Source organism: Lycorma delicatula, chromosome 6, assembly GCF_047948215.1.
Source record: "Lycorma delicatula isolate Av1 chromosome 6, ASM4794821v1, whole genome shotgun sequence".
Taxonomy (NCBI): Eukaryota; Metazoa; Arthropoda; class Insecta; order Hemiptera; family Fulgoridae; genus Lycorma; species Lycorma delicatula.
The window spans coordinates 115,418,932-115,491,020 of NC_134460.1; the positions used below are offsets into that span (position 1 = coordinate 115,418,932).

At 28.8% G+C, this 72,089-nt stretch overlaps 1 protein-coding gene across 1 annotated transcript; it reads left to right on the top strand.

The window, feature by feature from the left end:
- Positions 1–5,254: 5,254 nt before the first annotated feature.
- Positions 5,255–29,687, top strand: LOC142326917 (lipoprotein lipase-like). Its single transcript, XM_075369648.1, has 7 exons — positions 5,255–5,283; positions 7,705–7,847; positions 11,632–11,892; positions 15,670–15,876; positions 23,158–23,329; positions 26,290–26,357; positions 29,638–29,687. Exons 1-7 carry the CDS (start codon positions 5,255–5,257, stop codon positions 29,685–29,687), a joined length of 930 nt encoding a protein of 309 aa, XP_075225763.1.
- Positions 29,688–72,089: the final 42,402 nt, after the last annotated feature.

The window sequence follows — 72,089 nt, forward strand, 5'->3', positions numbered from 1 at the left end:
AACAGTTAATACTGGTGTAGCTTTAACAATTTTATTCTGAGTGTTGTGTTTTCTTAAACAGGAGTAGGATTACAAAGTTTAAAATTTAATTAGATATAAAATGGAAGTTTTCAAGGAATATAATTTCAATACTGCAGTTCATGTTTTACTTTACTTTTGTAAGTAATGAAACTTTAATTCTATTTCAGAAAATAAGATTAATTTTTTTCTCATTAATCAGATTGCCGTTGTTTTTACATTAAAGTCTGAAGTTCATATAAAATAAATACGATCTATTGGTTGAATAAAATAAAAATTTGATTTTTTTATTTACAAACTGATCATTCACACATTCTTTGTATACTATGTTAGCTACATACTACTAACTACTGAAGTGGTAGAACTTCTACCACTTCAACAGAAGTGGTAGAATTATCAGGGTTAGAACTTGCTTACTTTAAGGTAGATAGTACAAGACCAAGCAAGGCCAGAATTAGTTTTAATGCAATTAGCTCCTTGATAGTGGCCACCAAGAGATCACTTTGTTGTAATTCCTAATGAACAAAATATGTTACTTCCCCAACTAAAGCAAGCTACAGAAAGAAGGTATCTGAAAACCTTATCATACCAAATGATCAGGTTTTCAGATATATATGTATGATTATTATGAAGTCATATGATTGATCAATCAATCCATTCTTAGTTCCCATCATAATGTGCCCTGTTCAGACATGATCGAAACACCTTTAGTAATTTGCTTCATACCAAATAAGGAATAACTGAACTACAAATATGAGCTTTCTGACTCTTTCTACGAATATCATTTCCTGTTTTTTTTTCTAACAATAAAAAATATATGAGAATTTATAATAAAATCTAAATAATGTTACATGCTTTTAATAATTACAAAGTTATCTAAACCATTTATTTCCTGGAGAACTATTTTCAATCTAAAAATAATTTTTTTGCAGGAATAATATTTCTTTTAATTTTTTTTTAATATAAAGAATTAAAAAAATTTTTGTTAATGTTTATGTTGTAGTAGTTGGTAAATGTAGTAAAAGATAAAAAAAAAGAGTACAGCCCCTTGCATGCATTCAGAGTATTAAAAAAGATTCCAATCTTTCTGTCTATGTTACTGATATAATATACCTTAGCTAAATGAAACTATACACAATAATTTCAGTCACCAATATCGCAAGAACATTTGAAGGACCTCTAAAAAAGACTTATGTTTAAATCAATATGAAAATCAAATCCATTAAATTGATCTCCCTAGACCCTTCAAATATCTCCCTATGACGAAACTTTGGTTCACTATTAGGTATATGTCTACTAATTCAGATATATATGTATATGTCTACTAATGTCAATTATTATAAGTGATCTGAATTTGATTAACATAATTTTCAACTGGTGGACCTAAAGCAGAATGAGTTAGTAAGGAAAAAAACAGAAAGTACACAGAGCTAAAGACATATAAGCACATACACACACATGCACGTGCATGCATACTCACACACAATTATATATAATAAATAGATAAAATAATAATAAATTAAATATGTGTATGTGTATGTGTATGTGTGTGTGTGTGTGTGTGTGTGTGTGTGTGTGTTCATTGTGTTCATATGTATGGATGCATGTTTTCTCACTAAGTAGGTTTAACTTTAACTGACCCTAATGTATAATTTATTTTCTAAATTTTGGGTAACATATCTGGAAATCTATAAATTCTTCCTTCTCTGATAGTCATAATTGTAAATATAGTCCCTTAGCAGGTGAGCACTTTTTGATTATTCATATTTTTTTAAAGATTTTATCTTTAAATCCTCCATTTTAGATTACTTTATATAATCTTATACGTTAACATGTAATCATCTAAAATGGAAATTCATTAACAATTAATTATCAATGACTCACTTTCTGCACAAAATAATTTTTACATTATTACTGGGTATTTTCTGTATAATTAACTAAACTTCACAGCTATATCAACAGTAATCAATTAGTTAAGAGACCTCCATTGGCTTTCATTATTTTCTGTAATTTATGAGTATTACTGTAAATGTTTATTACTTTACAACACGGTAAAATTTCACTAAATTACCCGGATATTAAACCAACTAACAATTATATAATTTTTTTTTTTTTTTTTTAACATATGAGTACTGTAATTACAAATACTGTATTTGTACACTGATCATTACAAAATGTCTGGTTTAAATATCTATTTACCATAAAATATTGTTTTGTGAAATTTCACAAATCATATGAATTGCAATTAACTTTTTTTACCCCTGATATAAAATTAATAAATAGTACAAATACGTAACTAGCAGCAGTAAAGATTTTATATTTCAGAACTTTAGAAATACATATTCTGAATTTTCAATAATTTTTGGAAATTTGATTTTTAAGGGTTACACTTTGATTTTTGCTGGTTCTCTGTAAATTAAGATAATTTATTATCTTACTTAATTATTTCCTATTCTGCTAGAATACTGGTGGTAATCAGAATTTCCTTCAAGACATTGATATTAATTTTAATGTACAACAGGTTATCTCTAAAGTAAAGACCGTTTCATTGTAAAACAATTTATTCTGAAAACTTTATAAATATCTTTTACTTCTCTAGCGATATAATTTTTATTTATCGTAGCGATACACCAGCTTCAATATACCCTTGTCGTACCGTTCTGCCGCCAGTCCATTTAGCCACTGATTAACAACATTTTTAAGTTCATCGTCACTCACGAATTGCTTAGCACTCAAAACTTCTTTGAGTCCAGAGACTTCTTTAAGTCCCAAAACTTGAGCTAAGTCCAGACTATATGGTGGGTGAATGTAAATTTGCCATCTAAACGTTCTCAGTAAATCACGTATCGGACCCGCAAGATGTGAACGTGCATTATCGTGCAGTGGGACGACACCGTTGGTCAGCCGCCCCGACGCCGATTTTGAATGGCGCGCAGTAACTTATTAAGAGTTTCGCAGTAGGCTTCGGCATTTATAGTTGTTCCACCTGGCATGAAATCGATCAGCAGTATGCGAAACCGATCCCCAAAGACTGGCCATCAGATTGCATCCAAATGGCTGTGGCTTGACCTTTGTTGGTCTGATTGGTGATTGAGGATGACGCCATTCACTTGACTGACGTATTTTTCTCTGGCGTGTAATACGAAATCCATGTTTCAACGCCTTAATTGAACTAAGGAACGCGTCGTCTTTTTTTGGGTATCGCATCAAAAATTCAAAATCAGATCCCATTCGGATTTTTTTGTGACGTTCCGTTAAAACGTGCAAAAACAAACCTTTCTGAAGCCTAAGTAGTCATGAAAAATGCGACCAATAACAGCTCTTGAAACATCAGGAAAAAGGAGGGCCAGGTAAGAAATCGACGCGCTTCAACAAGCCTCGGTGAACATCGAGGGCCTTCCTGAACGTTTTACATCATGCACATTAATTCTGTTATTTTTAAACCTTTCACACCATTTTCGGACGTTTCTTTCATTCATTACATTATCATCGTACACAGCAACCAACTATCTACGAATTTCAGCCGGCTTAACGTTTTAATTTTATAAAACGTATGACTCCACGTATTTCACAGTCGGCGGCAACATCGATTTTGCTATTCATCTTATGACGTAATAACTCACACGTAATCAAAGATACTACAACGCGACAACTTACAGACAACATTGCAGTGTGCACATTACTAGCGTGGCCTTGAACGACACAGGTTCGGCAACCTTAAGGAGAGAAATTTCCCAACGGTTTTTACTTTAGATATCCCTCATCGATAACAGTTTTCAGAATGTAAACTGAGAGAACAGGAAGAATATGAAGTTCATTATTAAAATATGTAAAAACTTATGTAAAACAAATTGTTAAGGATGTAGTATGTAAGGGGTATACCGAAATGAAACGACTAGCACTAAATAGGGAATCTTGGAGAGCTGCATCAAACCAGTCAAACGACTGAAGATAAAAAAAAATAAAGTTGATTAAGCAAGAGCATCCTTGAGTTTTGCTTCTTAATTTCATGGTTATTTTTATGATTCTTTTGTTAAAAATGAACATTTATTTTGTAACTTGTTAGTGACTCCTCAGAATAGAATATCAAAACTGATAGACAGTCTGAAAACAAAATAAAGCTAAACAGATTTTATTGTCGACTATTCAAAAGACCGAGACAAAACTCTCAATGCAAAAATACAATATTCTTTTAATATGAATATGAGTCTTAATATGAATTCAACAGGTTCAACCAAAGAATGATTAGAAACAACTGTTTCAGGTGAATTTTTGTGTTAAAAATCGGAATTAATACATATCAATATGAAGATAATAAATAAGTATAATAAAATAAAATATTTCTTAATTTTTTTCCAGATATCTGCCATCAAAAAATAAATGGAGTAAAAATAGACAACTCAGATATTCCTCAAAATTTTACAGAATTTTTAGAAAGTAATGGACTATTTCAACCACTTAAAATAAATTTATCTCGAAGTCAGACTGATCGTAAAGTAGAAATGGATTTCATACTTTATACTAAGTTAATAACAGGAAATCATTTTATTTTTTTAACTTTGGATACTTTTAGTTATCTCTTACATCATAATTTCAAGTACCTTAGTTTTATTAAATTAGATTGTAATCTATAATTAACAGATTGATTAATAAAAATAATTTTTCAGTTTTCCTACACCTTTCTTTACACTTCTATGGTTAACATTGAATTTTAGCTGAAAATTTTAATTTTTCCACAAAAATATTTTCATTTAAACATGAGGGCCCTGTGTAACATTTTTATATTGTAAAGCTGATTTTAACAAATTTTGCTACAAATTGAACTCTGAAATGTAAATAGTTTTAAAAATGACTATAGTACACATTTATTTAACGTGGAAGTTATAAAAACATCTGCCGAGTCTGAGATAGCTCTTGCTCTAAATGAAACTTCTTCAGAGATTACCATTGAGAGTTCTGAGACTTTTTAATGCCTTTAGATGAGGTAAAGGTATTTGGATTAGTTTTTGAAGGATCATTGTTGGTCATGAAGTGTTTGTAAAGTGCATATAATTTAAATTATGTATATGTACGTAATTAAAATTATGTATATATATACATATACATAATAATGTTGTGTGTGTGTGTGTGTGTGTGTGTGTGTATGTATACACATACAGAGTTCAAGTTTGTTTAGTTAATTCTCTTTAGTGGGTAGAGTTACATTACATTGGTGTACGAGTGACATGTTTCAATGATGATGGATGTCAAAAGTAGATTCAAACGGTAAGAAATGTACTTTATAGCACTGAAAAGTTATGCCCTGTTTTTGTTTTGGAGAACTTATTGCAGTAATTTTACTTAAACCCCAGGAAAATTAAAATTTTTTGACTACTGTGCAAATTTTTGTTTGATATTGTTTTTTTTTTTTTAATAGTGGTTCAGTGGTTTTTTACTTTCCCAGCAAATATGACTAGAACAATTATAGTAAGGAAATGATGATCCTATCAAAAATGGGATAGCAGGTTTTTTCAAATCTTGTATGTTTTAGGGCCCAACTAGTTCATCTAGACCAAAAAAAAACACACATATAAATGAATTTCATATGTATGTGTGTCGCACTGATTTTGGCCTTATATCTTAGGACTAATCACACCAATTTTCTTCAAATTTTGTCAAATATTTCTATATATGAGGCATGACATATTAATTTTTTTTTTAATTCATTAGGGAATGGGTCACACAAAAACCGATATTTTTTTTCTTCTGAGGCATTTTAGGGAAAACTTCATTAAAGTAAATTTATTATTCAAAAAATTAACCCCACCTCTTAAAATTTAAATATATAATTTTTTTGTTATTCTTTTGTTCTACCTCCCTTCAGTTTAAATATTTTTCAGGAATTTTTTTGAAAGTTTATATACTTAGTGCATAGAGCTATCAAGAAATGTTTATATATATATTTTTTTAATTATAGACGAGACCTAAAATGTAGAATAATTTTATAAATCTTTTTTTTCTTATTTAAGCCTTTATTGAAGGGAAAACTATACTTGGAGAAAACTTTACTTAGGCTAATTTACTAAGCTTAACCTATATGTAAATATTTCTAGAAAAAATATTTCTTTAACTTTATTCTCCGCTTCTAAAAAAAATATATTCTATTTTTTTTTTTTTTTTTTGGTTATAACTCTTCATTTTTATTATTAATATACAGGAAATTCTAGCAATATTTAGTCAGCTTTTTTGAATTTGTGGAAAATTTTTTCAATGTCTGTAAATGTGAGTATTATGAATTCATATCTTATTTTTTGTAGAAAAATTTTTGTAGGGATTAATGTTCCATTGAACCCAACTGGCTTCAGCTAAACATTTTATTTATCTATGTTTATTATATTTTTATCATTAATTATCTGGTAATCTTTTTTGTGAATGCTGAAATATTATTTAATGTAATTATTAGTTGATAAGAATTAAATTACCTTGCAAATAAATTTTCAAGAACCTATTTGAACTCTTATTGATTTTTTAACAACGGGTAAGTACAAAGCCAAGGAACAAGTCGGAAAACTGTACATACTCCCAGAATCACAGAACATGAATACAGATCTTGATAAAATAGAAACTGACTTTCATCTCAGAAAAATATTTTAAATCTACTATATTTATTACCTTAATAATTGTAAAGCAGCAAACCTGCATAATAGGTGATAGTTCAAAACCAGTTATTCCATGGATTGAATAATTATGAACAGTTTGTGAAATTACAGTTCATAAAATAAATAATTTTGTATACCGAACAAACTTATTTTATTACAAAAAAAGAAGTTATATGCAGATATAAGAAAGTAATAATCTGAGGATTAAAAAACTGGCCAGTTGGATTTCTTGTAAAATATTTCCCACAGCATATCCTGAATAAATTTTCTTTCCGCATCATACATTTTTAACCAATCTTCCTAAAAATGTTACCTCTTATTAAAAATAAAACTTTAACAATCTATTCACTACACTAGTAATATGCTGACAAGATTAATATCCTATCCTACATTATACCAATAAAACTAGCAAATTTATAACTTTATTTTTTTTAATATTACAACTAATATTTTATGCAAATATTATAACAAGGAGGATGAATTGGATGAAATAACTGTGAAAAAATCCCACACCCTTCCAAGTAATTGAATCTGACTATAATTAAAATAGGCATTATCTACCTTAATATTTTTCTGGTAATTTCTGTAAAAAGTAATAGCTTGATTTTATCTCTAATTAAAGGTAGTCCAAAAGGTTAAAACTGTTTTCTACTGCTATAACTTTCAAACATAAATTTAAGATTTAAGTACCATCTATAAGTAGTTTTATGTTACCAGCTAGATCACTCAAATATAAAGAAAGTAATATTGTGCTAAATCAAAGCGGACCTTTCTCAGCCACCTTTTAAAATGTATTTGTATGTTTATTTATAAAAATAAATCTTTATAACAATCCACAGAGGTAAGCTACAAACCACATGAGCTTTATTTTTCTCTATCGTGTAGACAAAGAACTTTTCTATTTCAATAATAGTATCTGCTAAAGATTTTCTTATTACGGTTCACAAGTGTTTTCATTAAAATCACAGTAAGCATATATCATAGTAATTATTGAACTGAATAAGATGGGATAACGTATAAAACTCTGAAAATCTGAAAACTGTTTCAGGAAAAATAGAGAAGGTGTAACCATCTCTGGTGAAGATCTTGATACTTTTAAAGATTTTATTGATCCTAATTCAGCTTATAAATTTATTACACATGGATGGTTATCTAGCAGTACTTCTTCAACTGTTGAAAACATTATGAGAGGTATGAATATATGAAGTGGCAGAATAAAATTTTACAACTTATTTAATACGATGGGTATACACAAATATCTTATAAACAAATTTCTGGCTGTACCTCTCTCTTTATGTTGCATTAAGCAATTTACAGATAATAAATTTATAGTTACTTTGATCTTTCAGAATAATTCACATTATTTTCATAAATTTATGTTATGTATGATATCTCATGCGATAATTCATACACTTAATCGATTTAATGTTGTTGTGTTTGCTAATTATTATTCTATTTGTCATGTTCATTGATCAGCATGAAAAATATGACTTAATTTTTTTTTAAATTTAAGCAAATAATTTTCTACACAAATTTTAAAAATGGTTGTTTCAAATTAAATATTTGTATACAAAGAGAGTCATGGGAGGTGTTTGCTAAACTTGAAAGACTGATTTAGGACATAACATAAACAAAACTTTTCATGTGGACAAATGTCTTGTCTCATTTCAATTTCCAACTGTCTGCCATTTTGTTTTTTTTTTTTAATTAAAATTAATTTATCTATTAATAATGAACTGAAACATTTTTAGAGAAATTCCATTACGTTTATATCTTAAAAGAATACTCTGTTAGTTTCTACAACTAACACTGTAGGCTTAGTTAAACAAAACAAAAAAAAACTATATATATATATACGTATATAAACTTATTAATACACCAATTATATATAACTTGTCATTTAGATGTGTGTGCGTGTCTGTATATTCTGTCTGTACCTATAAAGCAACTTGTCCTAACTGACTGACTGATTCATCAATGCCCAGCAAAAACTACTGAAGATAAATATATGAAAATTTGTATACATGATCTTCTTATGGTATAAGTGCATAATAAGAAAGTATTTTTTGAAATTACTGGTTTAAAGGGTTAAAATGGAATAACAATGAGATTTAAAATCTTTTTAATTTATTTGTATGTGTATTCTTCAAGTGAATATCTAAAAATTAATTTCTAGATTTCTTTAAATTCCAAGTTTAAAGGGTTAAAATGAATTTTGATATTTTTTTGGAAACCAAGATATTTTTTTTAATTCCCCAGTAACAAATGAAGAAAGCAACTTGATTTTTAGTGTGTGTAATTCTCATGTAAATATTTAAAAACCAATTTCTAGATTTTTCAAAATCAAGGAAGCTCTTGAAAAAAACTCTTTCTTCAGCCCTTGAATGGGCTGAAGAAAAGTAAAAAAAACTTTAAACAATGATTGAAAAATTTTTCCCATATATAACTACACTAAACACGATATTCAATAGGCTGGGGCTTGCAAATACTCTTCAGATAAATATCTAAAAACCATTTATGAGTTTTTTTAATTTTGTTTTTATTAATGGGTGCAGCATGGTGGCTCAACCAATACAGCTGCTATTATTGTATGTGCAAAGCAATTGGCTTCACCTGCTTTTAGTTACTTGACTAAAAAACATAAAATAAAGTAGTTAAATGATTACACAAAAAAAAATTATTACAAAGGTCACCTCCTAGTGGTGTTTGTCAGATAAGAACCGGACAAAATACATTTTTATCTGTATGAAATATGGGTAACCAGTTATAACTAATATTTTTACTATGGAGACCGGCTGTTTTGAAACCCACACTCTTTGATCACACAAACTCTTGGGTCCTGTATTGAACAAAGTGTTATAATACACATGTACATTTATGTACATTTCTTGGAACGAATTGAGATATCAATTTGATTTTTGAAGAGAATTTTCTTCACATTAATATCTAAAAATGAATTTTTCCCCAGGGTCGCAGAGCTCACTTCGCTTACCATTTTCGTCTGTCCAGAACCCCCGCAGTGTTCATTACACCTTGGTTATGAGAATAATACTAATAAATAACAATTAAAGTATTCAGGCTTTCAGAAATCTGAAAAAGAGACTAAATTACAAAAAACAGAATAGTAATAACTATTGTAACTAAAGTACGCAGACCTTTAATGAGAAAAGATTCAAAATTTAGAAATCAATTTTTTCTTCTTCAATGACTTTCTTTAACTGACTACTTCAACCCACCTCCCCCACAAGTGGGCCTTGATCTATGGTTTAAAACATTTCCTAAGATAGCACAAATGCATTCTGCAAATTTGAAAGCAATCAGTCAGTTGGTTCTTGCGAACTTTGAGAATAAATAAACAAACAAAGTTTAGTTTATATATATATATATATATATGAGGTCATACATGTTTTAATATTAAACAACTCAAAAGGAAACATGTTAATTATTCACTCCATTTTGTCCAGTATTAATTAAATTATTGGGATTTCTTCATTAACCAAGTGAGACTTTATTCATTTAATCATTAAAAAACTACCAAAATACAGAACCTACAAAGTATGTTAAAATTTCATTAAGTTTTTCCTACACAGTTGCTATAACATGAGTAAAAATATCTTAACCTTTCTAAGTTTAAAGCAATGCTAAAACCACAAAAAAAAAACAATTCAACTTTTTAGTCAACAATGAAGAATATTAAGATTAATTAAATTAATTAAGATAAAGGATATTCATGATAAGTTGTAATTATCTATATGTAATTAAAGAATTATTGAATACCTTAAAATAGCTGTAAAATTTAGTCCAGAAAACCACAAAAAGTGGTTTATTCTGAACCACATTCAGAATAAACTACAAGCATGGAAAGTAAACAACAAATAATTCAGTAGCTGTTTTTAGTCAGCTATTTAACAGCAAGATATTTATTTTTTTTTAAATTCCTAGGTTGTGCTTAATTGAATGAATATTTTTTCACTGTCAAGTTCTTAGAATCATTTCATTACAAAAGATCTTAAAATGATTATCATGTGGATAAATTTATTTTGTGTTTATATTAACAATCATTAATTTATAATAATCATCTTCCTTTTAAAAATGTCTATTTTCTGAAGGATCGATAGTTCAAATGATATTATTTAATAATTTCAATCACCTGAAGAAATATAAATGGTTGGAAATGAATAGACAAGAAAATGGAAAGATGTCATTTACCATAACCAGCAAAAAAATACTTATAATAAATAGTACAATAGTACAATTCTAAGGAATTGCAAGCACAACAGAAAATAAAACAAATTATACTTCCAATCTGCCAACTCCATGGAGTGACAATGGCTTAGTCTTTCATTCAGAAGGTTCTGTTGAATCTGATTGATACTTGATATTTTTCTTTCACTTACTGTACAGCTTCCAAGAAAGAAGTAAATACTGCAGTACTCATTTCTTACTTGATCATAAAAGAAAAGGGTCATCATCTTGCTGTAATTACAGCAAACAATTACAACTTTATCAATTATATCCTACTGTAATTGGTCAACCTCCTGGTTAGTATATGAAACAAAATTTAAATCAACATTACAAATTAAAATTTTCTCACTTTTATTTTCTCCTGACAAGGAATTATAAATATGATAGAAATAAATGTTAAATTTCAGATGTTATTTACAATTTTTTTAATCATTACATGTGGTAAACTCGTCATTACAAGTTACTTGTTTTGATTTTATACTTGAATACTAAACAGTGGATATTGGTGTATTTGAACTTTGGTGGTTAGGGTTTAATTAACTACACATCTCAAAAATGTAGGCCTGAGTCTTTGCAAGACTATACTTCACTTATATATCATACATATCATTTTCATCTGATTGGACTTTGGGGGGTTTGCTTATTGTTCACCAGATGAACAGATTGCAACCCACAAATTAGGAATATATTTATAAATATATCTAGTAAGTGGTTTTTAACTTATTTTCAGCATACCTTAATTCTACACAAGATGTGAATATTGTAACTGTAAATTGGGAGATAATAGCAGGAAGGACTGATTATCGTGTTTCTGCATCTGATACATTAAATGTTGGAAAAGAATTGGCAAAACGTATCATATTTCTAAAAGAAAACAACCTACTAAAAATTGAAAATGTTCATCTTATTGGTCATAGTTTGGGAGCTCATGTTTCAGGATCTACAGGATATTATGTGAAAGAGAATGGAGAAGCAGTTAGTCGTATAACAGGTAATAATATAAAAAAAACTACAGTTCTTAAAAATTTAATTTTGTAATTTCCAGCTCTCATCTATATTCTATTTCTGGTAGATTTAACAAGTAAAACAAGGAATTCATTTACGTGTAGCTCAGTTGGATATCAGGGTCAAAAGGTTTAAAATATTAGCTATATAAAAAGGAACAAAGGTTGACATTTTGGTTTTATTTATTTAATTCAAACAAAAAGATACTTTGTTATTATCTAAACATATTTTTTGTTACAAGAATGAGTGTTATGTTACTTTTATTTATCACATCTTTGAGAGCTAACTATCAAACATTCATCATGGGAGAGGTATTTTTTCGTGAATGACATACTTTTTCTTTGTTATATTCTTTAACAGTGGGCAATGTAGTATCTCATAACTTATAATATCCTATAATATATTGAACTAACCTGTTCATTAAGACAAATGAGGAAACAGAGAATTATTAGGAAATGGAAAAAATCTGGTCTGCCCATCCAAATCTCCAGAATATACTGAGGAAGGGAGAGTTCTGATACTATCCCAATTTCTATACTACCTGCATGTTCAATGAAAATAAATACAAAACCATTAAATTGACCCTGCAAGAATAAATATTTTTACTCTACCAAACGAGTTTTTCCACTTAAAAATATTGTGGATTGAAATAAAATGAAGTTGGGTGTTTTAATACTTGAATATGACCAATAATAAAGAAGCTTGGAGAACTACCATAAAAAGTCTTTAACAAAACATGCCTGGTTTTTATAATGTAAATTGCAGGCCTTATCTCCAACTTTACTGTTTAAAAAAGAATCAAAAGTAGAAAATTAATTAAAAACAATCCAATCAGTTTACATTTCAATTATTTAGGTTCTTATGTAACATTTCTTATCTCCTTACATTTCAGTTACTCCTAGTTAATTTACAGATGAAAGAGAACGTTTCAGTTACTCCTAGTTAATTTACAGATGAAAGAGAACATTTGCCCCTGTATAGCGATTGGAGTATGTAAAATTACTGTCTATCCAATAAAATGGACAAGTTTTATAGTATCATTGTCAATCAATCATTATGAAAATTAGTTTTCCAGTACGGAAGTTGGAATATTAATTTTACAAGTTATGGCTCAATGCCCAGATTAATTGTGCACTTTCTCAATAGAGTTGCATAAATGAAAATATCTTAAGAATACTCAGTTGAGATTGAGCAAGACTAAGTGCATCTGGGTTATGTTTTGTACTTCACAGTAAGAAATATATATCTTTCTATACAATTGTTATATTTGATATGTAACCTAGTTCATCTCTACAAGATTCTGAAACTAAGCTATTTCTGGTTTAACACCTCTTCACTTCTTACATTACCTAATTCTAATTTTTAACATCCTCTAGTAACACTATTTAAGGAGCCTTCATTCTCTTCCTTTTGATTTACCTACTGACCATGTTTTTTACGGAAAACTTCAATACTCTACACAACACGAATTGTTTCTTACATATAAATCAACATATGACACTATTAGACATTACGGCCTAAAAGTTTGCTTCTTTGGTCTAATCAACTTTTGATATCAAGAAGTTCGTTCGAACTTCATCGGAAAAAAACTATGTTAAACATGACCTAACCTAAAAGTGAAATGAAAATTAGGAAAAGATAAGCATGAAAACTTTACATTTGAGTTCAAATGGATTTGTAATAAAGAATACATTCAAAAATACCTGGCATTTTGTTAGACAACGTTTTTTTCCTTCCATTTGATGAACCGCGGTACTCTAATATTTAACTTTTTCCTCAAAAAGGTGCGTTTATGAATCGCGCCGCTAGCACTGGATAGATAACCCACCGGGCTGGTTTAGTGGTGAATGCGTCTTTCGAAATCAGCTGATTTGGAAGTCGAGAGTTTCAGCGTACAAGTCCTAGTAAAGTCAGTTATTTTTACACGGATTTGAATACTAGATCATGGATACCAGTGTTCTTTGGTGGTTGGATTTAAATTAGCCACACATCTCAGTAATGGTCGAACTGAGACTGTACACGGCTACCATTTACACGCATACATATCATCCTCATTCATCCTTTGAAGTTTTATTTTAACGGTAATTACTGGAGGCTAAACAGGAAAAAGAAAAAAGTACTAGGTTGTACGCTTCATTTTTTTTTTTTTTGGATATGACTGCGGTTTGTTAGTTATTATTTTAATTTTTTATGAATTACTGATTGTTATCTTATGCTTTAATTATTAAAATTTATTGCCTTCTACAAAAAATATATAATTTTTTTAATTTCTCGGCCAATTTTTTTTTTTCTATGATCACTTCATACAATATTTACCTTTTTTAAATAAAACTAGTATAATAATGACCTTCACGAATCGAAGATGCGTGATGTAATATTGCACTTATTACTTTGTAAGTGTAACCCCCGAGTTTTATCGTGTCCGTGGACACTCATTTTATATTATTATTATTAAATGATTTTTTCTTTATTCCTCCATCAATTAGTTCAAACAGTTCTAATTTTAGAATAAAAATTTTACCAATCGATCTATTTCTGATTTATGTAACAAATCTTTGTTGCCACATTTGGAATACTATTGTTCGTGTTTTTGTGTTATTATTAGCAGCTAAAATTTCTTGTAAACTAATACTTTTATTTATTTTTTTAATAAAGTAATGGGAATTAAAAAAATGGTTTCATCTTCAGTACTTTCATTTACATAAGAGCATTTACTATTAAAACAAGCTGTAGTATATTTTCTTTTAAATTTCATTATTTGAAGTACATTATCAAGTTTTGTATGCTACCTAGTACTATCAATTACAACCTAGCGGCGCGATTCATAAATGCACCTTTTTCGGAATAAGTTACATATTCAAGTACTGCTGTTCATCAAATGGAAGAAAAAAAGTTGCGTAACAAAATTAGAGGTATTTTTTTAAAGTATTCTTTATTACAAATATAATTTAGTTGAAATATAATATTTTCATACTTATTTTTAATTTTTTTCTCATTTTCATTTCACTTTTAGATTAGGCCATGTTTAAAATTGTAAACGTAGTTCATCATTTCTGGTTTCTGCCAAGGGCCCAATATCAATAGAAAATCACATTTCTATTTTCTTTCTTTGATTATTACCTTAATCTCAAATTTATCTTTCAATTTCTCTGATCCATCTTCAGAACACAATTGAAAAAGCAACAGGCACATATTATCCCTCATGAACTACAGCTTGCTTGTCTTTATCTTCTACCCTTGAATCTAAATTTCTTATTTAGATTAATTGCTTCTACTCAGAACATTAAAACTGTACAACTTGTTATGAAACAAAAAAAGAGAATAAGCAATCAGTTTAAGAAAAAACACTATGTCTTTTCGCAAAAAAAGAAAAAATAAGAAGCAGTGTAGCTGCTATTTTTCATTTGTCTACTTGTCTACTTAATGCTTTCAATAGGTATTCTCCATCATCAAAGGTAAAATTCAAATAAACATACAAGATTATAACTCAGCAATAAGTTCTCAAACAATAAGTAAAAATAAGTTCTCAACAATATGATTATAGCTCAACAATAAGTAATTTAGTTGAATATAATTAAAAATTTACAGATGAGATGATAAAATGTGAATATTTATTATAGTAGAGTGCTGTTTGTAATAAGAGTAAGGTAAACTTATTTTTTCATTAAATTTCAAATATTGTCTATGCTAATGGTTAGAGCTAAACCAGATAATGAAAATCGTTATAATGTATATTTTATATTAGATAATTAAATATTTTTAGGTTTGGATCCAGCAGGTCCTGGATTTGAACTTTTCAACAGTTATTTACTTGATCCAAAGACAATGGCTCTAAATAAAGAACATGCTAAATTTGTTGATATAATTCATACAAGTTGTGGAACACTTGGATATTCAAGTGCAATAGGACATACTGATTTTTATCCCAATGGAGGGACTCATCCTATGCCAGGTTGTGGAATATACGGCTGTAAGTAAAATTTTGTACTATTTGTAATACTTACTTCTAAGTCTTTTAGAATATATATATATATTTATATATCATCTATTAAAATTCAGTACTTCTAAGTCTAGTTAGAATAAATATTAAAGGAATAAAGTGTATAATTTTTTTTAATTAAAAATAAATTTTATGATTATATATATTTATCATCCAGTCTACAACCTTTTCTGCTCTTCTAAAACAAACCGTAGTTAACAAGTAAAAATTTTAAAAGATGAAAAAGCATTATTTTTATTTTTTGTGGGCTACTTGGGTCAATAAAACTTTTTTACAACTTTTTGTATTATTTTTTATATATTGAGGAGCTTAGGATCATACTAGCTCAAGAACCAGTTTACAATTTTTTGTTTAATTTTTTTTTACTCAACTGATCAGAAAATGTATCCTTTGTTAGGCTTCATAAGTTTAAGCAGCAGACAAATGAATTTTTTCCTATTCTTCATGTTTGACACCTCTGCTAGATCTGTTCTAAAGGCTACAAGGCTTTAAACAAAAACATATTTAAACTATGTACTCTGTATATACATGACAAAGGTGCAGATGGCAGAATGTCCCATGTGAAATTTTTTTGGCTTATCTTATAACTGATGAGTCCTGTTTGATTATGTACAATAACCAATTTGCAGGACATATTGAAAACATCAAATTAGTGGCAATTATGGACTACATCATTTACAGTAAAAAATATAAAGTAAATAAGAACAGTCATAAATGTTTGATACCCAGGATTTTAGGTTAATAAAAAAACAATGAAGACACCATAATCTCATTTGCACATGCTTGGATTGGGCAAAAGGCATTCAAATGCTAAGAGCTAATCATTTTTGACATAAATTGCCCGATGAAAGTTTTATTTCGTCTTTGCAATTAGAAAGGAGAGTGACAAAATGGAAAAGACTATTAGGAGATAAGTTTAAATAAAGAGATAATGTTCATATTCAGTTAAATAAAGATTTAAATTTCAGAGAGATTGATTTTACAAAAAGACAAGCTAAATTAAGGATTAATGGACATTATACCAAATGAGAGATGTGTAGATAATAAAAATTTAAGATGTAAAAGATTTTATGCAAGCAGTTTCAGCATTCCTCCAGTTTCATAGGATTTTACACAAATTTAAAGGATTCTGCAGATGTTGAAGAATTATAATATACTTCAAGCAGTGAAAAAGAATGATCTGTAAAGGATAGTTTTGTTTTTTAATTAATATTTCAATAATAGATTGATATCAGGTTTTTTACCTGAGGCTGAAGTGTTTTTTATACAGTAATTTTAATTAAAATTCTCAAATAATGATTTTTTTTATTTTGAATGCACTTTTATTTTTATGTCATGCTGTACTCAAAAACAGTGAATACTGTAGCTTAAAAGATGGTTATTGTTTTCTTTCTTATAAATTGTTCTTATTATTAGGTCACAGTCCAATTAACCAATATCAGTTTTTACATTAGTCTATAGAGATATATTTTAAAATTATAAGTTTTTTATGTTATTTTCTTTTATTTTGAGTATTGTGATGGTTTACAGTCAAAGGAAGGGAATTTACCAAAACAATAATATATTTCAGGAAAGCAAAACACACACACACACACACACACACACACACACACACACACACACACACACACACACACACACACACACACACACACACACACAAAGGGATGAAGGAGCCTATAATAATGTCTACTTAATCCAACAATCAAATAAATCTAATTAATATATAACTTGCTTTCTAAAGCAAGTTGAACTGATCACCAGAAAAGAATTAAACAAAATATAAAAAAATTAGTGAGAAAAAACTCATAAATGTTCCAATGGATTGATCACATACTTAAAATATATGAATGAGCTAGCTATCAAAGCATACAAAGATGATAGATGTGTGCACAAACATTCGATTTACTGAAAAGGATAAAGAGACCAGGAGAATGATAGCAGTACCTACTATGGTTTAGAAAACAAATTCCAAGCTCTGGTGTTTCAAATAGGAAAAAGAAAAGGGTACTGAAAAATATTAACAGTGATTGTCACAAATCAGTTTCATAGAAAAAGAATATTCCAAATGTGATAAACATCTTATTAAAAAACAAAGAAACCTGAGAACAAAAAAACATAATCTACACTTCATGGAGCATTAACAAAACAATAACTACAGTGTCTGATTTCTGAGAGAATATAGAAAAATTATTTTACAACAGTTGTATATTTTCTAAAGCAATTAGAGTGAATTCTGACACCTAAAATAACATACACAATAATCTGTTTATTAAAATAAATGGGTATTTAATTAAAAAAGTGTATTGAATAACTTACTTAATAAAATATTATTTTAGTTTATAATTAGTTTAATAACATGCTATTGATGTACTAAATACAGTTAAAAAAATATAATCTGTGAAGAAATCTCAAAATGTAAAAGTTTGTATGCACACTTCTGTGATTCCTATTAACATTATTTTGTCCTATGACAGTCCTTGTTTACTTTATTCAAAGTAAATATATTATTTTTAGTATAACTGGGAGCAGCATACCAATTGATTTTTTTATACTATTGTTATAAAAAATAAACGAATGTTATTAAATTCAGTATATCATTATTTTTGTAGCTGTAAAAGATAGTTTTTCTAGTTTACTGATGCCGTTACTGAAAGTTCTTTTTTACAAAGAATAAAATTTTTTTTTAAATTCATTATTTAAATCAGTTTTTACTTTGTGATTTATTTTATTAGTAGTAACGTAAATTATCTTTTTACATTATATTATGTGTGCAAGTTTTCATTTATTTAAGGAAAATGGTGGACTAGCCTAATAATCATAATTGGGCCAAGAGTTACAATAATAAAAGAATAAAAACCACTTTAGACTAAAAGAAGATGCACCATGTCTGTATTACATTACAAAACATTTTATAAACATAACATTAATATTTGATCAATCATAAAAAAGTATACTATGTTCATTTATACATGCCAATGATTATTAATCACCACAAATAGTGTCACTTAACTATCCCAATCATAATGATTGATAATTCCAAAGTAGTGTAAATTACAGAATATTTTTTAAAAATAAATGTAACATTTTCAGAAATAATTTAAATATACTTCTAAAACAATAAACAAAACTAGTACAATGATATTATTATACTAATAAATAGTAAATAATATTATTTTCTGAACTCAAGTAATCAAAATATATTTTTGTGGGTTGTGCTTATTTTTTTTCTGCTCTAGTTTAGGTTTTGTAGCTCCCAAATTTTGTCACTGTAGGCAGTTACCTACCTTGCCTATCGCATAGATGGCCCTGGGGTAAGTAAGTCTTTGTGTACAGGTAGACATGTCTCATTTCAAATATAAAAATAGCTGAAGTAAGCTAACCCTAATCACAGAAAGAAATATTAGATGCTCATTGAGAATCTATGTATACCTGCTGTGTAGTAAAGCCAGCTATTGGGAAAAACATTTTTTTTATATAAATATAATATAACTAGTATGTTCGTATAATAAATAAAATACAATAATTTTTAAACTATTTTAAAGCACTGTAATGATCTTTCACACGTTACAATTTGATTATCATCAACTGAACTAAATAAAAGCAGTACGTCAAATAACAGAATAAATATATTTTAAAGACAAATCATTTATTCATTAGGATAATTTTAGTCTCTTTGGTGTAGGTTTGATTACGGTATAACCTAATGTACATTAAGTTAGATGAATTTATTCATATGCATTAGAACTGACTACAACTTTTATACAGCTTGTTTGTTTAGTGATGGCAGATAGAAATGGATGCGTAGTAATCACAGCAATACTATGTGTTAGGGGTAAACAACTTGTCAGTTGAGATCAGAACTCTGAGTGTAAAACATTGCGTTTATATACTTTTCTGAAAATAGTGTATACAATTTTTATGAGCAATAACTGGATTTAATGCTTATATAATCGCCCTTTGTTCGCAGCTGTTATTTGTTAATAAGTTTATTTAGTTAACTTTATTTGGATGGTTTGTAAATTTAATTTATTTTAGTCTAAACATAAATCCATAATGTCGGCAAAAACCGGTAGAATTCGGGGAAAGGGATTATTAATAATCAGAATTTATCAGTTATTCTGAATATTTATAGTTATATGAAGAAGAAGCTGAAGAAGGACAAGCAAAAAATTTAAAATAAATTCAGACTCATGTTTCTAAAGTGACAGGTGCATCCATTATATCCCTTCAGTGTATTTTAAATCAGCAACATGAAACTGATGGAAGCAAAGTTCAGTACACCTTATAAAAACAACCGAGAAAGAAGTTGAAAATTGACCTGGACAATTTCAACAAAACTGTTATTCATAAGAGAGTCATTGAGTTCCACTTATGGCATAGAGAACACCCCTCTCTGTGGAAACTTTTGCCATTAGTAAAAGAGCAAATAATGTTTGAAGTGGCATTTGGGCTCTATATAGTTATGAATAATTTAGTTTTCTGGTTGAAAAAACCTGAAAATAACAGAAAAGGTTTGATCAAGAATGATGATATTTGGGATAAAAGGTTGCATTAACTGCACTTTATAACATGGTACAGAAAACAAAATCATCCAATTATATATGTAGATAAAACCTATATACATTTCTCCCTCATGAAGGGTCAAATATGGACCAACCCTTCTTCAGAAGGACTGAAACCTCCTGTTTGTAAAGGGATTCAAGCAATAGTAGTTAATGTGGGAGGAGAAGATGCTTTGATTGAAAATACTTTCCTAATATTTAAGTCGGGTCAAAAAACGGGCGACTACCATGACAATATGAATTTTAATAATTATTTTAAAAAATGGGTTATGTTTCAATTGCTACCGAATCTGTCACTGAGATCTGTAATAGTCATGTACAATGCACCACACCAAAATGTTCAAATAAACCCAACCCCTAATTCGAATTAAAAAAAAAACAAAACATTATTGACTGGCTTTCAAAACAAGGTACAATTTCCACACGAAACATTCAAACCTGAATTTTGTATGCTGATCAAACTACATTAAAACACTTTTTAAAACATACAAAATAGATTCATTTTTGCTGAAAAAGGACATACTGTTTTTGTTAGATTACTATCATATCATCCCAACTTAAATGTTATTGAAATGTCTGAGCATGTTAAAAATCACATTGCCCAAAAGAAATTGAAAACAGTAGAACTGGTGAAAGAAACATTTAGAGAAATAAATGTAAATTTCTGGAAAGCAGTTTGCAAACTGTGGAAAACAAAATATTTAAAACTTGAATAATGTTAGATCAAATTTCCGAGTGTTTTATTGTAAAATTACATGAAATTGATAACAGTTCCAACAATTCCATGGATGAAATTGATGACAAAGATGAGGACATACTGAGTGGAGTTGAAGAAATAATGTAATGTGGAAAAAAAATTAAATATGTTGTTTGTTAGATAATGTGTTAATTTAAAAATTATGAAACCAATTTGGAAATAGTATAATATTTTAATGAGATTAATTTTACTTGTAATTAATTTTAACTTATTTACTTGGAATTACTTTCTGTAATTCCAAGTAAATAAGTTAACTTTTTATATTACTATTAGCATCATGATCATATTTGGTAATGATTTTATGCTGACAAATTAGATTATACTGACATTAAGTAAGTTAAGACTTATGACATGATTTATAGAATATGTTTTGTTAAAAATGTTTGATTTGCATATAGTGTTGTTAACTGTGTACATTCTACATGTGATAATGATTCTTAGAAATAAAAATAATCATGAATTAATGTCACTATCCACAATCATGTAGCCAAATATAGAAGTAAAACTATGCATAGTTTAGACAAGTTCAAAGACAAGCTTTGTTTTCCTGAAATAGATTTATGAATAGCTTCTGAAGTGTAATATATTAGGTACATAAGGTACTTTGGCAAAGGCAAAATTATAGATCCAAGTATTCTTAACTACAGTTGTAGATGAAGGTTTGCTCTGTATTCTGTCTGCAGATCAAAACTTTTTCTATTACTGGATCAAGACAACTAAGTTTGAACAACTCATATGCCACCACTCGCCAAACAAACTGAACTTTAGTGGTGCCTCAGCTAAACAATACTTTTTATTATGTTACATGGTGGTGCTCTAAAAGCAAAATAAGGATTGGCTGAAGGATATATACTGTAATTTACATGGAAAATAATTAACACTGAATATAATTAAACTATATTACTCTGTAAGAGGTATTTGTTGACACAATGTGAACAGATTCATCAAAGATGATCAGTTCTTGACAATGGTGTATAGAATATGACACTCAAATGGTGGATTTTTTAATACTTAACAACTTGAAATGCTTAAAGAAAACTGTAATTTTAAGAAAATCTCTGTGTTTTTATATTAGTGTATATTATTTGTGTACTGATTACTTTTAGTAACTTACAAAAATTATACTACAACTTTTTCGGAGACAAAGTTACTGGACTTGGTACAGTTACAGTACATATTGTTTTAAAATTCACAACATTTTAGTACAAACCTGTACATTTATAACACTCGGTTAACATACTAAAACTCTTATTGAAAAAACCTCAAAACAACTTTAAGCTGCAACAGAACTGAAAAATTTTTAAATGGAGATTTTTATGTTTTAAAACATTCATTTAAGACTTAATGAATTAATACTTTAACATATTGAACTTGTTTCATGATGACTCCTATTCGAAACGTAAGGCTTTCATAAAGGAACAACACCTAGTACTATTTTTCAACAGTCACTTACGCTAATTTTAGAATTTTTTCTCTTCTGTTTCTTTTTTCCTGTGACATGCTTTTCTAGCATCATCCTCTTGTTCTAAAGTTTTCTTCTCAATGGTATTTTAATTCCTTTTGAAGAAAGGAATTAAAATACCATTCCATCCAATGGAATGGTATTTGTATTATTCCAATGGAGATGGATTGTAAACCAATCCATCTCCTACACCTAATGTTTACTTCAATCCTTCCTCTTTTGCCAAAATATCTTTATTAGTTTTTCTGTTTCTTCATTTAATATTCATTGTTCACCTTAAATACTTAATTTATTAAAACTTGGAATTAATAGCTTTTTTACAGCAAAAATTTTCTTAGGTGGTGATAATGAATGGGAAGATTTTTTGTTATGCAATCACGACAATTTCTGTTTTCCTGAAATTATATTGTGAAAAAATTATTAATTAACTGTTCTAACATAATGTTATGATTACTTAATTTGTACAGTTGCTTGCAGCCATGCTCGTGCACATGTATACTTTGGAGAGAGCATTCAGTATGACGAACCTAACCCAAATTTAGGATTCTGGTCAAAGGAATGTCAAAGCTTTTCTGATTTTTCTAAAGGAACATGTAATGATAAAGAAGAAAATGTAATGGGTGAATACACTGATACCAGGTAATATTTATTATTATATTTTTTATCTTATATGTCTTGCTTTAAAGTTGACATTATTCTTTTTGAAATAATTCTGAATGTCAGACTTTTTTGAATAGTTAATAGAGAGCATTAACTGCTTCATTAGGATAATTTAGAAGTAAATATATGAAAATCTGTGTGAATTGTCTTTGATTGAGGTTGGAATTGTTTGTGTTCCGTGTATTGTAAGAATATGATCACTCTAAGAATATATAAAAAAGATTTCGTGAATAATTTTCTGACTAATTATTTACTGTAAATATTTTTTGAGGTTATTAAAATAGAGTGTTCAAAATTTATTGTAATTAGTTCTTCTTCTGCTACTTTAGTTTTGATTTCAAACCATTTGTTTACCAAAAATAAGTTACAGTAGAATTGTCTAGTCTGAGTACTGAAAGAATCAAAGTTATAAGTTTTTTATAAAGAAAATTTGAAATGAAATTATGTATAACATAATCATGTATACACATGTTATCATGTATACACATGTTATCATGTATACACATGATAACCATTTATAGGATTTGAACACTTTTTACTGGACAAACATCATCAGCATGGTTTGAAATATTTATAATAAATCTTTATGAATTTAAAATTTTTTTTAGTTTTATATATTTGTTTATCATAGAACCATGAGAAAAAATGGAATGTAAACTAATTTATATATTAAATAAATTAAATAAACTCTGTCATATACTTACTCATCAGGCTTCTATATTGCTTTTAATAATATACAAGCCTGATGAAGATTAAATAATTAGTCGTGGAGCTTCAAGTTTTCTTTAATAAACTGGTTATTAAAACAAAAATTGATTAACTTAATTTTTTTGCTATTACTTTATTTAGCGTAATATTATTAGTATTATTAAACTGTATTAATTAAAATCGAATAAACTGAAAAAATCTATTTGATCAGTTTACTACAAAGATTTTGAATTATTTTTTAAATCTTTTGTAATATTTAAATCTAAATCTCTTCATGCTCTTACAATTAGTACAAAATACATTGTTTCTAGTTCTATTAACATGTACATTTTGCTTCTTCTGATTATATTAAAACAGCCACACATTACTTGTGTCTATACCACATTCACTACTTGACTTTATTTTTTACAATTTATTTTTTTAATACCTGTTATAGCTAAACTTTAGGTAATATTTGAAAACATTTAAAAAATAAAAAGCAAAAAAAATTATATAATAAAATTCAAAGATCATACAGTAAGTAACTAATAAAACATCAATAATCACAGGAGTCCATAAGTATATTAATTAAATAGCAGTAATTAAACAAATCATACACTGAACAAACTCAACAAGTATTCACGCATAAATATGAAGAACATTTTATAGAGTTTTTTTTGTCTTCAGTCATTTGACTGGCTTGATGCAGCTCTCCAAGCTTCCCTATCTGGTGCTAGTCTTTTCATTTCGGTATACCCCCTATCATTGTTGGTTTAGGGGTCAATTTTATCCTTATTACAATGATTCTATCGCTATGCATTTTGAAATACTCTACTCTCTTCCCTATCTTCTTGTTCATTTCGAAACCTACTCCTGCCTGCCCATTATTTAAAGCTGAGTTAATTATTTTAAATCACTTGACCAAAAGTCGTTTTCCTCTTCCCGCCAAATCTTGTTAATTCGTACTACATCTACATTTATCCTATCCATTTCTGTCTTTAAATTTTCTAACCTATCGACCTTTTTTAGATTTCTAACATTCCGACTCCGACTCATAGAATATTATTTTTTAATTTTCTGGTGACCCCTTCCTTAGTAGTCCCCACCCGGAGATCCAAACTGGGGACTAGTTTACCTCCAGAATATTTTACCAAGGAAGGCGCCTCCATCATTGCTATATGAAAATGCAGAGTTACATTTTCTTGGAAAAAAAGCAGCTGTAGTTTTCCATTGCTTTCAGATGCGCAGTACTCAGAGGACTGAGTGATGTTGATATGGTCGTTTAAGTCGTCCTGACTTATGCCCTTAACAACTACTGAAAGAGCTGCTGCCCTTTTTCAGGAATCATTCCTTAGTCTGGCTCTCAACAGTTACCTTTCTGATATGGTTGCACCTTTGGTTCAGCTATTCTGTATCACTGAGCACACAAGCCCCCTCACCATCGGCAAGGTCTCATGATTCATCGAGGAAGATTTATAGAAAAAGAAAGAAGATTCTACACACAAAAATAGAATCAACTTTTGAAAATTTTTTTTTAGAAATCATCCACACATAAAAAGTCAATAAAGATAGCAAACAAATTTTACACATATTATGTAAAAATGAAGATCTCAATACACTTAAACAAGATGAAATTTAAAAACATGCTAAATTTGACAAATGTAATTCAGTAAATGATCAAACACAACGCAGATAAAATGTATAATTTAATTGAATATTAAAGGGTATAAACTGTCTAATCATTTTCAAGTCAGTCCACAACAAAAACAATACAGAAACTCCACTGAAAAAGGCAATTAGCTGCAAAAAGCCTTTGATTGAACTATTTTTATATTGTTTCAAAATAGGTCATTCATAATGTTAGATTATATTAAGGAAAAATTCAAGTTTTGTATCATATATTTGTATTGATAAACTTTCTATAGTTTATTCATTTTACTGAAGTCACCTGTTGAAGATGATGAGCTTTATTATGATGTACTGTAATTTTTTGATATGTTAGAAGTTAATTTAAAATGCCTACGTTGAAGTTTTATTTTTAATACCTTTTTTTAGTTGATTATTTTTTTTAACAATCGTTGAAGTACATAGACAGGCAGGATCTAAAAAAATAATTTTGAAAAAAGTTTTGTAATGTTTGTCAACTGAATATTTTTTTCTGTAACATTTTTCTGTAATTTTTGAAATGATTTACTTTTTACAACGCCTAAATGAATTATAGTCTTTTAATAATCAACATATCTTATTTTCAGTAAATCAGGTGTATTTTATTTGGCTACAAATGCAAATTCACCTTATGCTTTAAATGGTAAACAATATGGTATGTAAAAGCTTCAATATTATTTTATTAAAATAATTACTTAGTAAAACTATACATATGTTAATTGTAAATAAAGAGAAAATTGTTTTTGTTAATATATCTACTATAATATGAAAGTATGGCAAAAACAATTTTCAAAAATTAAATAATTTTTCTCAATTTAGAAGAACAATAAAAATTTATTACTTACTACATTTTCTTTTTTTGTCACTGTCAATTACTTTTTCAGAGATGTTTCCTACAGATTGATTTTTTTTAATATGGAAATTAATAAAAAGCTTAGACGATTGTTAAAACTGAAGAGAAAGTTGTTTACTATCTCTAGATTAATTATTTTGCTGTTATAATTTATGTTAGATAGTTTATCAAATAATTAAGTATTTATTTCAGTGATTGAGATGGTAAATAGCTATTTTAACTATCTATTATGTTATTTTTATTAATTTATCATGATGAAATCCATTTCAGTAGAATCAGAGGTTTTTTTTTAAGTACTTTGATGGTGATAAAAAAGAAAAAGCAAAAAGTATTAAGTCTTTAATTAATTTTTGGAATTAATGTATTTTGCTACTAGGTTGCAATTTATCAAATTATTTGCTCTTTGTCTTTAAGAAATTACAACTTTAAATGGTTTACATTAAGACTTAATTAATCATACTTTAACATTGCATATGGGGAACAGAAGGAATGTTATTAAAGAATATTGTTAAAGTAAAGTTGGCCAGAACTTCACCTGTTGCTAGGCTCATAATAAAGTTGCTGGTTTTTGTTATAGATAATCTCAAGAAATTGTGTTAATGCTCAGCTGATACTGGGGTTGTATTAAATATGGACTATAACAATAGCTTGGCTATAACAACTTTTTGTCTTAATAGTCCATAAAAATCAGTTGTAATAATAATGACAAAAGAGTAGAAATTAAAATTCTAACTCTGAAGATGTACAGGTAGAAGAAATAAATAAATAAATATATATATATATATATATATATACTAGCATATCCGTCATGGCTTTGGCCTGTATGGCTACTTGTGTTTCCCTTCGCTATCAGTTTTTTTTTATATTTTACATATTTATTCAAGTAACAGGAGGCAGGTGCAGCCAATCGAGTTGCACAGACAGTAATAGTGGTAGTGGCTGTGTTCATTGACTTGCTGTACCATGTACTGTCGCACTCCTTAATAAACCAAAATTAAAAAAACCTGAAAATGTTGTTTTAGATATTTATCTGCAGACTATTTACAAGCTCCAATCTAGTGAATATTTTGTTTAGTATAGTTGGAAATTGTGAAAATTTACAATCATTCAAATTTTTTTTGCCTTTTTTCATCTCTACAAGGTTGAATTTTGAAAAATCTAGAAATTGGTATTTTAGATATTTACATGAAAATTACGTACACCAAAAATCATATTGATATCTTCATTTCTTACAGAGAAATTAAAAAAAAAAATATCATCTTCATTCATATCATCATTCATATCATCTTCACCTATCATTCTTACTCAATTATCATGTTGACCAAGCAAGATTCAAAAGAGAAGCCTTACTATCTTAACAAATTCTCCAGTATCTAAAGCAGTGATTTGACTAGTCGAAGTTCCATTTATTTACCCACCATTCAAACTAAAGAATTATATTGAGTTGGAGGAGGCAGTAAATGTGCCTAATAACCTGGGAGTTCAATATGATGGTGATGGGTTGTTCACTGAACTTTGCAGACTGAATTCAGTAAGACAGAAGTTAATGATGATTCTTATTCACAGTAATCCTTACATTGTGCCTGAAAAAGTGGGAAAATGTTTTTTTTCCATTGGCTGGAATCCAAATTTAAAGAACATACTACAACATATATTTCCTATTCTCCCAAGAAAGGATTAAGTAAAAAATATTAAATAAGAAAGAATATTATGTAGAAACAATTTTCAGCAGGATGAAATGCATGAAGTGGTAAGACTCAAATTGCAAAGATTAAAGCTACAGATTTAGTGTATTTCATTCAGTATCTCCATGTCATGTACTGAATTTTCTTATTATTTTAAGAAAGAAGCCAAGTAGCTTTTTGGTTGAGCAAAATCAGAAAAGAATTATAAATATGTATCCAAGAAATAACAATTTGAATTGAGATAAGCAGAATTGAGATAAAAACTGTTATATGAAGTGTTTGATTTTCAAAAATAATCATAAATTTCATTAAAAAAATTTTAAAAACTGAGTAGAATTTCCCCTATTTAGATAAGCAAAATTGAAATAAAAGATCTAACAATAAACTCAGTATTAATTTCTTATTGCATTGTAAACATTTAAAACTTTTAGTTTGTGTTGTAGAATACAACAGGAAATATCAATTGTTTTGTACTTTTGTGCAGTTAAAACTACAATGTCCTTTATCAATCTGATATATATATGAACCAGCTGCATACATTTATATATATATGTTACAAAATCATCATAAACTTGTAATCCATTATTCACTTATAATTTTATGTTAAAAATATTTTTAAACCAATTAAATTTTATAAAACACTTTTAAATTAAATTTAACTATCATACTTTAAAATCTTAGATAAAAAATTGTTAAAACTTTTATTTAAATTTAAAATTTGTTAAAATTATAAAAATGTATCAATTAAGTTAAAATTAAAATATAAAAATATAATTAAAACAAAGATAAAAATTAAACAATTAAAATGTAAACTTTAAACAATTTCTAAATAAAAACAAAAACTTTTATTTAAAAAAATGATGATGTGAATTAAGTTCGTGAAAGCGCTTCTGTTTGTATAATGAAATAAGATAAGTCATCCTATTTCAATTATTCTATTCTTAGGGTTGATCTATTAAATATAAATTAATTTGTATTGGTACAATGTAGTATGGTTATTAAAAGAATTGCTTTTAAAATAACAAATAAATATGGCTTGTGGTAACAACTGGATTTTGTTCCTTACTGATATTAACTTGTCTTGGCCATACTGTTGGTAAAATCAAATGTATACTTAATCAAATAGAAACTTAACTATAATCATTACTTTTCTAATGTAACATTTATTTATAATATTAATTTTTAAAATGCATTAATATTTTACACTACGTTAAAACTAGATTTCTTCATTAAAAAAATGAGAGCAGTTATTTACTTTTTTAATTTTCATTAATTAATTATTTATGATTTAAGCATTCGATTTACATTAATTAAAATATTTATTATGTATATATTTTTTTTTAAATTAATATCTTTTGTTATTAAAGTTATCGTTATTTTTTTTGTGTTTATTTCAGATGATAGTTCATCCTGGTTCAGTCCTCTAAATCAGCTAAATCCATTTTAAAGAAATAAAATATTATTTCTATAAAGAGTACCTAATTTATAGCAAATACTACCTCAATTTTATATCAACAAAAAAATTAGCTGATATTATGTAGTAATTAAGTGAAATGGTTCATATTTAGTTTTGAATATGATTACATATGCATCTAATAAAAAAATTTCAAATGATTCTGCGATGCTTGTTGAAAATTGATTTCAAAATTTAAAATAGTTTTATTGAATGTTTATTATCCATATGTTTCAGCTTTAATATTGTTTAGATGGATGTAAATCAAAACTTTTAATTTATTGGCTAGCTGATTTTGTCCAGTTTAATACACATTGTATTAATTACTTAATTTAAATAAATTACATATGGTGGTTATATAACTACATGGCAAAACTGGTTGGAATAGTGTAAAGTAATGAAAAAAAGAGAATTTCAGTCAATTACATTCATTGCCATTATGTGTTTCTGATATACTAGTTTTTGTGATAATTTGGGCTTATAAAAGGTGAAATGATTCATTCATTCTTCTTTCATCACTTTAAATGATTAGCTGGTTCTAACTTCCCAAGTGAAACATATTACCTTTAGTAACATGTCATTACAATCAAGTACCATCACAACAACACTGATTTTCATCTAACTGCAACAATATTTTATAAAACATTATATACATATTTATTTAAATAACATTAAATGAATTCTATAAAAAAAAATTTAGTTAACAGTGATTTTTGTTTGTAATACACAAACTTTCTCTTGTGGAATTTTTAAATCAGATATATGATCTACTAGTTCTAATGTTTTCTAAAGCATTTAAAATAGTTTAATATAATATGCACTGACAAAGTGACTGAATTTGTAAGCCATGATTTGTATCAAGAGTATCACATGATGGAGCACAATTCGCTAAGAACATATTCTACACAAGTTGTGAACACCATATATTCATGAGAAAAAGATTAAGGGAAAATAACTTAGGCAGATATTAACTTAAACAAAAAGAAAAACTCCCCTCATAGTAATATATAATATTAGAGTAGAAAAAAGGTACTCAAATATATCATAATCAGAACTTTTATAAAAGTGATAAACTGGGAATAGAGATTGAAAAAATTCTAAAAATGGTTACCATTTTGAACGTTACGTTCATTCAATTTCATATTGTTTTTATTGTTCCAAAAAGAAGATAAGATATGATTACATTATAGAAACAATTTATGTAGAACCAATGCAAAAGATATTGATATCTTAAATATGTTAAAAAAAATATATTGATATTGATAAAAAAAATATGTTTTGCCATTATTATCAATAAAAAATTAAAAACAAATTTATCAATCATACAGGTATATATACACACATATACATAGTACATTTTAGGTTGCAAACACTATGGTCTTTTTTTTAGATATTTTTTATATTATACAATAAAAACATATTTGCAAACAGTATAGTGTATTTTTTGTTTTTATTAATCCACATTTTCTTACATTCTTCAAGAAAGCCTACTTTAAAAAAGAAAATAAGCATTAACAACTAAGAATGTAATTGTATATTTTTATTATGTGAAAACGTTATGTATGATATAAATTAATGATAAACAAGAAGTTAATTTTAAGAAACAATAGTTACAAACAATAGTTTAACAATAGTTAATTTTAACCAATCACTAAAATTTTTTACAAATAGTGATAATTTTCAAAATAGGACGTTTCCTGTTTTGAGGAATAATAAAAACTGAGGGGACTTTTCCTAGAGATTTTAAATCACTAAAATATTATTTACGACTTCTAAATGCACTCCCCATATTCATTCTAATAGAGGGATTATGATACAAAGATATGTACAATGTTATATGTAAATAATATTGTCACAGTAAGAATAAATATAAAGCAAACCACCTTAATATATGGAATAAAATTACAAACAAGGTAGTTGACAATAGAAGCAAAAAAGTAAATCTGTGGTTGTAGTTAAAAACAGCAATCAAGAAAGTGAAGAAAAAATTATGTAGTGTTATTGTAGGGGTAAATCCAAGTATATAAGGCGTAAAATGTTAGAAGATGGAAATCTTAGGCATAAAATCATTAAAAGGTTTAATTGGCTTTTTTCATATTTAAAGAAAATTCTCAAATTCTTACTTGATTCTAATGATAGTGTGGATTAGAAGAGTTTGGGTGCAATTTCTTAACAAAAGTAGCACTTCAAGATATAATCTTATAAGCAAGAAATTTTAGAGTTCGAAGTGTTATAAACTTGTTTTGTTTTTTTTGTTTTGTTTTTCTCAAAACTAATAACAGTTCTAAATAAAGTAATGAAAAAAAATTGAAAGCTGCAAATTACAATGCATAAACTGTTGAGTTTAAGTAATTATTTCATCATACTTTTGCCGACTGGTCAGAGGGCTGTGTCACATACTGTAGGAAGGAGAGAATTAACTGATATGTTTCAAATATCTTTTGCCATTTGTATAAGGCTTATTTACCTAATAGTAGATATTATGAAAACTACCGGTAACCTCAAAATTAGTTAAATACTTCTTGGAAGTAAAGATACAAAAATTATAAGTATCTATTACAGTGGATGATGGAATGCTGAATTAGTGTTTTGAAAGGTTAATGGAAGAAACCTATGAAGTAAAAGTTTTTCAAAAACTTACAGAAGAGAAAGGAGGCTCATAGGGTATGAAGAAGGATCATTAGGTGAGTTTTTATGGGTAATTTTTATAACAGAGAGTTTCCACTGAATTGATTTTTATTTGTATGAATAATAGGTTAAAATATATATTAACATGACTATTGCTTTTTTTAAACTTTTGTAGAATCTCTACCATGACTGTTTTCCTTCTTTAGGTATGTTTAATAGAAACTCACCAGGTTGGTCTAGTGGTAAATGCGTCTTCGCAAATCAGCTGATTTCAAACTCAAGAGTTCCAACGTACAAATCCTAGTAAAGGAAGTTACTTTTATATGAATTTGAATCTGAGATCTCGGATACTGATGTTCTTTGGTGGTTGGGTTTCAATTAACCACATTTCTCAGAAATGATCGACCTGAGTCTTGGTGCAAGACTACACTTCACTTACATTCATACATATCATCCTCATTCATCCTCTGAAGTAATACCTGTCAGTGATTTCCGGAGGCTAAACAGGAAAGAAAAAAAAAGATATATTTAATAGAAAGAGCAGCACAAAATTGAAAATATATTGCTAAACTCACCATGTTTAAAATAAATTTCTTAAATACTTGATAACTTAGATTCAACTTATGGCCTGTCTGAAAAATATTTAACATGAGACAGGTAATGATCAATGCTGATATAATCAAAAAAATAAATAAAAATAAATGAGTGCATACTCTTTTCTCATATATAACTACTGAGATAAAGATGGTGAAAAAGAAAATTAGTGTAATAAGGATCAGTAGAAACTTGAGTTCCCAAAGGACAGTTTTTGAAAAGTGAAAAAGAAAGAAAAGAAGTAGAGGTTGTGAGAGAAAGAACTAAAAGAATGAAACTGATAGTAGGGAACATTCCTTCACACACCGTACATTCCTTTATTCCTGTGCATCAGATCTAACCAGTTGCTATTATTCACTGGCGCTCTGTACTTCCTTGAAAGTTAAGAGAAAATGAAATTCTTGTCAGTGAAGCATTGTTCTGTTTCTACAATATTTGTCTCTACAAAAAGAAAATAAATGTTTTTTTGGCATATATTTCTCTGAAAAGTTGAAAATTCAGGCTAATATTGCAAGCATTATTAAGATAATAAGGGATTTAAATTTCTATTCTTCATTATAAAAATAATTATTTTTGACATCACAAACTTATTTTGTCACATTTTCTATATCAAAAAAATAATGTGATGTAGAAAAAAGAAAAGAGACTGCTTCTAAGCAGTCTCTTTTCTTTTCTTTACACTTTGAAATTTGAGCAAAGAATGTAATCTTTAGTTCTATCATTTTCAATTTCCACTAATGTTTTATTTTTATCCAGCTACTTTTTTCTTTTGTACAATATAAAGTATGTCACATAAAGACAATGAAATACTTAGAAAGTTGTTAAAAAGTTTTACAAAGAATACTTATCAACTTATAAATAGTTTGAATTGTATTAACAACACAGATAAGATATCAACAATAAGTGTAATTAAACTATGAATGATGTACACAGAAGCTTTATGTGATTGAATTTCGAGCTATGGAAAAGCATATTCATCTTGATAAAAAAATGTTTTTAAATCTCTTTTTATCTGTGACTGATGAAACATATATTATAATAAACATTTTGAATCTGTGTTTAATTGAGAGTTATATTCATTTGATCGTTAAGTTATAGCAGAATTATTATTCTAGGTCATTGCATACAAGTACTAAAAAACATTATGCATTAATAAATTAATGTATAACTTCCTTTTTTGCACAATTAAATACCATATATATCAAAGCAATGTTTATGCATACAACCCCCTTGCTTTAAAGAGGGTATGGTAATTATGAGATATTATGCAGACACCACAAGTTACCTAGTAATTTATGATGTTTCAAAAAATAAGAAAAATAAACATGATTATTATCAGTGAGCATGAAAGTAATTGCATTAACAGATACACTTACACAAAGTAAAAAGTGCTTGGATTTCACTTTTGTGATCTATGGACACAATTTTACTAAATATGGTACTTATTTTTATCTGTTAAACTTCTACCTTCAAGTTATTATAATCTGGAAACTGTGAAATTCGGTTCCAAGAAATGAATTTTACTCTCCATCTGGTGAAGAATGATATCCATATTCAAATTTCTCAAAAAAAGTAAAAAAAAAAAATATATAATTTTCCTAAATGTTCATAATTTGTAAATAATTTCCATAATCTTAGCATAAGGAACAGATAAGATTTATTAATTCCATATACAGTAGATCGATAAAAGTGTCGTTTTGTACCATTGTTACATTTGTTTAATGTTCTTGCTTTGAAGATCTGGAGAATAAAGAGAATTCAGGTTTTAAAAAACATCTCACTCACACATATACACACACACACACACACACACACACACACACACACACACACATACACACACACACACACACACACATATATGTATATATATATATATATACAAACATGGACACACGCATGAATGCATGCTAATAGCATGTATTGCACAAGGTATGCACAATATATTTGTGTTTATCCTTACTAGTTTACAACAAATTTGTTAACAATTTAACAGAATTTTAAACTGAATTTATACTAATTTTTGCTATATTGTAAATTAAAAATAAAATTAATATTATAATCTGAATGTAGTTTTAAATTTCTCCTTAGATAACTTTGCATTGTAGGTTCTGAAAAAAAATTAAAATTGGTATTTTTTACAAAATGTGATTTTCTCTTGTAGTAATTTTTTTATTCCGTAGCTTACTATTGTAGATTTATATTTTTTATTCATATGTTACATTTCATGGAACTAAATCTACTCCACTCTAATTGATTGGTCTTTGATAAATAATATTATTTTATAAATAATATTTGATAAATAATATTATTGGTCTTTATAATATTATTTTCATATCACTACATAATACAGATTTTAGAATGAGGCTTTGGAAACTTTATCTCAGTTAATTTTACATGAATTTTGCTTTCATATTTTCTAATACAATCATTTCATTTGTGTTATTATAATTTGGATGTTTTTTATTAATTGTAATATAGCCAAGTTATTTTTCTGTCGGTTCAAATTCCCCATTCTGTACAGGAAGATTATATGGCTAGAAGGGGATTGTGAGGCTGTCATTATATATATATATAATATATATATACCATATATACCAGCATTCCCAACTAAACTAGCTTTGTCCATGCTGTATGGTTACTTGCATTTCCTGGTGGGGTCAGGGGATATTAGCTACTCAGGGCTTCCTTTGCTCGCCCTTCCTGTCTAGCCATGGGTTCTGCCCCCTTGACTCCCCTGTATTCATTAAACTTGTGAGAATAATAATGACAAATAAAAATTAAAGCCTGTTCAGTTTATAAAACCTGTCAATTTATTGCAATCTCTTCAGAGCAACAGTTTGGTCAATACAGGACCCACTAATTGGTTTTTAGATTTCCCAATGTGGCTCTGCTCACGAAATGCATAATCAGAATAACAAACATAAATTACCTTCACAATGTTTCCAAATCTAATAAAGATTGATTCAAAAGTGGTCACATAAAACTGTAAAAATGTAAAAAAAAATAGTTTATATTTTTACCTCTTTAAATATTAAAACAAAAACTGGAAATGGTTTTTAGGTATTTATTTAAAGAGTATTGTAATCCCAAATTGAGTGAATAAACTGTTCAGTATAGTTACAAATGGGGAACATTTGCAATCATTATTAAAGTTTTTTTACCTTTCACCTCTTTCAAGATCAAAATAAAAATAAATCTAGAAATTGGTTTTTAGATATTCACATGAAGATAACACACAACAAAAATTAAGTCGATATTTTAATTTGTTACCAAGATTAAAAAAATAGCAAATTTCATTATTACTCCATTTAATACCTTTAACATACTTCATATACCTTTACATACCTTTAAAATTGGCATTAAAAAAATCCTTATTTCGTGTATACTTAGACCGTAACAAGAATGTGTATATAAATCTTCTTCAATTTATCTTGTGTAGTCTTTGCTGGGCACTGATAATGAATCACCCACATCTTATTTTATATATATATATATATATATATATATATACGAAGATACATCATTACTATCTTTCATAATAATAATTTTGAAATGAATTATTACATACTGTTAAACTTATTTTATTTGTAAAAATCTGTACCATTTTAAGAGCTTCAAATGTTAAAATGTTAGCGTTTAAAATTTATCTGTTTTGTATTATAAATTACTGTAATTAAATGCATTAAATTTTGAGCCAATTATAACGAAATTGTGTAAAGCATATTGTTTTGGGCATATAGGTAAATCTGATAAAGCAGTCATATCTGTTGAGAAAAACTTTTTACTTCATATTATCTCTATAGTTAAAAAGTGTTTTTCCTAAAAGATTTTTTCAATAATCTTACATTGGTCCACTAAATGATTTTGTTATGGTAATTTTAGACTTATTTTTGTAATTGTAAATAAATACTGGTAAAATCATTAGTCGTTTAACCATTAAACCGCATGTAATCAGTTATAGTACAATTCTATTTTTTTTAAGGTGAGAAATTTCATAACTGCGTACAATCAGTTACTCTTTTATTTTTTTTTGATAAGGGGTGGAATTTCAGAATGTGAAAGTATTGATTTATACAAAAATTGAGTAGCAAAGTAGAAAAGGAATACTGCATAATAATTTTGAGTAGAAAAAGGGTGCATGAACATAAAGAAAGAAATGTCTCTACAATATCATTTCCTTCTGAAGTCAGTGATGTGAGAAAAGATGCTTATATATATATATATATATATATATATGTATACGTATATACTTTTTCTCTATCATGTAAGAGAAGAAGTAAAAAAATATTTACATTTATGTATATTTATTATATTTTTTTTTCAGAACTTTGTAGAGCCTTTCTTGTGCACGTTTTATGTATATGTTTACTTCTTCTTTGTAAAATTATTACTGGCTTTAGAATATTTTTAGTTAGTCTTTCTGTATTAAAGATCATACTCTTTTAAGAAACATTGGTTCATCTTCTAGAACATAATCCACTAACAACTTAAAACTGTAAATTTAATGTGTAGTATTTTTAGTATAAATAAAATAAAATATGAACACCTAAGTGAACATTTTTTAATTTTAATTACTATAATAAACTATGATGTAACCAAACTGACTCTTCATTGAAGTTATAAAACCTGATAATTCTTGATTACTAAAGAAAACAACCTTTTTCCTCTTTAATATACATAAATATGTTAAGGAATTATTTATTTGTAATAATTTAAAGAAGAATCCTTTTAATTTGGAGTTTACATTGCGTGTCTCAGTTTGCTGGAATATAGGCACATGAATATGACTATAATATATATTTGAAATTCTTTTGCCTTGTCTTATCTTTTAATGCTTAAGTTCTCAAGTTGAACTTTATTAATTCGTTTGAATAAAAAAAAAATAATAATAAAAATAAAAAAGAAATAAAACAGTTTCAAGGCAAGATTTTGAAATAACATTGAAATATCATCAGTGTTTAATCAAAATTTTCTAAATAATCCAAATTTAGAAAAATTTCAACAATTTTTTAACAGAATTTTGTAATAAATTTACCATATCCTGACTTACCAACACCAAAAACTTATTTAAAACTGAGTTAATGTTAATGCCAAAGAATCCCTATTTTTTGTGGGTGGGAAAGGTTTTGATAAAAGTGTATTACATTTTTCATTTCTTTTCTCAAGAACAAAAAAGTCTAAAACAAATACAATAAGTCTAAAGAACAATAGAACTGAAGATAGCTATTAGTATTTGAATCATTAATTTTTTGTAGTTGAATGTGTTTGTTAATTTCCTGAATGACTGCATGAGGTTGTAATGACTACTATAGGGCTAAGGTAGGGTATACTCAAATGAAGATATTGCTGTTTGAACATCAACGTATACTTTGAATTGAAAATCCCCATTTGTTAATAATGTGACAGTTATTATTATTCTATATGTTTGTAGGTTTTTACATGATACTTTTAAAATCCCATTTTTGTCATGAAACATGAACTGTGTGTACATTTGAACCCTTAAATTCATTGACACACACACACACACACTCTCTCTCTCTCTCTCTCTCTGTGTACATTTTATATGTTTTCAGATATTAATTTATTTTTATGAATTTGTCTCTTAACAGGTTTCAACTGATTACACTTCATTTTCTTGGTTCTAAACATCTTCCTTCATTTTCTTATGGCTCTTTCCATTCCTAATTCTGTAATCAAGTAATTCCTTAATTCCTTCTTCTTCCTCTTCCGTATCAATCTCAAAAAATTCTTCTCTCTTATTCTTCTTAGTACTTTTTTACTTCTTACTTTATCTACCCATTTCAGTTTCTCCATTATTCTGCGCAACCACATTTCAAAAGTATTTGAATACTTTTCTATGTACAGGTTATTTTAATTTTTTGTTTTTATAGAACTGCTAATTTTCAAATATTTACCCATTTTTAATTCATCCTATAATGAAAGTAATTTTTATGTCATTTATTAAAAATAATTTGATTCAGTATCTACAGCTTCTCTTTCCTAAATATTATTATAAATTTATCCCAGCAGTCTGCACAAACAATACTTTTTAATGGTTTTTTTTTCCATTTGAAGAAAAGAATAAATAATAATGGTTTTAATATATTTATATTCTTTACTAAATACAGGATTATTTAAAATCTTTTGTGAGATTCCAGAAAAATATGTTAGTTTTTATATGAAAAAATAATAAAAATATATTTTTTTATAAATCATGTGTTAGAAATTAATTTTATAAATGTAAGAAATAATATCTATTTTAGATGTTTCAAAAATTCAGTATATCAGCAAATGCTACTAAGAATGTACAAAATTTAATTTCCATAATTACATTTTGGATTTAAAAGCATGTGCAATAAACTTTTCTAAAAAAAAAACTAACTTTATTTTAAAAGTCTTCTATCTAAAAAAGGATTAAACTTATTTTAAAAAGAACTTTTGAAGTGTTTCTTTTTCTTTTATAAGTTACTTTTGATTCAATTTAAAATACAAGTCTCTCGTTAGTTCAATTTTTGATAAATGGAAAGTCGCTATTCTCTGAACCTGAATGATCTTTTGTTTGTATTTATTAAAAGACTTTCTAAACATTAAGAAAAATGTAAGTGAATAACATTCAGTACAGAATTCTTAAATTCAAAATAAGCTAGTAGAAAATTCATTAAAATATTGAAGAACATAGAAATTAATTAATAAGCCTTTCTTGTTGATTAATATTTGAAGGAAGTAGAATGTTATAATACATTACCAAAACATTTTGTTATGAAAAATATCACTATGTAGATGATTTTTTATTGAAACACATCAAAAGTTGTATTAAATAAAACTTTCTTATTATAAAAGAATAGAACTAAGATATTAATTCTGATGGTAGTAATTTATACTTTATTAGTTTATACTTAATCTATATTATATTAATAGTAGTATACTTTATTATTTATTTATTATTATATTCGTTCAAATCATTTTTTCAAATTGTTTTATCTTCTTTACCTGATACTGATTTTTTTTTTGCAAGCTACCTATAACTTATCATGGTTCTTAAATCATTGAGACCATAATTGCAAATAGCCCATGAGTTTTACACAGTGAGGAGTGGATTGCCCATTTTCTATTTTCTCAATAATTTTTAATCTATTGCAAACTGAAAGAATTTTTCTTTTAATGTCCAACATTAATTCTGTGACGTAAAAATTTATCATGAAACACCACAACAAGCTCACAGAAAATTTACTGTCTTCAACCCCAGTTAAACAAATGAATGCGCTGAATGAAGCAGCAGTAAAACCATTTAACCCATATTTTCCTGCACTCTGATGCACTGGTCGTAAAATGATTTTTTATTGATTTCTTAGGTTTACAGATCTTCTGAATTAAGAATATGATTTTTGAACATCAAGTATGTTTATTTATCGATTTATGAAATGCTGCAAAAATGCAACATCAACAGGAAAGGATGGCTGACTTCACAAACTGATTTAGCTTACTATTTTTTTATGTTTTTACAGATCTAAGTAAAACCTGAACAGAACAGAAATTAGGATACAATATAAATGAAATCTTCACATTTTATTTCAGTATACAATGAATATATCAAGTTTATTTTTTATGGTAATCAGTAAAACATTTTGGGTGAAGTCCAACTTTATACTTATTACTCGAAAATACCATTGTGCTTTTATATCATCGGCAGTGGATTCTTCTATTATTTACATATTTTTCAGGAAGAGCTTGTCAACTGAGTATTGCTGAGTTGATTCATTGAAAACACTGTTGATTGTCTAAGTCTCTGCATTTGTGGAATAGCAACTTCTTCCTTTTTATTTTCTTTTGATGATGATAATAATTATCATGTAATTATTATGTAATTATGTAATTATTATTATCTTGTAATTATTATTAAAATAATTACAAGTTGTCAAAATTTGAGTTACTGGATTTGTTCTTTGAAGATGTATTGATAAAGCTTCCAAGAATTTAATACTAAAGCTACATCAAGAAAGCATGAAAACAAAGGCCACCACCATTTTTTTCATTTTTATTCATTGTTATTTGATAGTTGCTGACACCATTGTACAGTGAATCAACCCCACCCACATAGTGATTGTATTACTTGATGAGATCTGGCTGTTGGATTGAAATTTTCGTTATTTCATCTTAGAATATCTTTTAACTTTATTGAGAGGTTCAATGGACTGAAAATTTTAAATTAGAGAAAAAGAAGAGTTGTCATTCCATGTTGTAATAAAAATTGAATCAGTGGTATCAAACTGATAATCATGAAGTCCAATAATGTGTAAAGTAATTCCTTATACAAAGAACGAAACTCTTATAAAGGGCTGTTTTGAATGCTATTTACATTAACTGTTCTAGTTACGAAAAAGCCTTTCTTCTTCAGTAAACTTAACAGTTTATGCAAACTAAAAAAACTATTGAAATAAATGCTGTGCTTTCTAGGATTGTCTACAATGTGCAATAAATTTTGAACAACTGAAGCTCCTAATCTACTTATGCTTCTTTTCCTTGGTAAGAGAGAAAAGTTGAAAAGGTATCCTTGTGAAGAACATAAACACCACACCTTGTAGCCAAAGTGCAGAGATTCTTCTTTCATAAATATTTTACAAGAATGGCGACCAAAGTATAATATGTTCATCTGTTGAAAGGTGGTGAACAAAAGCACCAAATTTGCCAAGGTTTTATTCAGAAAATCAATGTAAGGCTGCACTGTGTTTATGTGATGAATAAACATGTCGATAACAATGAGTTATTCTGAATATTCGTTGCTGCTGAAGTTGTGAAAACGCAACATTAATCTTTTTCACTCTAGATGAAGACAATAAATAATTGGCGATAAGTTTACATAGAAAGACGATTGCTACTTTGAAGTATGTAATAATGAGTTAAAATAATATTGAACATTAGAGTTTATTCTTACATAAATTATTTATAGGTCATCTCAGAAAAAGCAAAAAATGATTAAAGTTAGTGAACAATAACATAAAATACTTATTACCAACAAAAACGTTTTTGCTGTTATTTAATAATATGCCATATTACATTAATAAACATAATTTTTGTTTTGTAACATATGATACAAGAATATGTTTTTTTGATGCTGAAAATGAATACGAACTCAGAATCTTTCTACCACCCACCATTTTTGAACAATTTTTAAATTTTAATTAAAGGAATTTTTCATTCTTCAATGTATAGTTACCATTTTAAGCTCCTATATTGTATTATTTTAGCTTATTTTTTTTATTGTTTAACTCTGTTAACATATTGTGTAAGCTATAAATAACATATACTAGACAAAGAATTAAATCATATCACATATTATGACATCATATCTAATACTGAAGAGTGAGCCTTCATGAAAAAGATTAATCATGTCTGTGCAGGTCAAAACATGTAGCTGAAAATACAGCTGTGTTGTTTGTATTAAGCACAGGATTTAGGAATGAATTAATTTTGTTCAGTCTTATTGCTGTCTTAAGTTTGTTTACAGTGCAGTGTCATAATGCCTCGAAATTGTGTAAATGATGTGGATGGCTATGTATGTGGTGAGTTTACCATAGAATCAAACAGAAAAAACAATACACCTTTAATTAAAAAAGCAATATCATTTGTACTTTCAATGTAAAATTGGTGATCAGGATAAGACGTGGGCTTCTCACGTCTTAATACATCTATTTAAGAGGATAGGTGAAAGGTACATGGAAGGCTTTGTCATTTGGTGTACCTATGGTTTGGCATGAACCAAAGGATTATGTAACTGATTGTTACTTTGTTTAACAAATGTGTCTGGAATTTCTAAAAAATCTAAAAATACTGTAAAATATTCTTTGTTCTAATCTGCAATCAGGCCTGTACCTCACAGTGAAATTATTCCAGTCCCTGAGCCACGAGCCACCTGTGAATATATGTTTTGAAAGCAGCGATGAAGAATCGGGCAGTACTGAGGAAGACAATGATTTTGATTTTGTATTATCTTCCAATAAGCCATATCTTATACCAAAAGGTGAATTAAATGACTTGGTTAGGGATTTAAATGTATCCAAAAATGAAGCTAATACTGTTAGGATAAAGACTGCAAGAATAGAATTTACTTCAAAACAATAGAAAAATTTCAGGCTTTCGAAGCCAAAAAAATGAAAAATTTTAACATAAATAATTTAAATTTAAATATTTTTCCTTAATATTTTTTGAAGTGTAGTTAAAACTAAGGGTGATAGAAAATTTGTATTTACAGATCTGAAAGGTACACAAAAAACCAATTCAAGAAATGGTATCACACTTAGAGAAAAATTAAAAAATTTTTTTTTGTGTATCAGTGTTATTAACAGTAGCCTGTTATCAAAACAGGCTACTTAAAAACAGTAAACAAATATTATTTCATGTAACAATATAAAAAAAACAAATTACATTGCATTATTGCAACTTCAGCTACATATGGGTTAAGATTTGACTACCTGAAATTGATTAAAATTACTCACATTTCCCATCGCCATACTATCAGTATAAAATTCATAATAATGGTGGAATGAATTTACCAGAATACAGAAATTGCTAGAACAAAACTGCACATGGCTTACTACTGCATCTGGTTGTTTATTATTACCTACTTTCACTTATTATGAAGAGGTCCCATCTAACTGAACACTGTGATAACATTCAATAATTATTACAAACATACAGTACTAATGACTTTTAACATTTAATTTTTGTACCTGCATTTTTAATTACTCAGGGAACAAATTTATTATTCAAAAGAAAATAATTTGCTAATTATAACTGACTTCTAACTTCATTATTAGCTTATTAAAACAAATTTAATGTATGTATATGATAATATAGAAACAACAATTTATTTTTTTTATGATTACAACCGGATTCTCATTAAAAAAAAACTCTTTGTAAGCGACTTCTTCTATATACACATGTATAAAATAATGTATTTTAAATAACTACTGTATATAATTTAAACTTTTTCTATTAGAAGAAAAAAACTAGTATATTATTAAAATCCTTTATGAATACTGAAGGATACATAATAATTATCTATGAATAAATGAAAGATATTTTCTAATGAGAAAACTAGTAAGCAGCTTACGTTTAGGGTTGAAACTATAGCAGTTCATTAACTAACGTAAAGGGTTGTTATTAATATGTAACAAAACAATGTATACATAAAGCAGGTTCATGGATAGGTAACCTAAGTAGGCAGATACTTAAACAAACATGCTACTTATTATGTAAATATAAATATAGGCTGTGCTTCTTATCTCTACCCTCAAGATATTAGAGAGGTTTAATGACAAAGAAAATTGTTAAGCCATCATTAAGTGAAATGAAATGAAATGATGCTAAGAGTTTATGTAATAGGATTAAATTTAATTAAAAGGTAATGAAATATAAAATATACTGTAGCAACATCATCATCATCATTAAAGATGCTTGTCAAAATTTTTATAAAATTCCAATAATTTATTTTTTAATTCTTATTGCTATTTAAGTTTTAAGTGTTTTAACTTTTATTTACGTCTCAGATGGGCTTTATGTAATACTCTAAAATGAATGATATGGATAAGGTTGTATTTCAGAATTCATAGGGTTGAATTCTGAAATATAATTAGTATATTTAGGTAATTTAATGTATAGTACAACTTAAATATATTTGCTTTAGTATTAAAAAACTGTTGTTATTAACATTTACCCTTGAAAAATTGATGTTAACTTATGAATCTATGATACAAAATTCTAATAGAGCATTGTTGTAAGCCGTTGTTCAAAAATTTTAAATTAAAAAAAATACATAGAATAAACAATTTTTTGGCACAAGAATTAATCTCAACCTTTAAATTTGCCTTCCCTACCAAGGGAATAAGCCATTGATGCTCAATAGGGTTTACATTTTTAAAAAAAAACTTCCCCTACCTACTGCAGAATTCTAAATAAACTTATTTCAGAAATGTCTTGCTCTCAAATGCTCCTTTATATTCTATTGAAAAATTTCTTGCAGATTGGATAGTCTTGACTTTCCAGATAAGTAGTTGCTTTAAACTCATTTTTACGATGTAATTTTACTATAAAAAATGAATATTATGATTAAAGAATCTGAAGTTTAAATAGTGCAAAATGTCTAACCAAAATTTATTTAATTGAATTGTATAAGGTAACCTTATATTATTATAAAAGGTACCTTATAAAATAGCAGAATACAAATTGTATTCTACTGCTTGAAAAACCAGTGTAAAATATAAAAATGGCATAATTATTATATAAGATCTGAGATCATAATCACCTGGTGTTCTTCTTGGAGGCAGGATGTTTTTGCCAATGCTGTCTCCATCCACCTCTGTCCCAAGTCTTTTCCTTCATCTCCTTGTAATTTCTATTATATTCTTCCTTCTTTTCACCTTCTACTGATCCTTCCCATGCAATTGTCAAGATTGCACATAAGGTCCGAGTTAAAACAAATGTCTATTTAAATGTAAAAATTGTATTTGTGTTTTTATTGTACGTTATATAAGCACTATATGTGTAACATTGAATAAAGTATACGGAATGTATAATAAATAACCAGATGTATTTTATAATGATCTTGCATCAGAAAAAAATCTGTTATTATTATTATTATTTTTGTAGTTATTGAAAGCTTTACAGTTTAAAAGGGTTTGTTGAATTACAATTTATTAAAATGTATGAATGGATTTATAAAAATATGACAGTTGATAAAAACATAAAAAATGTATAAACTCTTACGATAAATATTAAGAAAAAGTGCAAAATAGATAAGGAAAACTAATGCAAAAAACATGATAACTGAAAAATTAGATGAGTCATGCAGCAAAGTAAGAGTAATGAAATATAACCAAAATGTCTTAGTACTAGAAAAGAGATAGAAATGGCTGTAAAGAAGAGAAGAAAGATTTAATAATTATTATTAAGTCTAATAATTAATTTAATTATTATCATTAAGTTAATAATTATTAAGTCAAGTAATTGTAATCATTACTTGTAGAGAAGTAGGGATGAATAAACTATATTAGAGTTTGTGAAACTGTAGAATTAGCTTTAGATAAAAAAAAAAGTTAAACACTAGTTTACTTAAGTAAGTAAAAAAATAAAAATGAGAACTATTATGATATCAATCAATAATACAATTCATCACATTGGAATATTTTTTTAGGATAATTTATAGGAGAATGAAATTTTGGTAGAAGGTATCCTAAGTAAAGTTTAATCCTGTTTACAAATAAAGTTGGTATAGGGAGGCTATGCTGACTAAAATTAATATTTGAAGTTAGGTTTAAAAATAATAAATTCACAAATATTATAGATCTTTATCCAAATTAAATATTTGAAAATGTAGAATAGAATCCAATAATGGCATAAAAAGAAATAAAATCAAACTGTAAAGCAGGAAAATAAGAGTTATTTACACTCTGAGATCAGATAAAACTGATAAGAATCGAAAGTGGAAGTGAAGCCCTAATTAACAATGCTTGTATTTTATGCCTGTACTTTTTTAATTTGTGGATAGAAAAAACAATGTAGAAATTGTGGGAAAACTTTGAAAGTGAAACAGATATCGAAGAAGAGGGAAATGAAGATGCTAATATTAGCTGATGATATTGTTCTTTTGGCACAAACAAAAATTATAAGAAACACAAAATGACATAGATTTATTGCAAGGAGAAAAATTTAGTTTGAGGATAATCATAAATGACAGAAAGTAATGAAATTTTTGGGAAGAAGAATAAAGAGCAATTGATTACAATAGGGAGCAGAAGATATAAAAAACTAAAGAATTTTTTTATTTTGTTATTAAAATTATAAAAAAAACATATGAAATAAGATATGCTGGTCCAATTAGGAGGCAAATGTCAAGACCAGAGAGTCCTAATCAAGCACTGTTTTGAAACAAGTTTACTATTATCAAATTTCGAACTAAGAATTAAAATTTTGTTTTGTTTTATGGCTTGTGATAATGAAGCATGATCAATAATTAAAGAATAAAAGAAAATAACAGAGGTTTTTAAAACATGGTGTTAGAAAAAGAATGGTGATGAAATTAAATGAGTTGTAAAGGTTCAAAATGAAGACAACCTTAGATGGTTAAAAGAAAGCAGAAGACTAAAAATGGAATGTATAAAACACATAACTGAATATGTAGTACAGTGAATTTCATATAGATTATTACAACAGAAGGAAATGGTTTATTAACCATTGATTGGCTAATCAATCGAATGACTAATTTGAAATAATAACTATATAAAAAAAAAGATTTTGATAGTCTCAATTTTTAATAACTCAAAATTTTGTTTTCATATTTGATACCTAGAAAGACTAGCCAAATCCAGAATACAGATTTAAAAAAAATGTAAACAGTACTATGCCTTAGGCAAAAGAAAAAGTCTATTGTAAGAGTATAAAAGGAAAAACCTATTACTTCTTATTTACTAGAAAAGGAAAAAAAACTTGTAATAATTTTGTAACTATGCTACAAAATGACAAATAAAATCATGAAACAGTAAAAATTTGTCGTGAGTTCGTGGCTCGATCAATATACTGAGAGATTGACAATGGAAAATGTTTATATAATTACAATTTGTTAGTTTAAAAATACAGAACATAAATAATAATAAAAACAACAGCGACAGCAGCAGCGGCAACGCAGCAGCAGCAACAGTAACAACAAAACTTAAGCTGACGTCTTCCACTCAGTAAAAGGAGCTGTGTTGCCAGGTGAAGTCGGGGTTCTGTCCACATAAAAGGGACATGATAGACGTATCTGGATTGGATGGGTGGCTTGCAGGGATATGAAACGTTCATTTGACGACCTTTGTTTTCGCTGCTGGAAGCCAGGCCCACAGGTCCAATTCGTGCATTGGGCCAGATCGTGGTGGCCACTGTTTCACCTGTGGTCAGGCTGGTCATCTACGGAAGGACTTCCAGCGAGAGGCTTGGTTGTATGGACATGCTCCCCGGTGGGTAGGGGATGCAAGGCTTCACCTGCGACATGAAGATGCGGCGCCTGTTCAGTGCTGACGGGTCTGTGAGGGACAGCCCCGTTCAGGAGGAGTGGGAGGCCCCGGCGTCCCGCCATCAATGATTGGACAGGAACTCCTTCGCAGCACCTTTGGGGGAAGGAATAGTCCCTCCCCCTGTAGTCCCTTGGGGGTTCCTCATTACAGGCAGGGCATTAAAACTAGAGTCCCGGTAAGGGAACCCCTTTGGGGGTCCTCTCATTAGAGCGTGCCATGTACTGCAACACCGAGTTCCGGCTATCTGGGCGGGACTTTGTGTTCTGTCGAGGTAGTTTGATGCGAAGGCATCCCTCGGAGCTGAATTATGGTTAGATGCTGTTCTGGCGGGGTAAATGAAGGTGAACAGAAAAAAAAAAAAATAAACGATAATAACAATAACCATAATAATAATAGTAATCATAACAGTAATAATAATAATAATAAATGTCAAAAATAATAATATAAAATGATTACATAAAAAACAGAATTTAAAGTAACGCCAAGATTTATTTAAAGATAGTGAATCATAAAAACCAGAATTCAGTCCCACTGACAAAAGACACTATAATGACCGCTAATGACATCTCTAACAACGGGTATTGAACTACTATGAAGATAAGATTAGTCTAAATTTCATCCAATCTTTTCTCTGTACATACCTTTGCTGTTCACAAATAAAACTACCCTATAGTTTATGAATGAATTTAACACTTTATCCTTTCACTAATTGTCTATAATAAATCACCAAACAACCTCCTGCATTCTTCTAACTGTCCACACTGGAATGCTTGTAACGTCATCTTAACCGCGTCGAACTTGTACGCACTAGATATTCACTCCTTCACTGACTCGCATAATAACTCCTCGCTTAAAAGAAACTGTCGCTTAAATTCTTCTCGACATACAGGTCTTAACTCGTTTTTCCTGGAGTATTTATACTCCTATCCTCTTGACCTGCAGAATTAGACCCAAGTTGAAGCGTGGGAATTATCGTCCAAGTCTTCACATTTTCCCATGAATTCCTACTCTGGTCCGGTAATTATTCTCATTGAATAACATCTGTGTAGGTGTGTCAGCGGGCAGTATTACAAGGAACGATTGTTAAACGGACCTGGTAGCTTTAGAAAAAGGATTCTTCCATTATTATATTTTCTACTACTTTCTTCTTAATTGGCAGGAATTCGTTACTCGGTCCGTTTTACCGGTCTTGTTACAATATCTTTGAATTTTACGTATAAAATGTAGTACTGAACAACTTTTTTTTTATTGAAAGATATCTTACTAAATTAATAACAAAAAAATCAGTAATGAATGAAAAGTATTTTATCATGTTTCTTTTTTAACAAAATTTAATGATGTGAATGAGCAGGTTAAATGATAAACTGGAAGATTCCAAGAACCTGATATACCTTACAACATAAGTAATCCTTGTTTTCCGTATAGCAAATGTCTGTTTTACGACAGAGCTTTGGTATGTAAAAATATATTATTTATCAGAAATGAAGAAAAACTGCTTGTCGTAGGCAAAACTGAAAAATAGTTGAAATAGTATTTCATTTTACACAACTCTTCCTGCATGTTCTATCAACCTTCCACATGTAGAAAGAGATAAATTTGTCTACAATTATTTTACTTCTCTGAGACAGTCTATATATATATATATATATTTATGTATATAAACTATCTCGACTCATTACTAACAAAAAAAAAAAAAATCATTGAATCAACAAGAAAAATAATTTTAAAATTTACTGAACTACAAACTTTATTACATTAAATAATTCACCATATTTTAAAGTTGATAAAATTTATCAAGATGATATAAAACAAATAACAGAACAATTACATATAAGAGAAGACCAATCGTAACGAGACATATGGACACTTTATTGTAGTAATGTGACCAAGAAATTTTAAACTTCTTAGTGAAATTAAATAAAATTTTAATATTTGGCAATGTTTTTTTTAAATATTATAATTATATTATTTAGAATAGATTTCCTTCTGGACAGTTATTTACTATTAGTTATAATGACGACTGTTAATTTCTGTTAGGAATATAAATGTTGTAATAAGACGATAATGTGATTATTTAAATAGCACTTTTGCATATCTTATGCAAAGAACAGTAGTTATGTCGTTTGAATGAATGATATGAGTAGAGTATCTAAGTGATAATAAACATTTAATTTTATAACATGAAATAAAATAAAATTCTGAAAAGATACAGATTAGAAATAGTTTAAGTTTACTTATTACATATAGTTAAAAAGAGAAACCGTTTTTGTTAATTTATTACAACTCACTATTTTTCCAGCCTCTTTAATGCTGAAATAAGTAAAATGTCTACAATACAAGACAGAGTAGCCAAATTTAATTTGATTGAGGGTAGTGGTGTTCACTATACATAAATTTCATTTGATAAACCATGGTGTAAGTGAAATCAGGAGAGTTGAACATCCCCTGTATATATTCGATAGGTTTGATATGGTAATGTGAAAAAAATATTTGGCTCAGTGAAGCAGCCAGTGTAACAGACTTTACTGTTCACTTTGAACAGTAAGGCCTGGTCGTTTTAAGAAGCTAATGTATTCTTAAGATTATTGATATTTGTTTGATATCTCATCTGTAACACTGATAGACAAAAAAAATGTTTTTAATATTTCTCTAAGTGTGATATTTCTTGAATTACTTTTTGCGTGCATTACATATCTGTAAATACATTTACAATTAGATACAATTTTTCTATCACCGTTAATTTTAAATAAATTACGCTTCAAAAAAAAAAAGGGAATATAGTTAAAATCTATAAAATTTATCATTTTGCATGACCACATCTGTGTTAGAATGATTTTGCTGATGCTTTTCTTTTATAGATAGCCTCAGGAACATCCTGAATTAATGTCCAACAGTAATCGGCTAGCACGTTAGAATTCAATTTTCCTTTACCGGAAAGCGGATAGCGGCTATCCATCACCAAAATGTCTTGGTGGAAACGTTCACTGTTCATCGCTTACGTCTCCGAGGTTGTCCGGGAAAAAATCCAAATGTGAGTTGAGGAAACGTATTTTTAATGACATATTACATCCAATATGAAGTAAGAATTTGATTAACAACATCGTGGTAATTGTCAGATTTTTGTTTACCGAGAAAAGTTTTGCAAACGTCTTTAAATGAAGCCCAAGCTGCACTTTGTACATTATTTAACATCGAGTTAAATACATCATCTTTGACCAAGTCTCTTATTTGAAGACCAACAAATATTCCTTTATTAATTTTTCCTTCACTTACATTCGGAAATTTCTGCCTGATGTACAAAAATTCGGGGCTATCTTCTTCATTGCCTTTACAAAATTTTTCATTAGTCCTAACTTGATATGGAGAGGGAGTAAAGATATTTTTTTGAGTTTAATAAAGGGCTCATGAATAATATATTTCCCATTTGGAGTTAAGTTGTCTCGTTTCTTCCACTCTTTGGTAACATAATGTTTATCCCTAGCTCGGTTGTCCCATTTGCAAAGAAAACACATGTACTTATTATAGCCTAACTGCATGCCTAACAAAATAGATAAATATAACTTTAAAATCACCACGTATTTTCCAGCTACGTTTTTTATTATTTATTTTTTCAAGAACATCTTTCATCACATCGTATGTCTCTTTCAAATTAAAAGTTGTGTAGTAGAACCACTTTTAAACTATAATTGGACGAATCTATGAAAAGGCACTAGTTCTCAGGTTTATGAACTTGTCCTAAGTGCAACATAAGCTCATCAATATTTTTGCAATAAACCAAAATATTTTCTTCGATAAAGTACTGAGAAAGTTTTTTGTCGGCTTCGAAAGCCCAACGTTTTTTTATTTTTTTGAAGTAAATACAATCGTGCAGTATTGATCCTAACAGTTCAGCTTAATTTTTGATAAATTTAAATCCCTAACCATATCATTTAATTCACCTTGTGATGTAAGATGTGGCTTATTGGAAGATAATTAAAAATCAAAATCATTGTCTTCCTCAGTACGGCCTGATTCTTCATCGCTGCTTTCGAAACATACATTCACAGGTGTCTCAGGAACTGGAATAATTTCACTGTGGGGTACAGGCCTTATTGCAGATTGGAATGAAGGATATTTTACAGTATGTTTAGAGTTTTTAGAAATTCCAGATACACTTGTTAAACAAAAGTAACATTCAGTTACATGATCCTTTGGTTCACGCCACCTCATAGGTACATATGTCATAATATGTGATTATGATATGATTTAATTTTTTTTCTTGTGTTGTTTATTTATAGCTTACAAATTATGTTAACAAAGTTAAACAATAAAAAATGAGCTAACAAAATACAGTATAGGAGCTTAAAATGGTAAATAAACGTTGAAAAATAAAATAAAATTTTTAATTAATATTAATATATTTTTCAATAATGGTGGGTGATAGAAAGATTCTGAGTTCATATTCGTTTTCATCATCAAAAAATAGATTAAAATCATGTATCGCATGTTAGGAAACAAAAACTATGTTTTCAGTGTAATTTATTGGAGGCGATTTATGGTATCTAATAAATAAAATCTTAAAAATTTGTTTATTAATACCATATTTTCAATCTTTAATGAGGCGTGCATATGCACACCATATACACATACATAATATAAAAAAGAAAATCTAAAAATCTCATGTACCTCAAATTATGTTCGATAAATGTGACATCTCCTACCATAAGGAAATATAGTTCTTAGTGATCTACACAAAACACTGTGCTAGAGTGCTAAAAAACTAAACCATTAATTTTATTTAAGTGACATATAAAACCTATATTGTACGATAACTCAACTCAAGAATCTTAAATTGGATTCGATCTGACTGAATGGGTTATAATGTAGTTATCAATTCTTTATGCCGAATAATTCCGAGTATGAGAAAATTAATTCCTATAGAAAACAAAATAGTTTCCTGTATCACTTTAATTTTTTGTAGAAAAGCAAAGTTTGCAGTACATCAATAATTCTCACAGTCTAATTCAGTATTGCTGTCGCCATTGTGGATTAAAGTTCCCCAATACCCTGAGGGACAGTGTGTACAACAGTCACCCTATCTATGTTATGTGTGAACTCACACATCTACATGCGCATAACATCCTTACATACACTTTTATTATACTTATTAAAATATTTTTTCTATAAAAAAACTATAAAATATAAAGTTTTGTTTAAAATTTAAATTGTGCCTATTTGTGATATTAAATTTTAGTTGATGTAAAATAAAAATTAATGAACAATCATAAATTGAAATGTAATCAAAAAATAGCAGAATTTATTAAAATACTTTCATTAAATTTGAATACATAAAAAAATAATTTAAGCGCTTGCTTTTGTTTTAATTCGCTTTATCCAAAGAATTGCAATATGAATTCAACTCATTTTAACTTCCGTTTCTATAACAAAATAGAAAACCGTTAAACAATAACTGAAATTTGTAATATGCATTCACTATTGTACACCGTTTATTGTGAATGAAGGTAAGTTAACGTGTTTAATAAAAAAAAAAAACGGAAATCGATAATTTCTATTCTCACGCACAACCTCATTTGTATTCAGGAAAGTGGAGTTCTCCCTCCTCCGAGACTTCCGCAACTTTGATGATCCTAACAACGGAAAATTTTCTGCTTTGATTCCAACATTGAGCCAGATGTAACAAAGAGACAGTAACAGATATTATATTAGGTTTAATTTTATTCGTATCAGGAATAAAACTGTACGGTTTTAGCAGTGAAATGAAACATATTTTCGTTTTAATTGAAAACACATTTTCATTTTAGCGGTAACAAAAAATGTTTCTGTATAAAGTGTTTAGCTTATATATAAATATATATATTAGTGTAATTATTTTATTAGATTTAAATTCCTACTTATCAAACTTTATGAAGTTAATTACAATTCTAAGTAATTATTTAAACTGTTTGCGTGATACACAAACAGTAAACCAAAAACACAGTTGTTAACTTTCCATTACGTGTCTTTTTTCTGATGCATGGCTTATACACACAGTTTTATTTAAAATATTTATCATTTTATTTAAATTTAATATCTTTTGTTTAATTCAATGATTCTTACCAAAGCGCGTGCGCATACCGTATTTCATTTGGTGTGGTGATACTAACATCCACTTTAAATACTTTTTTACATTTTCAATATTTTTCATATATTTAATTCTATCGCTCACCTGTAACATCACAACATAGCGGTTGATTACAACAGCTATACGTCAGTGCTACACTAGCGCTCATTTGGTGAGAGGGGTAGTATTGAGCCAGTATACCCACTTAGTTGCTAGTTTATATAGATCATTTTTTGTGGTGGGAGGCGATTTTTCAAAAGAGTTTGTTTGATAAATATTATTATTTTTTAATTTTTAACAAATGTGTTTAAGAAAAATAAGAAATTAATTAGGCGAAATCTCCAGATACTGAGGGTAACCTTGCTGTACAGTCTCATCACCTTGATATTTTAAGTTGAAAATTTAGTGGCATCAATGCTCCATATATAGAAGTAATGTGATCAAGTTTGGTCAAACTCGGTCCAGTAGTTCTGGAGATATAAGTAGTGTAAGACCAAATACACACACGTACATACGAACATTCAGAAAATTCTAGCCGGTTTTTTCGGCTGGAAATTTTCGGTTTTTTCGTTTTTTGGGTTTCTTAGATATCAAAACTTCAAGATTCGGTGAAAACTGCATATGCCTAAATTGAACCGATGTAATATTTTCCCTTCTAAAACTAAAGCTTATATAGCGCTAGACAGGAGAGTTAAATGATATAAGTAGAATTTGGAAGAATCATTATTTTTTTTTATTGAAGTTAAACGCTATTCGAAATCACGAAATATAATTAATATATATTTTTTAATTTTAGTTTTAAAACTAAACAATCAAAAATTTGGAAGCCTAAAAGTATTTTCTCCAAAATTCCACCGTTTGAGAAAATAAACTTTTTTTATTGAAAAGTCTTACAGATTATGAAATTCTTTCAGTTAATTATTTATTATATTTTTACAGTATTAACAGATTATTTTTAAGTTTATATTATTGAAAATAATATACTTCAAGCTTGATTTTAAGGAAATGAGACAATAAATAAAATACCGCAATTTAAAAAATGCATAAAAATTAAAACAATTCTTTTATACTGAAACTTGATTATTATCTAATCTTAACCATTACAAATTATTCTGTAGGAGAAATCATTCTACCAAAATATTTATTTATTAATATATTAGTAAAATACGGATTTTAATATCGTAAGTATATACCTTGAAAGGAAATGGGGAAAAAATTTATTCATCTACATGAAAAAAATATGAAACAGTATTTGAAATTATTTGCAAAACTAATTAAAATAAAGTACGTTAAACATTAAAGGAATAATATTATGAAAAAGCTGGTCAAGTATTGCAAGACTTTCCCGACTGTGCCGGTCAAATAATCATACAACGTCTTGCACAAGCTGTTTCATAACAAAATTTCATTGCTTCTTTCTTGAACAGATTTCCATTTTTTTTTTTTTCATTTCAAACATTAAGGATCTGACTTTTATTACAAAATAAATAAATAAATTTAAAAGAGAACTGTTTAATAAAGTTTTCTCTAAACTTCCTCTGTAAAAAATAGAAATTGTTTTTTTCGCGATTCCTCCATGCACACCCTTGAATTACGAAAAAAAATATTATCAGTAGCCTATATATAATAATATTTGAGCCAGATTTGAAGAAAATCGGGTTTGACCAGTCCTGAGATGTAAGATAAAATCATTGCAGCACACATACGTACAGTGCGTACTATGAAATTAAAAGCTTGTGTTGGAAAAGGTGCCTTGACTGCATTACTACCAAACCTGAAAACATTTACTACCAGTCTAATAGGATAACAATAATAATCTTGTACTTTTAGTTATATATGTTTAATTTATTACCGTTTTATGTTTTATCAATTATAATTCGTTATTACGTAATTAGTATTCATAATTCAATAAATAAAGATTGCAAAAACAAGAATTTTAATTTATATGTATTTTTAAACTAAAAATTCTTTAGTAGCGTTTGAATGTGTATTGTATCCTTAATTATACTAAATTAGATGTACAATGCTTTTTGTACAAAATTTAGAATTTTTTAAAATTGTGAATTTTTAAATACTTTCTCGTGCTATTGTTTTCATTGCTGATAATACTATTACTATTATAAACACATATTTGAAATTTGCATTATATGTTTAGTTCTTGTGCAAGTTCACCATCTTCACTGTCACCAGAACAGCCTATTCAGTATCACTGTTGAGATGTGTAATAAATTTATCCGACATTTCGTCGAATAGCGGTTCATCTTCTTATACACAGTTTCAGCGTTTTTTACTTGTTCAATTACAATCATCCTTATTCATTTAATCAATTGTTCCTCAGTGAATATTTTAATACCCGATATTAAAAATGCGTTATTACTACCAACATATCTTTTCAGAGCCGACCTAACACCTCGGTTGAATTTAAAACGGGATGGTAAGATGGAAGTCGCAGAATCTGATGCCCGTTTTTTTTAATAGCTAATCAAAACGGTATTTTATTTTTTAATTTCTATGTGATTTAATTGTCATACAATTATGGTTTTAACATTGATTTATTAAATATTGTTCTTTTCTAATTAATTAATCCTGTCACTTTTCCTATTATTTGAGTTCGGAAGCTTTTCTTAACATGAATTTTGGTATAGCGCATTGTCGATAACTTCCGCTGACTGGAGGGGAAGACCAGGAATTAATTTGTCAGATGCTCACTTCATGAAATTGTTGTTGTTGTTGATGCTGTCGTGAAGTCACTGCTTTTACGTAGATTTACTCGGCCTCAGTGGCACGAGTGGTAGCGTCTCGGCCTTTCATCTGGAGGTCCCGGGTTCGAATCCCGGTCAGGCATGGCATTTTTAGACGCTACAAAATTGTCATTCATCTCATCCTCTGAAGTAATACCTAACGATGGTCCCGGAGGTAAAAAAATTAAAAAAAAAAGTGTAGATTTCATTAGATTTTAAGATTTCATAAAGAATCTAAGCTACCTATTGTAATGGGTACCACGATTAGACTTCCGGAAAATTTCGACATATCTTCGCGTTTCACATCTCCAAGACTCCAAAACCACCGTCAGTTCAAAAATGTGTACATACATTTAAACGTAAATATATGTATATATATATATTTCACTTTCTTATGGACACGAAAACTACTTTAATTTTGCGCCAATCATTTTCAAATTGATACGTAAAATATAACAACCAAATATCTCATTTGAGTTCATTAATGGGCAAAATCGGACCATGGGGGTGGAAATGGGGTTCTTTTTCGAAAAAAAATATATTGCTATAACTTTCTTATAAGCAACAATATCGATTTCGCTTGAAGTTTCTTTTACTCTCTGGATAAGAGCCTAAAACTTATCTAAGTAAAGTTTATTGATATCACCAAGGGGGTGGAAAAAATTGGATTTTGAAGAGAAAAACATCATACCTTCCTTAATAGGCACAGTATTGAATCGATTTAAAGTGATCGTTAGTCCACTAAACATTACCTAAAAACTTTTGTCTGAAACAATTTTTGATATGATCAAACCTTACGGCAAGGGATGACCAAAATATTGCTGTTATTGTAAGAAGATGGGTCTTGTCGTATGCTAAACATGTGAAACTTTTTTTCACATGCAATCATTGTCGTATTGAGTTCATTTGAATTTTTTCTTACCTTTAAGGTGGAAATCTTTTTTATCCCCTTCTTATCACCGGTAAAATCTACCTCCGCCTTCCAGCGTGCCGAAAGTAATTTTTGATTATTTTTCCAAGTTTAACATCGCTTTCGGAATGAACCCCATTTCTCATCCGGCGTGGATTATGATTAATCGATCACCTTTATTAATCGGCACTTTCACTCTTGCACCACTGTCATCCGACCACGATTTTGTCATTGAATGAAAAAAAACATACCAAATATTCACTGACACGCCACACATTACAGAAGAAAACAACTATACCATTCATACATTAACACGCCAAGTGTTGAGCTAAATCAGTTTGTTGAAAATGAAAAGTAAACATTAATTTTAAATATTAGTCCAAATTGCGACAGAAAATTTATTTGGCTATTATATGAATATGTATAAAATGACAAAGCTATTAATAAATTATTATAATTTGTATAGTTTAGACCTATTATTTACTGATGACGTTTATTACTATAAACAACATCAACAATACTAATACCCATTACAAGTGCATATAAATATAACTCAAATGAAATATTCTGATAACCTTTATTTGTATAAAGTGGTCATTCATTTTATAACTCACTTGATGGAGGGAGTGTAATAAAAAATTTATTAATACAAGTATAAATACATAATCGGCATGACATTTTCACATGCTAAAAATCATTCATCTTATCCTCTGAAACAATACCTAACGGTGTTCCAGGAGGTTAAAAAAAAAATACAGCGTATAAACTATTCGTTTTTTTACTGTATGCAATAAGACATATTTATAAATAGGCTAAAGATTTTTAAAGACGTTACTATCTGAAATTAAGCAAAATGATAATAAATTTTAATTGTGGAAGCAATTTTTGCTGTTTATGAAAATAGTTTTATTTATGAGATCACTATTGCAGAATACTTAGTTTCTGAATGAGCCTAGTATTACGAGAAAAGAGTAATGTAATGCCCTGCACAGCGACTGGCTGTCTTGTGCAAGCAATCTTTTATATTCATCGTACACACGTACCCATAAAAATAGATACGTATAGCTTGTCCAAGCCGAATTGGCACAGATCTGATGAACAGCGTAGCTGTATAGCTTGATGCCTAACGAGCACGCGTACTCGTTGTTGACTATTAGTACTACTAATAGTCGACGGTACGATTTATTATTTATTTCAGTCAATGAACAAATTCACGTCATGAATTTATTAGTTATTTATTTAATCCTGATTTTATATAATATTAAATTAATAATTTATTTCTTTATTAGATACTGAAATAGATATATTATGCAGACTAATCGGCTGTTACTGATTAGTGTTTAGCTATAAATGTATTTATTTATCGTTTTATAACTGTATAAAATATCCAAGCCAAACACGCACAAGATTGATGTCTACTATTTATGCTACGCCCTTTGTTCTGGGAGCTGATGAATGGCCTAACGAGCACCCCACTCTTTAGGCCATTCATCACGCATATGAAAAAATTGGCAAAAACATCAACCTTTTAATTTGAAGCTATGAATTTCATATAATCTTACATATCACCATCAAAGCTTGTTATCAAATCCATTCTGAGGTAACGTTCTAAAATTCTTTTCTACCTTTTAGTGCGTTTAATATAATAGTGGTTTTAATTTTTTTTTTAAATATTTTTTTACTTTTTAGTGCATTTACTATAAGAGTGGTTCATTATATATTTTTTCTTTTCTACCTTTTAGTCTACATAAGTTTATACTTTATAGCTGCGCTAGCGCACTGGTTTGAGCGTATTTAGCAAAAGATCGGATCGGTAGGTTTTACGGTGGGTAAGGCAATCAAAACACAAGACTAAACGATTTAATTTCTGGATAACCAAGATCCGGTTGAACAAAAGTGTACCCAATGCGTTAAAAAGTTAGCGCTTGACCTGCTGATACACCCGCCATTTGAATTGTGAATATCGGACGAATGATTGCCGAGATATTACGGTGGCATTCCATCGCACCCCCTCCCCAATTTCTGAATGACGCCACTTGAAAATATTATCATCCTTCGGGTACCACTGGGAGCGGACGAGGTTATCATTTAAGGGAATCGAAAAAGTTTTGCAGAGCGCTAGGACCGACCGTTTTTGAGATATTTGCGATTTTCGTCCGAAAATTCGGATCCGGTTAAAAAGTATTAAATTTTCTCAAAATTTCGGTCGCGAATTTTAGATCAAAACTTACTGAAACAGGCTAGGTTATCATTTACTAAGAAAAGATGTATGTAACGAGGTTGTATAAGTTCAAGGGACACGGCTTTTACATAACAACTTAGGTGCATCTTAAAACTTAGGGACAAAATGTTGCTAAAATGTGTTGTCATCAAGAACAAACCTGTATGCAAAATTTCTGAGCGAATGGATAACAGGAAGTGCTTCAAAATTCGACTGAAGGGTTCCGTACCAGGAATCACACATACGTTGTCCCAAGATCGAATTAATATACTGTATATATACCGTAAAATTTATTATACCGTACTATATGCTATTGGCTTCCACAAGTAGCATATAGCCCCGCGTTGCTAGGCAACCATCGCCTAGATCTCTTTGCCAATTTGACTTCGACAAGTTATACATACATATATTTTTTTTATCTAGATGAACTAACTGAACCCTAAAACGTAAATATTTGCAAAAAACCCATACCCCATTATTAATACGTTCATTTTTACTGATGCTTTTCCCTTTAATGGTTTTAACTCTAGCTGTGTTCGTTGGGAAAAAAAAAATTAAACCGATTAGTTATATCTTGTATTCAGAAGTAGAAATTAATAGTAAAATAAAATATTTCATTTAGAGCAGTAAAAATAAACCTCATATGTCAATGAGAAGCAGATTTTACAGCGCGACTAAGAAATTACTGATCGTGTCAAAAGAGATCTAATAAACCAAATATAAAATGTGCTATTTTTAAACGCTTTTTATATGATTATGCTAATTTACAACAAAAAACTGGAGATTTGGTGATTGATTTGACATAAATTCTTTAAATGAAAAAAAGTTTTTCTGAAAAAACTTCCAGAATAATATTTTCAAGTGTTTAGAAATGATTCTTAATAAAAATAATCATACTTTATAAAAACCTCCCCATTATTTCGATACAAAAAAAACTCGATAAAGATAACATTTTTCAATTTAAATAGATCATTTAAAATTTTTTATGTAAAAAAGCTTACAAATCAGATGAATTTTAACTACCCCACTTTAGAAAAATACTTTTCATATATTTCCGGATAATCCAACAATTCGAGAATCATGTATTCTCTCATACCTATCCTTAAAAATAATTTAAAAAAGTTCCGAACAATATATAATTCTCTCATAAATTTTACAGGTCTTGGACATGTAAAAACTTATAAGAAGGAAATATTCCTACTTTAAAGGTAATTTATCCTTAAACTAATGATAACATGCATAAATAATAAATCTGCAAGTTGTATATCGACTAATATTACAACTGTATACTAATAACCTGTTTGTTGTTGTGGATATGTGCTGTTTCTTTCTTTCACGAAACAGTAAAGGAATTCTTAATGTTTTAAACTTTAAATTTGTTACTAAATTTTTTTTATCATTGTTTTAACATTTTTGTGGTTTTCACAAAAGTATGCATATTTTTTTTTTTAAATTTAAAATCTTAAAACCTTTTTCACTAAAAGAATCAGTATATTTTATATTATCGCATTTGTAAATAATGTACAATGATTCAAAAGGTAATGCAATTATCAGAAAAATATGCTATACAATAAACTGTCATCGTTAATACTCAGACGACAACAGCCAAACTAGGATAATCGTATTTATTATAGAGATTACAGATACAAATAATGCTTTTCTAACATTACAATGCTAGATTACATACGGGATTAACTAAATCAATAATTGCAAATTTAAACGGATTGTTTATGTCATTAAAAATAACGATGTCTTTTAATTTGAAAAATAATTATGATGTTTAACGTTCTATACGTTTCCACTAAATCACATCCACGTCCGCATGGTGTGTTACTGAAACTCTTCACTTTTTTACTTTATAAAAAAACTCATTCCACAAAACTATAGTCGTTTATTTTTAATTTTCTTATAACTATTGAAGATAGTACATGCACCATCAAGCAATATTTTTAATATAATTATAGACAAACAATCAATAAAAAAAAGAACAAAAATAACTTGTAGCATACAAATTGTTTTTAGGAAAATTAGTAAAACGTCGATAAATCAAAAGCACTAATAAAAACATTCTTATAGGTCCATCTGTCAAAGAGTAAGTCACTAAATAAGATTTTAAATTTTAACTAGTTATGTTCTTTTAAGTTAAGTTTCTTGTATAAATCTTGATTCACTCTGACATAAAATTGAATTTTTAGTAAAATGACTTTTCTTCATTAAATGTTTTTGATCTAATATATATATATATATATATATATATATATAAAATGGAAGGACTTACCTGACAATTGTTATCTTATTCAATATATATTAAGTTGTCACAATCTCTTTCAACAGGTTCCTTCCACTCGTGAAAGGCCTACTTAGTAATTTCAACTTGTTCTACAGCATAACACGCAAACTTGAAAGGAGACTTTCCTCATTATCAGATTCAACGTCTAAGATGTCTGACATGATTTGGTCTATACAATTCCCCTTCAAGTAAACAAGCAATTTCCTTACTATGAAACTTTGATCCTTTCACTAGATGTTAGCAATATCTGTAAATATAAAAATATGTATAATAAAAAAGTGAGAAGTGCAATTGAAAGTATATAAAGATAAAAAAATAATTTAATTTTATATAATTAATCTGTTTGTATATTTTACCACATGAAAATATGCATTCTTGTATTTTAAGAAAAAAGATTACTTAATTATAATTTTTTAATATTTTTTATGAAAAATATTATTTAAAAAAAAATTCCTTTCGGCACGCCGGAAGGCGGAGGTAGATTTCACCGATGCTAAGTTGGAGATAAAAAAGATTTCCAACTTAAAATTAAGAAAAACTTCAAATTTACTCAATATGACAATGGTTGCATGGGGAAAAAAAATTTTTCACAAATTTAGCATACGACAAGCCCCATCTTCTTACAATACCAGGAAAACCTTTGTCATTTCTTGTCGTAAGGGTTGGTCATATCAAATATTGTTTCAGACGAAAGTTTTAGATAACGTTTGGAGAACTAACCACCATTTTAAACCGATTCGATACTGTGCCTATTAAGGAAGATATGATTTTTTTGTCTTCGAAATCTTATTTTTTCCACCCCCTGGGCCAGTGGCACGCGATATCAAAATAATTTACTTAGATAAGTTTTAGGCGCTTATGCAAAGAATATTAGGTTTAAACGATCTCGATAATTTACTTAATAAGAAAGTTGTTTTTTTTCGAAATAATATTTTGTTTTTTTCGAAAAAGCCCTCCCATTTCCACCCTCATTGTCCGATTTTGCTCATTAACGAACTCTACCAATATTTTTGAACGATATATTTTATGTATTAATTTGAAAGTGATTGGCGCAAAATTATGGCAGGGTCTGGGGAATGTGAAACGCGAAGATATGTCGATATTTTCCGGTAGTAGAAGTAGTGCTTTCTTATGAAATCTACCTAACACAGTTCAATATATTGCTGTATACCTCCTTATTAAACAATACAATCAATTCACATCTTGTTGCTAGTAATTCCAGCTGGAGTCAATTAATTTTAGTTGTAAAATTAACTGTACTTTATGTCAGTTGTACTTTGTCACCTTCACTTTCATCTAGCTTGGGATTAGGCAATCAGTGGTAATGTGGTGGTGCACAACCCTTTCGATGTCAGCGCCATTTCGTCAAAGATTGGTGTGTTTATAATCCCGCTTTCACACAATTACCACTCATTCATTTATCACCGATAACATGGAAAAAGTGGTGGTCCTCTGACCTTAGCGTGCTGCGAGCAAGAGTTAGGCCCGCTAGGAGAAGATACCAGCGTCGTCCTCTAACGGGGATTATCATTGATGACGTGAGCGCTGAGGGTCTGCGGATATACCAGGCGCCCGTAATGAGTACGTTCATGCCATCAACGAAGCCAAACTCAAGTTTTGCCAAGACTCCTTGCGCGAGTGTCAGCGCAACCCCTGGCAGCTCGCGAAGTCATGTTACCGGCCAAAGCCATTGAAAGTGTTCGATGCGGGTTTGGTGGTCGTGACCACACTTTAACATCTGTGGCGACTGCCTGGATGCTCGGTGAAGCAGATGTCGGCGTTAGGGCGGATGAGACACCATTCGTGGCGTACGGGCTGTGGATCCCGTAGATGGAAATCCTGAAGCAGACGGAATGTGATTTATTTTCCGAAGAATCAAAATTACCACTGAAGTGAAATTTTTTTATTGTTATGATCCTAAAATTCCCTTGGTGTGGTTGTTATATAGTGAGCAATGAACATTATTTTATTTTTTGTTTTAGGTAGATTTTAGAAGAAAACCTATTGATTGTAATGGGTACCATGATTCGACTTCCGGAAAATTTCAACATATCTTCGCATTTCACATCCCTCAGACCCCAAACCACCGTCGGCTCAAAGGTTTATACATACATACATATATATATATATATATATATCTTCTTGTGGACACGATAACTGCCGTAATTTTACGCCAATCACTTTCAAATTGTTCCTTAAAAATAACTCGTCCCAAAATATCGGTCGAGTTCATCAACGGCCAAAATCGGACCAGGGGAACGGAAATGGGGGGCTTTTTCGAAAAGATAAAATATTGCTTTAAAGTTCCTAATATTCTTTGGATAAGGGCCTAAACGTATGTAAGCAAAGTTTTTTGATATCACCAACCACTGGCGCAAAGAGTGGAAAAATTGGGATTTTGAAGACAAAAAAACATCATACCTTCCTTAATAGGCACAGTATCGAACCGGTTTAAAGTGGTCGTTAGTCCTCTAAGCATTACCTAAAACCTTTGTCTGAACAATTTTTGATATGACCATCCCTTACGGCAAGGGATGACCAAAATATTGCTGGAACTGCAAGATGGGGCTTGTCGTATACTAAACATGTGAAACTTTTTCCACATGCAACCATTGTCGTATTGAGTAAATTTGAAGTTTTTCTTAACTTTAAGGTGGAAAACTTTTCTATCCCCCTACTTAGCACCGGTGAAATCAACCTTCGCCTTCCGTCGTACCGAAAGGGATTTTTATCTTTCATTATAGATATTTTGTAGTAACAGCTGTTTAAAATATAAACGATGAAGTTGTTTTCAAAAAGTATTTTTTTTTTTTAATAATTTAATTAATTTACAAACCAAAAATTTATTAACAAACTAATATAAAATTAACTTTTGTCTTTTATTAATAGGAAAGTTAATAGCTATCAGTACATGATGAACCATCCACTAAGCTTGACCACATTATCTAATAAAAATTCATTTTCAATATTTTCAACATGATTACAATATGGTTCTCAATTAGAAGCATCCATGGTTGCAAATTCATCTCCATGGTTTCAAACGTATTATAACCATTATGATTTCCTGCATGCAGTTTATTTTCAGACTATGTTTCTTCAATAGGATTTAACTGCGGATGATACGGTGGCAATCTGTGTACTGAATCTCCATGTGCTTCTAAAATCTTATCAATTATGTACGTAACCTTTATCGGTTTTGTTTTTTAAATTAGGTCAAACAATTCGGGTTTCAATATCGAGTATGAAAACGGAATATTGTGATTATACAATTACTATTGAATTTCAGCTTTTCACGAATTAAAATATGGAGAGCGGTTTTCTATAACACCGATAAGGAGGATTATAAAGACCGACTACCGAATTATCTGGTAGGTTTGCAATGAAATTTTCTTCAACACATCTTTTTAAATTTTGAGAAATTCATAAGTTGTTTTTAACTTTTCTGTAATATTCGTATGCATCTTATTTATCGATCGTCGATAAACATCTTGATCAAATTTAGCGACCATTGATTTAGTTTTACTTTTTTTCTATTAATGTCTGGGGTTAGGAATTTTGAATTACCAAGGTTTGGGATTCACTTAGGTTCCTCTAGAGGGTTCACTAATACCAGTTGCAGATTTTGTTTTTTTTTAAGGTAACTGATACTGCCGCTTCTTCAGTTAACTTAAAGAAATTTTAAACATTGTAGACTATCTTTCTTGTTTGTCCATATATTACTTTCCGTCCGCATAATCTACTTTTAAAATGCGACATTTTTATATTAAATCACTTGTGAATTAAGATAATAAATTACAGAACCAACTTATGCGACTGTCAAATGATTACAGCTGTTTCAATTGTATTACAGCTGTTGTAAACAATTGAATAATAAAAAATAAAACGGGAAATTTTATAAATAAAAAGGAAATTTTTTAATACGTAAATTTCCCTGCTTTAATAAAGCTACTATCATGCTACTTAGTATTTATGTTCCTCTCTCTTTCTACTTTTTGTTTAACGTCTGGAACCACCGTAAGGTATAACTTCTTTGACTGGAATTCGCGTTTTAACTGAAATTTATATGCTTTATGTTCTTACGAATTAGTTTAACATTTGCTTATTTTCAGTATCATTAAAGTAATTAAACTTTTATTTAATTATTAATTTTGTAGTGTTTAACATTACGATTGTATAAATTGTATTAAGAATGGATACAAGAACTTGAATTTTTTCTAAATTTTTAAATTCATTTCCTTTGTTTTGAGGAAAATATTTAAGTTAATAAAATTTATTACCGAATGCTTCCGTATAATTTTGTTCTTACAATCAAAGACTTACAGTTTCCCCAACTTCTAAAGTTAGACCTTATAGGGTGGAAATACATTTGGATTTGGCACGAGCTAAACTAAGTGCAAATCAACTTCCTGTGTTATGCAAATTCTTTATTTCCAGCAATAGTCTTTAAAACTACTATTGATTTTATTATAAGTTTCAACAGCATATACATCCACCAGAAATTATGAGTGTCTAAATTCCCAATACGTAAACTAATATTTTTCATATGTATTAATATTAAAAACACTTATACATGGTAAATTTTAAAGGTTGTTGTTAGTAATCATAAATATTTACAAAAAACGGACTGCTAGTATTAATATTTTAATGTATAATATAGTAATTATAATTATTCAATTTAAAAACTAATTAATAAGAAAAAAAATTAAGTTTTACGTCATCCTACCTCACGTATTGGTTTATTAATCAGTTTTATTGGATGCCTTCCTATAACATCTAATATTTCTATTCATCTTGTTATTCTTGTTGTTCAGAGATGTTAAAATAATTCGTAAAATTATCATGGACTAAACTGACGTATGCACAACTGTATGCGCATCTGTAGGATTATATGCTAATAAGCCTACATGTGGGAGTACAGGGGCTCCGCTCCCTGTACTTCCACATGTTCGTTATTCTCATGTTTGTGAGAATAATACAGATAAATAACAATTAAAGCATACAATTTATAAATGACATAATTAACAAACAATTTATAAAAACTATCAGTTTACTGTAATTTCTTCAGAACAACAGTTTGGCCAGCAGAGGACTCGTAGTCAAGTAACCGGAGACAGACACAATACAGCGGTTTGTGTCGCACACAGTAATAATAGCAGTTTCCGTGTTGGTTGAGCCGCTGCTTTATACACCGGTGCACATTTAAAGCTACTTTTCTTAATAACCAAAGGGGATATCGAAAAAGACAAAGAAACATTTTTTTCTGTAGGAAGTTTTATTTCATATACTGCAAGTATTCTCAAAATTCTATTTAGCCAACGGATTGGCCATAGCAAAATTGAATATTGAAAACTAATCCGGATGTTATCGGTTGTTACCCACATTTTTGGATTTTTTTTTCCCTTCTCCCCCCTTCGAAGTTGAAGATCTCAGGTTGAAACCCTAATAAAGGTATTTGCTTTTATTCGGAATTGAATACTAGATCGTAGTTACAGGTGTTCTTTGATGGTTTTTCTTTTTTCTTTTTCCTATTTAGCCTCCGGTAACTACCGTTCAGATAATGCTTCAGAGGATGCATGTGTGTGTGTAGTCTTGTACAGTCTTAGTTCAACCATTCCTGAGATGTGTGGTTAATTGAAACCTAACCACCAAAGAACACCGGTATCCACGATCTAGTATTCAAATCCGTGTAAAAATAACTGACTTTACTAGGACTTGAACGCTGGAACTCTCGACTTCCAAATCAGCTGATTTAGGAAGACGCGTTCACCATTAGACCAACCCGGTGGGTCATTCTTTGGTGGTTTTTTTTTTAACTCTCTACACCCCTGGGACTACCCTCCGACTTGTTGGTATTACGTCACCCAGGGGAGTGTCTGTTTTTTAATATTACAGACCTTCCCACCTACCGGCTATATACCGGCATGGTAGGTCGGTCTGCTGGTCCACTAAATTTAGAATACTAAATGTAGTGCCCTTTTTCTGACACCACGCCATACCATGTAAGTTGTGGTCTTTTGTATTCCTATCTATTCCTATTCCTATAATAGGTGTACACCTATTCCTATCTGACCCTTGGAGTCCTCAGCGGTTCATCAAGACCGAAACATCTCGGCATGCCGACTCTCCCCGCTAAGAGTGGGGAGGATGTTTGGTTTCATTCTTTGGTGGTTGGGTTTCAATTAACCACACGTCTCAGGAATGGTCGGCTTGAGTTTGTCCAAGACTACACATATACCGGTACAGTTACATTACACTGATAAGTTGCTAATGACATTAATTGTTGACGTGGACTATAAATAAAATTATTTTTTAAAAAAATGTTCTTTTTACTTCCTTGTACGAAGTAAAGAAAGTATTGTGATAACGAAAAATTTCGGTTTTCAGATTTCAACGGAAGTATCCATTTTGACCATCTCTGAATCTATTTTGACTAGCTTCGGCGTGACGTCTGTACGTACGTACGTACATACGTATACGTACGTATGTATCTCGTATAACTCAAAAAAGGTTAGCCGTAGGATGTTGAAATTTTATATGTACGACTGTTGTAACATATAGTTGCGTACCTTTCCTTTTGATTACAATCAACTCGACCAAAAGTGCCCAAAAATGCCTAAAACCCAAAAACACTGGATTTTGAAATATTTCTTAACTGCAGTAATAAGCTCTCATTGAGAGTTTTTCAACGATATATCATAAGTGGTCTTATTTTCCTTGGTTCCAGAGTTATAGCCAAATGAAATTTTAATTAATGAAACATTTGGCTGTTAGAAGAGGAATGTACATCGGTTCGAATCAGACTTCGTCTCCTTTTTTAATTTATTTATTTATTTTTTTCATTTAAATTTATTGATTTATTAACTTCTGATTGTCAAAAAAATTATTATAAATAATAATAATAATAATAATAAAAAATATATAAAAATTATTAATGAAATAAAATTTTTGTACTTTTAATTTTAAAAATATGTCTATTCGTAATTTAATAGACATACAAGGAAGTCATGTAGTGTCCACATCAGATTTTTTTAATTAAGAAAAAAATTAATTCGGTGCCAAATTAACTACAAATAATAAAAACTCTTATTAAAAAAAAAAAACAGAAAACAATCATTATTTACTTTATCGTTTTTTTTTTTTTAAACTGATTTATTCCATTTAACAGTTGTTTTATTTATTAATTTTTGTTTAAAATTAATTGTTAAATTAATTTGTTTAATTAAAATATGAAAACATTTACAAAAATGGCGTCTATATGAAAACAACCTTTTTCAAAAGTTGTGCAAAAGGGGTGAAACCTAAATCACGAGAAAAAAAATTCAGATTTATCTATTATTCATTATTTTTTGCCAAAAGTTTTCCAGTTTACCAACTAACTTTCATAAAGTTTCAGTTGAAAATACTCTAAGAATAAAAATGACTGGGCTATATATTATTACACTATTACAAATAATTCTATACTAAGTAATTATAACGACAAACAAGGCAATAATATTAAGTCGTCTAAGTTACAATGTAAATTTTATTTATAGAATCTTTTCTATTAATATTACGATAAATATATATATACTAATAACACAAGACGGCTAGATAAACTTGCACAACAAACTAAAAATAAAATTCTTAATAAATAACTTATTTTTCAAGATTTTTTTTTTGCAATTCAAATCGATACTTCAATTAAAACAAATTATACAGTCATTAATAATAATACACTTATTTACACTTAAACTCTTAAAACATCTATTAGACAACGTTATAATGTTTATTTTTACTTACCAAGTATATTTTATTCATCTAAGGCAGGCCAACATAAAAACTAATGGCCAACATACGTCCCGCAAACAATCTTTCAATATTAACTTTTTTTATAAGCAATTGAATAATGGGAAATACGGAAATTTAAAAAAAACTTGCCAAGAAATATTTAGTAATCTTCAGCTCAACTTATGTTTGTGAACAAACTTTTTCTTTAATGAATCTAAATAAAAGTACAACAAATTCCATAACAAAATTTTGTTTACTTAAATGAATCGTTTTTGTATTTAACATTTTTTAATTTTAATATTTCGTTCGGCCCGTGAAAAAAGTTTTCTTTTCAATTCGTCTCGGAGGGAAAAACTATTGGCCAAGCCTGGATCTAAGGAGAGAAAATTATACTTTATCATTTTGATTGGAGGAAATTAAAATAATTCACGGTTATTAAAAAAAAAAGAATAAAATATTTTGTTTTACAGTGTCATAGACTAGGGTCTTAAGCGTATAAAAACATTTTTGGGAGTGACTAATTTTTCGATGGTCACGATGTGAGAATCAGAATATCCCCTACGGCGTCTACTAATATGGCTTGATTTTTATTCGGGTAAGTTATATTTTGAGGTACGGTAACATAACTTCCTGATTTAGATTGTGTAAAATAGGCGTAATTTTTCTGATTTATTATTATCGAATTAGCTACATTTGACGGTTCATCACGATTTTTCCAGTTGGCTTGTAATTTGTCACCCTTGGCATCTTTCCAGATAATTTACACATGCTATTACATTGTCATTCATACTCATAACTATTCCTCTGTACGCAGAGGAAGTGATAGAGTATCTGTTTACAATGACCAGTTGGGCCGAGCGTTCTCAAGGAACTTTAACAATCCTGCAGTACCCCCATGTGGCCTGCCATTCAGATGGTTTGTCGTATTGGCAGAGAAACTAAAAAGCTGAAGGTATTTCCGGTCAGTGAAAAGCGTTTCCCGTGTAAAAATGACGTCCAAGGATTCGGAAAGTAACAGAGATTCCAATTCTTTTCGTCGATTAATTTGACATTGATGTTCTAAGTAATGATCTTTAGAAATGTAATCATCAACAGATTTTCGCGATGACTAGGATGAGTAAACTTATCAGGCTTTCTATTTGTTTGACTGCTAAGTCCATACTGGAGATAAGATTCTCCAGTTTGTCCACATAACCCCCACAGCTCAACTGCCGCAGAATACGATCTGAGAAGAGTATTAGAATCGGCATCCAAATTCTGAGTCGTTCCTCGTCCCAAAGAAGGGAAATTGGCAGTACGCGAGTTAAAACCATTCAATCGTTAGTTATGACTTAATAATGAAAAGTTTAATAGATTGAATTACCATCTGCAAATCGTTGCTAAAACTAAACGAAATCGTACAAATATTGAAACAGCGATAAAATCACCCAGTCTTACGGGCGATGAAAAATGAATTACGTACGACAATATACGGAAAAATCTGTGGTCGAAGCAAAGTGAAGGCCTAAAACCGGTGGTAAAAACAGAAATGACGCAAAGAAAAGTGATGCTGGGTGTGTGTAAGAACGGAAAGGAATAGTGAACAATTAATTATATTTCATTAAGGGCTGTTGCTGCCGGTCAAACGATTGATTCTAACTTCTGTTGGTTAAACTGGATAGATTACGCCAAGAAATTTAGATAAAGTGAACAGATTTGATCGGAAAGATGTTCCAAATTTCACCACAATTGACGCTATAGCCTCAAAATTTTCTTTGATGATTCATCGAAAATTAGTAGTTTAGCTGAAATATTTTTATGCATTTACCGTATACGCCTGACCTTACATCGTCAGACTACTATTTTTTTTTGTTTCTGCAGAACTTCCTTAACGGTATACGAGTAAATACGGCTTCATAGTTTTTTCCAGAAACACAGAAGTTCTACAGTAACAAGTTTCTATAATATCTCAAAAATGGCATCAAAAAAGCATATATTTGATTTAGTAAACTTCATTTAAAATATTAAAAAAAAAAAAAATCCTTTTTATTTTTGTATTAAAATACAAAGAAATTCTTCCCCCTATCCATTATTATTAAATGGTGGCAGAATTTAA

Coding starts and splice junctions, on each gene's coding strand:
- LOC142326917 (XM_075369648.1), top strand. CDS start 5,255: ATGATGGATGTCAAAAGTAGATTCAAACG. Junction 11,893..15,669: donor AGCAGTTAGTCGTATAACAG/GTAATAATATAA, acceptor AAATATTTTTAG/GTTTGGATCCAGCAGGTCCT. Junction 15,877..23,157: donor AGGTTGTGGAATATACGGCT/GTAAGTAAAATT, acceptor TAATTTGTACAG/TTGCTTGCAGCCATGCTCGT.